This window comes from Ipomoea triloba, chromosome 2, assembly GCF_003576645.1.
Source record: "Ipomoea triloba cultivar NCNSP0323 chromosome 2, ASM357664v1".
In the NCBI taxonomy this organism is placed as follows: domain Eukaryota; kingdom Viridiplantae; phylum Streptophyta; class Magnoliopsida; order Solanales; family Convolvulaceae; genus Ipomoea; species Ipomoea triloba.
This window is the reverse complement of record NC_044917.1, coordinates 5,077,150-5,149,238: the sequence shown is the minus strand read 5'-3', so window position 1 is coordinate 5,149,238 and position 72,089 is coordinate 5,077,150. Positions and strand designations below refer to the sequence as shown.

The 72,089-nt window shown below is 33.0% G+C and overlaps 7 protein-coding genes across 7 annotated transcripts; 6 read left to right on the top strand and 1 right to left on the bottom strand.

Annotated features, from left to right (window-relative positions):
- The first annotated feature begins 2,350 nt into the window (after positions 1 to 2,350).
- Positions 2,351 to 3,928, top strand: LOC116006997 (probable O-methyltransferase 3). Its single transcript, XM_031247553.1, has 2 exons — positions 2,351 to 3,173; positions 3,386 to 3,928. The coding sequence occupies exons 1-2, from the start codon at positions 2,394 to 2,396 to the stop codon at positions 3,686 to 3,688; spliced, it is 1,083 nt and encodes a 360-aa protein (XP_031103413.1). The 5' UTR covers positions 2,351 to 2,393; the 3' UTR covers positions 3,689 to 3,928.
- A 2,134-nt stretch (positions 3,929 to 6,062) lies between these two features.
- Positions 6,063 to 8,406, top strand: LOC116010531 (trans-resveratrol di-O-methyltransferase-like). Its single transcript, XM_031249982.1, has 2 exons — positions 6,063 to 6,957; positions 7,854 to 8,406. The coding sequence occupies exons 1-2, from the start codon at positions 6,178 to 6,180 to the stop codon at positions 8,154 to 8,156; spliced, it is 1,083 nt and encodes a 360-aa protein (XP_031105842.1). The 5' UTR covers positions 6,063 to 6,177; the 3' UTR covers positions 8,157 to 8,406.
- Positions 8,407 to 15,985: 7,579 nt separating this feature from the next.
- LOC116003765 (probable O-methyltransferase 3) lies at positions 15,986 to 18,464 on the top strand. The gene is made up of 2 exons (XM_031243688.1): positions 15,986 to 16,908; positions 17,874 to 18,464. The coding sequence occupies exons 1-2, from the start codon at positions 16,129 to 16,131 to the stop codon at positions 18,174 to 18,176; spliced, it is 1,083 nt and encodes a 360-aa protein (XP_031099548.1). The 5' UTR covers positions 15,986 to 16,128; the 3' UTR covers positions 18,177 to 18,464.
- Positions 18,465 to 19,660: 1,196 nt separating this feature from the next.
- LOC116006213 (fasciclin-like arabinogalactan protein 6) lies at positions 19,661 to 20,530 on the top strand. The gene has a single exon (XM_031246514.1). It carries the CDS (start codon positions 19,678 to 19,680, stop codon positions 20,476 to 20,478), a length of 801 nt encoding a protein of 266 aa, XP_031102374.1. The 5' UTR covers positions 19,661 to 19,677; the 3' UTR covers positions 20,479 to 20,530.
- Positions 20,531 to 30,653: 10,123 nt separating this feature from the next.
- LOC116010648 (glutaredoxin-C9-like) lies at positions 30,654 to 31,418 on the top strand. Its single transcript, XM_031250133.1, has one exon. It carries the CDS (start codon positions 30,859 to 30,861, stop codon positions 31,315 to 31,317), a length of 459 nt encoding a protein of 152 aa, XP_031105993.1. The 5' UTR covers positions 30,654 to 30,858; the 3' UTR covers positions 31,318 to 31,418.
- A 729-nt stretch (positions 31,419 to 32,147) lies between these two features.
- On the bottom strand, positions 32,148 to 36,675 carry LOC116011091. Its single transcript, XM_031250608.1, has 5 exons — positions 36,564 to 36,675; positions 35,523 to 35,975; positions 35,276 to 35,385; positions 34,350 to 34,454; positions 32,148 to 33,251 (listed from the first exon to the last, which is right to left on the bottom strand). Exons 2-5 carry the CDS (start codon positions 35,917 to 35,919, stop codon positions 32,586 to 32,588), a joined length of 1,278 nt encoding a protein of 425 aa, XP_031106468.1. The 5' UTR covers positions 35,920 to 35,975; positions 36,564 to 36,675; the 3' UTR covers positions 32,148 to 32,585.
- Positions 36,676 to 47,950: 11,275 nt separating this feature from the next.
- Positions 47,951 to 50,490, top strand: LOC116009750 (zinc finger protein MAGPIE-like). Its single transcript, XM_031248878.1, has 4 exons — positions 47,951 to 48,057; positions 48,174 to 48,324; positions 48,411 to 48,807; positions 49,076 to 50,490. The coding sequence occupies exons 2-4, from the start codon at positions 48,204 to 48,206 to the stop codon at positions 50,010 to 50,012; spliced, it is 1,455 nt and encodes a 484-aa protein (XP_031104738.1). The 5' UTR covers positions 47,951 to 48,057; positions 48,174 to 48,203; the 3' UTR covers positions 50,013 to 50,490.
- The last annotated feature ends 21,599 nt before the right edge of the window (positions 50,491 to 72,089 follow it).

Sequence of the window (72,089 nt, the reverse complement as noted above, 5' to 3'; positions counted from 1 at the left end):
TTTCCTACTTTCCAAACACACCCTTAGATTCACATTAGCATTAAACCATATGAACTTGATGTCGAATATGTATATAAAAATAATAAGAATAATGTGCACTTGTCACCGAATCTAACATCCTGTCATTGAAATGTAACGATGACTGCTACTCAAGTATTAAACAAAAAAACAAAAATGTGCACTTAATACTAGTTATAATTTTAACGTAATGATAAATTTTTAATCTAATAATGAATATCAAAGTAGGTCGTCTTACATGATTTTTTTTTTTTTAAAAAAAAAACCTTATTATTGCTTGCTATGTAGCGTTTACAGTTTAATACTCTTGTGATTTTTATTTTTTTTTTAAATTTTTTGAGAAGATACTCTTGTGATTTTTACTCACAATAAAATCTAGACAGTACTAGTGCTGTGGAGCCACCGTAAAGATAATGGTTCTGTTCTGCCTAACCAATTTTTTGTTAATAGTGCTTCTGAAATATACTTTTTCGTCTCATATATTTTTGTTGATGAGATAGGAAGGGCCCAGCCCCAAAAACGCAGAAAAAAACTAGTCTCCCCGAAAACTAGGGGCAATTTATATCGTGGACCAGGATGTACAATGCATTGTGCACTCCGTATCAAGACGACGTCGTTTTGATCATGTTAATTAATGATTTTTTTTTGGAAATTATGTTTCCCGTTTCAGTCAGTCTCTCTATTTGTGTTAATATTCTATGTATTCTTTGAAGACATTCTGTGTATTCATATGTTAGGGTACATAAACATAGGTTGTGATGTGTTTTGTGTATTCGAATGTTAGGAGGATGATTTCTTTTTAGTTGTATCAATATTCTGTGTATTTTCTCAAGTCATTCTGTGTATTCTAGACAAGGATTCTGTGTATTCATGTTAGTGGTATTTAAATACAAGTGATGTGTTTGTGTATTTGGTGTTTCCATATTATGTGTATTCTTTGAAAGTATTATGTGTATTGTAGACTACGATTCTGTGTATTCATGTTAGGGGTACTTAAACATAGGTTGTGACGTGTTTTGTGTATTCGAATGTTATGAGGATGATTTCTGTGTAGTTGTGTCAATATTCTGTGTACTCGCTCAAATCATTTTGTGTATTCTAGACAAGAATTATATGTATTCTAGACGATGAATTCTATGAAGTCATTCGCGTCCGCGTCCGTTAACATCAAAATGACGTCATTTTGAACGAGGGTCCACAATATAATGAATGGAAACTAGGCACTCCGGCCCGACTTGATCACCACAGACACACTCCACAAGCTCTCTTGGCGGGTAGGAAGATAACAACGATTAAGTCCCAATCACAGTCGCAATTATTGACAAGCTAGTCTTGATTTTGTTGACGAAAGGACATGGCAGCAACTCAGTGACCAGCTAGCGATTTTGCTCCTTTTATATGGCCCATCAACGTTAACGGCTACCCATCCAGCGTCTGCCATGGCTTTCTCCAGCATAATAGACTTTTCGTCGGCAAGGAAGAATATCTTCGGGACTAGGTTTCCCATCAGTGCAATATGGACCTTTGGACAATACTTCCAAATCCAGTCAACTTCTTGATTTTTATGAGATTTGTCATTTCAAAACCATACGCGCATTCTTCCATTATATTACCAAATACGTATCAGCAAATTTTGAAAACCACTGCATATATATGACAATTTTGTGAATGGGACATAACAACTTAAGTTTTGTGAATGAGACAACTTCCTCCAAGGTGATCGGATAGTTAGATTATTTATGTGGCCACAAAATTTTAATTTTAATTCTTCTTAGAATTGCATATTATTGACCTTCTTGCAACTACGGGCAACCTAACAATTGCAAACTTTCTTGTAAATAAAAAAAAAAAAACATAACTCAAATGATTTATAATTAAAATTTTTATAATATTAATTTAGTGTTAAGGTATAAATAAAATTATATATATTTAAAAATTATATTAAAAGTAGAGTTAATGCCATATGCAGTTATAATGGTTTCGTCACATTTAATCCTAATTAAACTTTCAAATTGATCACCGAGCTTTGTCTACTTTCAAATTATTACCATACATGTTGTTACTATCCATAGTCCAACTTTCAAAATTTAACCTATGATGATTCTCCTGCAAGGATCACAACTAATTAAAATTTGATAGTTGAAGGACCTGATGAATGTCCCCTAGGCCTTTACAAGTCAGTTTCTTGTTCAGGCTTTGATAGCAAAAAGATTACAAGTTGGGCTTACAGTGAGAGTGACCTATTGTGACGGAGTTTCCCTGGTCACCTAAAAAATTAGTACTCAATAAATATAGATGAATGCAAGGTATTTGAACTCAGGAACACCGAACACAACATTTTATTATTAAGCCTCACTAGCGAATTGAAGCTCAAAATGGCACAGCTTCCGTGCATGGGAGACCAAGATATTGAGCTTTTGAATTCTCAAACCCACATATGGAACACCATCTTCAGCTACGTTAAGTCTTCTTCCCTGAAATGTGCAGTTGAGCTAGGCATACCAGATATCATCCACAAACACGGTCGACCAATGACCCTACTTGAATTGGTGGACGCCATCCCAATCAACAAGGCAAAAGCCGGCCATCTTGCTCGTCTCATGCGCACATTAATTCATTATGGCTTCTTCCTCCACACCAAAATCCAGGGGAGTGAAGTAGGGAACGATGGTTATGCTCTCGCCCCGCCCTCTACACTCGTACTTAAAGATAACCCCTTCAGTCTGAGGCCTCATTTGCTATGCGTGCTTGATCCTATTATAACACAACCGTGGAACCATGCCTGCGAGTGGTTTCTAAACGACGACCCCACCCCTTTTGATACGGCTCATGGGATGACGATATGGGACTATGCTGCCCACCAACCGGAGTTTAACCACATGTTTAACGAGGCCATGGCCTGTGATAGCCGGCTAGTTATGAATGTGGTGATTAAATATTGCAAGGGAGTGTTTGAGGGGTTGAATTCACTTGTTGATGTTGCTGGTGGCACTGGAACTGTTGCAAGAACCATTGCTGACGCTTTCCCGGATCTCAAGTGCACTGTGTTTGATCTGCCGCATGTGGTCCAAGGCTTGGAAGGGACTAAGAACTTAGACTACGTTGGAGGAGATATGTTTGTGTCCATTCCTCATGCAAATGCCCTTTTTCTCAAGGTAAATTCATGATATCTGTGACTTAATTATATTGCCCTCGTATTATGGAATTATTAATTTGGGCCGCTCCGAATTAACTAATTCCATAACCAGTTAAATGACGAAAATAATTATAAGAAATAGAGTTTAAGAAAGCTAATGAGAAGCTTTGTGTAATGAGATTATAAGATGTGGTATAGATATGAGTCTTAATATGAGCAAATGATGTGTAGTGGATATTGCATGATTGGAACGACGAAGAATGCGTGAAAATACTGAAGAAATGTAAGGAATCAATTCCCAGCAAAGAAAAGGGAGGGAAGGTTATTATAATAGATATGGTGATTGACAACGTGAGAAAAGATGAAAAATCATTTGAAACTCAGATTTGCTTTGATACCATGATGTTGAGTATATTGATAGGAAGAGAGAGAGCAATGAAAGATTGGGAGAAACTTTTTTCAGATGCTGGTTTTAGTGATTATAAAATAATTCCAATATTAGGATTAAGGTCTATAATTGAAGTTTATCCTTAGAGATGTATGGACCTTATTAGCTTGTGGCGTCTGCAAGAAGTGGAGAAGAATAACATTCCATGCATAATAATACACTGCAATAGTTGACTCCAAGAAAGGCAGATGAAATGTTTGCTTCTTTCTTTGTTTTTTTTTTAATGGATGAAAAGAAATGTTGTATGTGTTAACTAGAAATAATTCCATTTCTTAAATATTGTTGTGGTGATTAAATTATATTTATAATGTATGAATTGTTGGGTACGTGTATATGACTACTCATGAGTCAATAATTGAGTATATTTAAGCATTTTATTTGTTACAAATAATATAATATTAATATTTATTCATTATATTATTTTGAGTGACGAGAGAAATCTCTAACCACTATTTGAAAATTTGTTTGATTTTCTTATTCAATTTTTAAATGACAAGAAAATCATGTAATTATTATCTGAGGGTTAGACTAAATAAACTCGTCTTGTTACTGTAGTGCCGGCTCAAACTAAAAAGTCAATAGAATACTCAAATTTAAAACATTATGATTATCGAGCCAACCGCCTTAAGATATACGATTCTTGACTAACCTACTGCAGAGTTTACCAAAGATTTTGTATACGTACTTCGTGAATTTCTCAAAAAGCAACCTGAAGAAAAAGTTATGATTTGATTATCATTATTGCTAAGAGTAAAAATAGGCTAGGCCCCTATCCAGGCACTTACGAGTAATCATATGAGAACTCATTTTACCATGAGCACATGAGAAGTGTTGGTGGCCCTTGATCTTTTGCCAATGGATGGTGGTGTTATTGCTTTGCTCTAGTTTTATTGCTTTCTTATTTAATTAGTGTCATTCTATTGTATGACATGACCAATGCATTACACTATTTCATATACTTAATTGGGGTCATTCTATTCTATCCAATTAAGGAACACCTAGTCCTAGTCCCCTCCATTCAATTAATTGCTTCTTTATAATTACCTATTGCTTTACTTTACTTGTTACTTTGATAAATGCTCTTGAGACCTAGCTTTCTATGACTCTTATACACTTATGCTTAACCACGCATTATTCAATTCTCATTCGCCATCCTTAGAGAACGACATCCCAGGGAAGTTTCACCTTTCCCAAACTTTCTTTCCATACCTGGTAAATTTTATAAAATCAACGAAAAAGCTAAATTTTAAATCTAAACGTAAATGCTAGACCTTAAGCATTAAAAATTGAACCACTGAACCAAATAAAACAAAAACTCAGTCATAAACTCTAAAATTGAAACTCTAAGTGTAATATATGTGTACATTTTTACAAGTGTAATCTTTTTATACTAAGTATACAAAATGTTAATATCAAATGAACAAAATGTTATAAATGTGCAAACCTGAAACCTGAAAAAGTCTTAGCAACCCCACCATTTAAAATGAAAATATATATATATATATATATATATATATGTCTCACCATTTTCTCTGTTTTGTTTAATCCTACACCACACCCCACTGACCCTAAAGGGCGGTACGTGCTCTCACCTCCAAGTTAGTGCGGCACGATAATGTGTGTTGGGGGACCATTTAAGTGTGTTGCAAATAGCATCACCCATTAGTTAGTGTTTGTTGATTTTTTTTTTTTTTTGTGAGGCTAAATGAAATTAATTTTTTCTTGTAATTCCTTTTCTATAGAATTTTAATTCCATTTCTTCTAAAATATTTTTCACAAAACAGATGAGCCCTAAAATTTAAATAGTATAAATGATACATAAGTAGAGCCACCGTAAGGGTAGTGGGTGACTGGGTGCGTGTATTCCCATTCAAATGTTTTTAGTACTCCCCCACTATACCTTTTTTTTTTTTTAATTTAATTTTGTGTTATATTTATGAGTAAGAGTAAGGGAGTATTGTATTGAAAACTTTTGTTGGTAAAAATAAATTGAATAATGAGTATATATATATATACATTAAAAAAAAAAAAAAAAAAAAAACCCAAAATTTTGGCTAGTGCAACGGTCAAATTTATGGTTGTTGCACTGGCCGGCAGTAGTCTCTGCCGGAGGCTAGGCTAGGCCGGCCAAGCCTCCGGCAGAGGCTACTTGAAAGCTTGCAACGTGCAATTGCCAAATAAATGTGGCAGCTGGCCTAAAATGTCCAAAATGGCATTTAAATTGCCATGGCAGCAAAGCATGTTGTGCTGCCATGGCTAAATTAGGTTGCTTTTGTCTGGGTCCAGGCTTGGACCGTGCCTAGGCCAATTAGGAGTCTAGGTCCTATCTGGACTTAGGCATGGGTCGATTTCGAACGGGACTCCGAACTTATTAATTTGGTCTGAACTTTGATAATTACAAGATTTAAATTGGACTCCCAGCCAGAGCGGCCTAATGTGACAGACTGGTTGGCGATTCCCTGGTCATCCATAAAATTATTGCTTTATAAATATAGATCAACGCAAGGTATTTGAACTCAGGAACACCAAACACAACATTTTATTATTAAGCCTCACTAGCGAATTGAAGCTCAAAATGGCCCAGCTTCCATGCATGGGAGACGAAGATATTGAGCTTTTGAATTCTCAAACCCACATATGGAACAACATCTTCGGCTACGTTAAGTCTTCATCCCTGAAATGTGCAGTTGAGCTAGGCATACCAGATATCATCCACAAACACGGTCGACCTATGACCCTCCTTGAATTGGTGGACGCCATCCCAATCAACAAGGCAAAAGCCGACCATCTTGCTCGTCTCATGCGCACATTAATTCATTCTGGCTTCTTCCTCCACACCAAAATCCAGGAGAGTGAAGAAGAGAAAGATGGCTATGTTCTCGCCCCGCCTTCTAGACTCCTACTTAAAGATAACCCCATCAGTTTGAGGCCTCAGTTGCTATGCGTGCTTGATCCTATTCTAACACAACCGTGGAACCATGCCCGCGAGTGGTTTCAAAACGATGATCCCACCCCGTTTGATACGGCTAATGGGATGACGCTATGGGACTATGCTGCCCAACAACCAAAGTTTAACCACATGTTTAACGAGGCCATGGCCTGTGATACCCGGGTAGTTATGAATGTGGTGATTAAGTATTGCAAGGGAGTGTTTGAGGGATTGAATTCACTCGTTGATGTTGCCGGTGGCACTGGAACTGTTGCAAGAACCATTGCTGACGCTTTCCCAGATCTGAAGTGCACTGTGTTTGATCTGCCACATGTGATCCGAGGTTTGGAAGGGACTAAGAACTTAGATTACGTTGGAGGGGATATGTTCGTGGCCATTCCTCGTGCAAATGCGCTTTTCCTCAAGGTAAATTCATGATATCCATCACTTAATTATATAGCCCCCTCTTGAGTCAATATATATTACCATTAGTAAATGGGCCCTTGACATCTTGTATCTCAAAAGTTTGATTTGATTACCATGGTTGCTAAGGGTGAAATTAGGCTAGGCGGCAAATTATGCTATGGACTCGGGACCCGAGTATATGTTCATTATTTTAGAACTCTATGTAAACATATAACTATAGAATTATGAAATTGTGGACATATAACTATGAAATTATGAACGTAGAGTTATAAAATTGTAAATATAGAGTTATAAAATTGTAAATATGAAATTATAAAATTATGAAATTATGAAATTATGAACATAGATTTATGAAATTGTGAACATGAATCCGAGTTCACTTTGCAAGGTGAACCCGAGTGCATGACATAACAACTGAGGCTAGGCCCCTAGGGCCTACAAGTGATCATATGATTAGTACCCATTTTCCCTTGAGTACATGAGAACTGCTCGTGGCCCTTGATCTAGTGCCAATGGATGGTGGTATTTTCCTACCAGTGCCACTGGGTTTTTTTTTCTTCTCCGTTTACACGGTTGCATTCGTCTTCTTCATGTGATCATATAATCATCTTATTTTTTTACGAGTAATTCTACGTAGACTTCCAAATTCTATTCCTATTTTGTACTCCCTATGACATGACATGTCTTAATTGATCAATTTAGTAGGGGTCATGATGTTTATTCATTCTTCTTTTTCTTCCTCCAAACAAATTTGAACACAAGTGGAGTAAAAGTTGGGAGTAAAAATTTAGGAGTCCATGAAGTATTTTTTTCTTTTTTTTTTTTTTTTACCACGAACAAAAAAAAAATTCAACTCCGCCACTAATAAAGTCTTAATATGAACAAATGATGTGCAGTGGATATTGCATGATTGGAACGACGAAGAATGCTTGAAAATATTGAAGAAATGTAAGGAATCAATTCCCAACAAAGAAAATGAAGGAAAGGTTATTATAATAGACATGGTGATTGACAACGTAAAAAAAGACGAGAAATCATTTGAAACTCAGATTTGCTTTGATACCATGATGTTGAGTATAATGACAGGAAGAGAAAGAGCAACGAAAGATTGGGAGAAACTTTTTTCAGATGCTGGTTTTAGTGATTATAAAATAATTCCAATTTTGGGATTAAGGTCTATAATTGAAGTTTATCCTTAGAGATGCATGGACCTTGTGGCATCTGCAAGAAGTGGAGAAGAATAACATTCCATGCATAATAATACACTGCAATAATAATTGGCTCCAAGAAGGCACATGAAATAATGTTAGCTTTTTAAAAAAAAATGGTTGAAAAAATGATGTTTTATGTGTTAGCTAGAAATAATTCCACTTCTTAAATATTGTTGTTGTTATTAGGACTCTCTGAGTTTGAGTCACGTTAGGACTAGCTATTCTACTCTACCTGAGACTCCCCTTGTATATATATCTCCTATTCCTCATCATTGTAATTGTTCAATTGAATCAATAAAATATTCAGTTCTCATCTGGTATCAGCTAGCCTAGGTTTATTTTCCAATGGCTGACGGCTCTGTTAATTCTTCCAAACGGACCGTTTCTGATGCAGCTATTTCTTCTGCGGTTTCTTCAGCATCCGCTTCTCTGTCTGCTGCGCATCACTATGTTAGCATTAAGCTAACGAACAAGAATTTCTTGTTTTGGAGGACGCAGGTTATTCCGTTTCTTCGTGGGCACGACCTCATGGGTTTCGTTGATGGCACGAACTCTTGCCCTAATCGTTTTCTTCCCGTTTCTGAAGGCTCCTCCGCTGCTGCTGCTCTACCCAACCCGCTGCATGCTCCATGGGTGCGCCAAGATCAGGCGGTCCTTAGCATGTTAATCTCTTCACTTTCGTCGGAAGTCATGTACCTCGCAATTGGTTGCACTACGTCGCGTGATCTCTGGTTGGCGCTTGAGCAGGCTCTCGCCTCTTCCAGTCAAGCTCGGATTTTGCATATTCTTGGACAGCTGCAAACAATACGCCAAGGTGATGCCTCCACCGTCGACTACATTGCTCGTGCGCAAGTTATGGTGGAAGATCTAGCTCTTGCTGGCCGTGCGGTTCCTTTGGAGGATCAAAATATGTAGATTTTCAGGGGTTTACGTCCAGAATATCACTCTGTCGTAGCCTCTTTGAATGTTCGAGGTCAGCCGGTGCGTCTTCCCGAACTCGCCGATCTCCTTGGCTCGCATGAGTTCGCTACCGGTGATAGCTATAGCGGTGTTCCAGCCCCTGTAGCTGCGGCTTTTGTTGGCCAGCGTGGTAGTGGAGGTCGGTCGCGGTCTTGGCGAGGCGGGTCGAATCGTCGCGGTGGGACTCCGTCGCGTGGCGGTGCTGCTTTCGCCGACCAGCAGCAGCAGCAGGGCGGTGGTGTGCAGCGTGGACGTGGCTCGCATGGTGGTGGCAAGTCACGTGGGCGACGTGGTGGTAATTGGCAGCCTCAATGCCAATTATGTGGCAATTATGACCATCTTGCACCAGCCTGCTTTTCTTTAATTGGTCGTGGACTCCAAGCTCATTTAACATATGCTGAGGATGCGCCGAATCTTGTGTCTGACTCGCATCTTTGGATTCCAGACACTGGGGCGACAAATCACGCGACCCCTGATATTGCTGCGCTCTCTACATCTGAAGAGTACACTGGTGGTGATGCTCTTCGAGTTGGTGATGGTACAGGTTTGCTTATTAGTCATACTGGTCATGCTTCTTTTTCTACCCCGTCTAAAGTATTTAGGATGTCTGATATTTTACATGTTCCTGGTTTGTCTTCCTCTCTTTTATCTGTGCAACGCTTTGCAAAAGATAATAAAGTCTTTTTTGAGTTTCATCCATCCTTTTTTGTTGTGAAGGATATAGCAACAAAGGCAATTCTTCTTCGCGGCAATAGTTGCGGTGGTCTCTACACGCTGCCCATTCCGAAAAACAGTCCCCGTGCGTTTATCTCGTCCTGTGCTTCCTCTTCCGTATGGCATGATCGTTTGGGACATCCTCATCAACGAGTCTTAGATCGTATTCTTCCTTTTTGTTCTGTTAGTGGTTCTAGTCGCAATAATCGTTGTACTTCTTCTTTGTGTTCTGCGTGTCAATTGGGCAAGTCTACTCGTTTCCCTTTGCCACATGTAGACTCTGTTAGTTCGAATATTCTTGATTTGATTTATACTGATATTTGGGGACCAGCTCCTGTTTTGTCTTCTTCTGGTTATCGTTATTTTGTTCTTTTTGTTGATGACCATTCTCGTTACACGTGGTATTATCCTATGAAATTGAAGTCTGACTTGTATGCCATTTTTGACAAGTTTCATGCCTTAGTTGAACGATCATTTAATCGCAAAATTAAGGCTATTCAGTCTGACTTAGGAGCTGAATACAAAAAGTTACATACTGTTCTTCTTCAGTTAGGGATTAATCATAGACAATCATGTGCCTACACTCATGAACAGAATGGTCGTGTTGAGAGGAAGCACAGGCATATTGTCGAAACTGGTCTTCCTCCCATCTTATTTTTGTGACTTTACTTTTGAAACTGCTGTTTACTTGATTAATAGAATGCCATCTAGTATTTTGCAGAATTCCAGTCCTCATTTATTGTTGCATAAATCTTCTCCCTCATACTCTTTTCTTTGTGTGTTTGGTTGTCTTTGTTATCCTCACTTGCGTCCTTATAATCGTCACAAAATGTCATATCGGTCATCTCCTTGTGTCTTCTTAGGTTATCCTGAGTCTTTTAGGGGGTACAGATGCATGGACTTAACGACTAATAAGATTTATATCTGCAGACATGTACACTTGGACGAGAATGTGTTTCTCTTTGTTAGTAGGGTTGCTGTGCCATCTCCTCCCTCTGTGCAGAAGCCGTGGGCTGAATCGGTTTTACAGGTATTGCCATCTTCTCTTGCTGATTCTGCTCAGGCTGATTCTCCTGTCACCACCACTGCTGCTCCTACTCGTCAAAGAGGACGACCCCGTGGCAAGTCCACACGTCCGACTGTTCGCTCCCATGCAATGGCTACGAGGAGTCGGTCTGTGGCTCCACTTTTGGCTCTCTCTGCTCAGGCCTGTCCTACCGAGCCCACTTGCTACACTCAGGCAGTTAAATTTTCTGAATGGCGAGAGGCAATGGATCTGGAGTTCAATGCGCTTTTGCACAATCCGACTTGGGTTCTAGTTCCTCCTCGCCCAGGTATGAATGTGATTGGGTGTAAGTGGGTTTTTCGTACTAAACGTAAAGCTGATGGTTCAATAGAGAGGCATAAGGCGAGACTTGTGGCGAAAGGGTTTAATCAAGTTCCTGGTCAGGACTTTTTTGACACCTTTAGTCCAGTTGTGAAACCCACTATAGTCAGATTGCTTTTGAGTTTGGCTATTTCCTCAGGTTGGGTGGTTAGGCAGCTTGACGTACACAATGCATTTTTGAATGGTGATTTGGATGAGACTGTTTATATGCGTCAACCACCCGGGTATGCTGATGCTCAATTGCCTGATCACGTTTGTCTGTTGAAGCGTTCCTTATATGGCTTAAAGCAAGCTCCACGAGCTTGGTTTACTCTCTATTGGGTTTATAGCTTCAAAGACTGATGTGTCATTATTCTATTACTCTCGTGGTTCTGCATGTGTGTATCTTTTAGTATATGTTGATATCTTTTAGTATATGTTGATGACATTTTGGTAATGGGGACTGATGAGCTACTAGTGTCTGATTTACTCTCTAAACTGTCTACTGCTTTCAAAATTAGAGATCTTGGTGAACCTGGTTTCTTTTTTGGAATTGAGCTAGTCAAAACTAGCAATGGTGTTATTCTTTCTCAGCAGCGGTACATGTCAGACATCTTGAAACGGGCTGGAATGACTGATTGTAAACCTCTCGCAACTCCTATTTCTGCATCGAAAACTCCATTGCTTAATTCAGATTCATATGAAGATCCAACGAAATACAGGAGTTTGGCTGGTGCTCTCCAGTATCTCACAATTACACAGCCAGACTTATCCTTTGCGGTCAATCAATTGTGTCAACATATGCATGCTCCAACATTGTCTCACTGGGAGCAGCTAAAACGAGTGCTCAGGTATGTCAAAGGCACCCTCTCATTCGGCTTGCGTATAACTCAGTCAAATTCTAGAGAGCTTCATGCTTTCTCTGATTCTGACTGGGCTGGTTGTCCTGAGGACCGTAAATCTACTAGTGGGTATGCAGTGTTTCTTGGCACCAATCTTATCTCTTGGGTGTGCAAGAAACAGAAGACAGTTGCAAGATCATCCACGGAAGCTGAGTATAAAGCCTTGGCTGATGTTTGTGCTGAGGTAATATGGATCATGTCCTTGTTGCGTGAGATCAAAATTGATGGCATCCCTACTCCCAAATTATGGTGTGACAATCTTGGTGCTACTTATATGTGTGCGAATCCAATTTTTCATGCAAGAACTAAGCACGTGGAGATTGAGTACCACTTTGTTAGAGATAGGGTTGCCAATGGAGATATTCAGGTTAACTTTATTTCCACAAAATATCAATTAGCTGATATCTTTACAAAAGCTTTGCCTAGTCCTAGATTTTCTTTTCTTAGGGACAAGCTTCAGGTTAGTAGTTTACCCTGCGCTTGAGGGGGAGTATTAGGACTCTCTGAGTTTGAGTCACGTTAGGACTAGTTATTCTACTCTACCTGAGACTCTCCTTGTATATATATCTCCTATTCCTCATCATTGTAATTGTTCAATTGAATCAATACAATATTCAGTTCTCATCGTTGTGATTAAATTATATTTGTAATTTATGAATTGTTGGGTAGGTGTATATGACTTATGAGTCAATAATTGAGTATATTTAAGCATTTTATTTGTTACAAATAATATAATATTTATATTTATTCATTATATTATTTTGAGTGACGAGAGAAATCATTAACTACTATTTGAATAATAGTGGATTATTATGTTTTTTTTTTTAGGTTGAAATGGAAATCTGATGTTAATTAGCAACCAAACGTGTTACTTCACTCATAACTAAAGGATAAAAATGGATATAGTCATAACTAATGGATTAATAAATCATCAATAGGGTTAACTCAAGACCAATTATGTCATTTAGCTTCCAATTTTGACAACCTTAATCTTACACGACATATATAGAGTGGGAGAGCAGTCTTTCTTGATCGGCTTGCTTGATCCAATTTGTATACAGCCGTGGACCCATCTTAGCCAGTGGTTTCAAAACGATGACCCCACAACCTTTTTTACGGCTCATGAAATGTCCTTTTGGGACTGTGTAAGCCATAAATACAATATATCCGAAGCTTAGCCGCCTGTTTAACGAAGCCATGGCCAGTGATGCACGTATGGCTAGCTATGAATATGGTGGTTAAGTATTGCAGGGGATCGGAGTGTTTGAGGGGTTGAGTTCACTTGTTGATGTTGGCGGTGGCACTGGAACTGCAGGTGAACGTAGTCTAAGTTCTTAGGGCATCACTAAGAGTTGGATCTTTTGAAGTCATTTTTCAATGACAACTAAGAAAGAAAAGAAGGGAGAAGAGGAAAAAAAAAATAGGAATAAAAGGAATAAAAAATTACCCAAAAAATGAACATTTACACACACAACAAGCAACTGTAGCAACTAAGGCTCTATTTGGCAGAACTTATTTAGAAGCTTATATCTTATTTTAAGCTACTAATAAGCTTATAGCTCTGTTTGATAATGTTCCCAAAATAAGCTAGTAGCATAAAATAAGAGTTTATTTTGAAAAGCTACTTTAGATAGTTTTTCAAAAACAAGCTAGTAGCTTTTTAATTTTTTTCCATCTTTTATCTTTATTATTTTAAATAAATGACATCCTTTACATTTTTTAATTAAAACCCTTTTGGCATTTTCTCTTCAATATGTTTGGTTGTAATTTCAATTTGACATTTGTGTTTGAACATTAATTTTTGTATGAACTAATCTTATGAATTATAAACATTTTGCTTTACTTTATATATTTTCAAATATATGTTCTTACTTTATATTTTCAAATATATGTTCTTACTTTATATTTTATTAAAATATATTGATTTTATTATATTATTTTATATTTTAATATATAAACAAATCTATTTAAATTTAAAACTATTTAAATTGTATGAAGATGTCTTTTTTAGTCTTTTTACATTTATCAACTTATCAAAAAGCTAATTTTACCAAACACTTTTAAGCATAATAGCTAGCTTAACAGCTCTTCAGATTTCAGCTCCGAGCTTATAGCTTTTCAGTTTTCAGCTACTTAATTCTCAACTTCCAGCTACCTTTTCAGCTAGATTTGCTAAAGATAGCTTAAATCTACTTCTTTTCCCATCCCACAAAAATCTATAACTTACAAGAGAAAAATTCAAAAAATAAAAAACCACCTCCAATTAGTCCAAAAACTCACTCTTTTATGTGTTTGATAAAAAAAAATATGATTAGACAAAATAATATGATACTCATACAAAATAATATGATACTCATAAAAAAAATACTCATAGACAAAAATATTATTATTATTATTATTATTATTATTATTATTATTATTATTATTATTTCAACTAACAGAGTCTCAAAAAATAACAATTTCAACTTTCAACAATATAATACTCATATGAAAGTACTCTGTAGTCCGTAGCTTTTATAATTTTTAACTCTTGTCATTTATGAAAGTACTTTCAACAATATATTGCTCAATTTGATCTGATGGAAAAGTTTTTTATAGAAAATATTTTTCTTGAGAAAAATGTTATTTTTTTTTGGTGTTTGATTCATGAAATTTATTTTCCTATGGAAAATGAATCCCCCACATTTGAAAAAAATCAATAGAATCAATATTCTCAGTAATTTTTTTTTACCAATCAAACAATGAAATTTATTTTTCTAGAAATTACTATGTTGAAAAAATCGTTAGGTGCTCATCGGGCACTCGGGGAGCGCCTAGCGCCTAGGACGCCTAGGCGGGGATTAATCGGCACTTCCAGTGTATTTTTTTATTTTATTTTTTATTTTTTAAAGTATTATAAATTATATAATACTTTAATAGTTAATACTAATATTAAATATTAACCTAAAAAATATCTAGTGTTTGTACAGTTTAAGGTTATTTCCCTTAAAACGATATTGTTTTGAATAAAATAACTCATTAAAAAAAAAGAACAATAGTTAATCGGCCGACTAGGCGGCCTAGTCAGTGCCTAGGAAGTCTAGTCAGCGCCTAAGCGGCCTAGGTAGTGCTTAGGTGGCCTAGGCAGAGATTAGAGCCTAAGCGTTCGCTTAGCCGGCCAGCCACCTAGACCACCATTTAAGGTGATACGATAGGCGGTCGACCGGCGCCTAATACCTAGGTAAAGATTAATCGGCGCTTAAACGGGATTTTTGCAACATTAGAATTTACTTATTTATGAAATTTTAAGTCCATTCCCTCTGCCAAATGCCTTGTGGTCAAGCGGCATGAAGAGATTCTCCCAAGTGGGAGATCATGGATCAGTGGGGGCAATGTTGACTTTGTTGGGCTTCAGTAGGTTGAGAAAAGTATATGGACAAATACTACATGTAACAGGTCAATAGTATTCAAAAAAAAAAAAAAAAAGTCCATTCCCTCTAAATATTTTTTCCAATTCAGACCCGCCTTAAATCTGGATAATACAAATGGTGGACAGGTAGGGCCACCGTAAGGGTAGTGGGTGTACTAATCCATCCAAATGTTTTTAGTACTCACCCTATGTACTTTTTTTTTTTTTTTTTTTATAAATTCAACTTTCTGTTAATATTTACATTTTATATATATTTAAATATCATATAGAAAATATTATTAAGTATATAAATGATGAGAATTTAAAAATTATAAAAAAAAAATATTGAAAAGAAAATAGAACTGGCTTCACAAATTCAAAGGGAACATGTTAATAAATTGGATGGAGAGAACCTTAGTTTGGTCAGATTGTTGAATTGATAACTACAAAATTACAAATTGGATTCCAGTCTCCAATGAGAGCAGCCTATTCTGACAGACTGGTTGGAGATTTTCTGGTCATCCAAAAAATTATTACTCTATAAATATAGATGAATGCAAGGTATTTGAACTCAGAAACACCAAACACAACATTTTATCATTAGGCCTCACTAGCCAATTGAAGCTCAAAATGGCACAGCTTCCATGCATGGGAGACAAAGATATTGAGCTTTTGAATTCTCAAACCCACATATGGAACAACATCTTCAGCTTCATTAAGTCATCATCCCTGAAATGTGCAGTTGAGCTAGGCATACCAGATATCATCCACAAACACGGTCGACCTATGACCCTCCTTGAATTGGTGGACGCTATCCCAATCAACAAGGCAAAAGCCGGCCATCTTGCTCGTCTCATGCGCACATTAATTCATTCTGGCTTCTTCCTCCAAACCAATATTCAGGGGAGTGAAGAAAGGAAGGATGGTTATGCTCTCGCCCCACCTTCCACACTCCTACTTAAAGATAACCCCATCAGTCTGAGACCTTTCTTGCTATCCATGCTTGATCCTATTCTAACGCAACCGTGGAACCATGCCCGCGAGTGGTTTCAAAACGATGACCCCACCCCTTTTGATACGGCTCATGGGATGACGCTATGGGACTATGCTGGCCACCAACCGGAGTTTAACCACATGTTTAACGAGGCCATGGCCAGTGATGCCCGGCTAGTTATGAATGTGGTGGTTAAATATTGCAAGGGAGTGTTTGAGGGGTTGAATTCACTTGTTGATGTTGCTGGTGGCACTGGAACTGTTGCAAGAACCATTGCTGATGCTTTCCCGGATATGAAGTGCACTGTGTTTGATCTGCCGCATGTGATCCGAGACTTGGAAGGGACTAAGAACTTAGACTACGTTGGAGGGGATATGTTTGTGTCCGTTCCTCGTGCAAATGCGCTTTTTCTTAAGGTAAATTCATGATATCTGTCACTTAATTATATTGCCCTCAGTCCCTCACGTGATGGAATTAATTAATTAAATTCGGAGGGTGGAATTAACTAATATCATAGCCAGTTAAATGAAAGAAATAATTATAAGAAATAGAGTTTAGGAAAGCTAATGAGAAGTTTTGTGTAATGAGATTACAAGATGTGGTATAGAAAAAAGAATTCTCCTCTAAAACAGCTCCGTGCGAAATGGCTACTATTGAGGTTGGCTTTGAGACCGGCTAGGACCTCGGGGACTACTATTGAGGTTGGTTTAAGGCCTTGGAGCCAACCACAGAAGCCGGCTTTTGGGTTTAGAGGCCGGCTAAGGGGTTGGCCTTGGGCCCCCGGAGTCAGCCCAAGTCGACTTGGCCTGCCTCATCCGATCGGTTCACTCCGAACCCGGTTCCAATATATCCATCACGCATGTAAATCAAATCATTCAACTAAACAATGTTCATGATCATAGATCTTTAATTAAACAAGAATAAAGATAAAGAATTTGATAGATTATTTTGTTGGGCTAATTAATTTGAGTCTGTTTGGATTGTTTAAGGCATTATGGATTTGTTTTAAATTCAATGCTCATTTAATTTGGGCTTAAAAAATTTAAGGGATTATACATGAATTTGGGCTCTTTTGCTTTGTTTAAAGCATTTGGATCAGCTTTAAATTCTGGGCTCATATTAGCTGAAGATTTGATCTACTCTTAATTTATATGTTATAATAGAACAACACATAAATTAAGGTTTGTTTGCATAAATGATTTATTAGCATAAGCAAGTGTGTTAGTTGCCAAAGCGACCCACTCATGGTACTAGCTAAATAATCATTTATATTTATGTTTGGACTTGTTTTCAATATATCTATCAACATATATCTTTTCAATTTATTTTAATTTATTTAAATCTGACGTCATAAGTCTTAATATGAGCAAATGATGTGCAGTGGATATTGCATGATTGGAACGACGAAGAATGCGTGAAAATATTGAAGAACTGTAAGGAATCAGTTCCGAGCAAAGAAAAAGGAGGGAAGGTTATTATAATAGACATGGTGATTGACAACGTGAGAAAAGACGAAAAATCATTTGAAACTCAGGTTTGCTTTGATACCATGATGTTGAGTATATTGAGAGGAAGAGAGAGAGCAACAAACGATTGGGAGAAACTGTTTTCAGATGCTGGTTTCAGTGATTATAAAATAATTCCAATCTTGGGACTAAGGTCTATCATTGAAGTTTATCCTTAGATATGCATGAACCATTGGACAACCCTGCGGCATCTGCAAGAAGTGGAGAAGAATAGCATTCCATGCATAATAATACACTGCAATAATTGGCTGCAAGAAGGCACATGAAATAATGTTTGCTTTTTTTTTTTTTTTTTTAATGGATGAAAAAAATGATGGTGTATGTCTTAGCTGAAAATAATTCCACTTCTTAAATATTGTTGTGGTGATTTATATTTGTAATGTATGAATTGTTGGGTACGTGTATATGACTTATGAGTCAATAATTGAGTATATTTAAGCATTTTATTTTTTACAAATAATATAATAATATTGATATTTATTCATTATATTATTTTGAATGACGAGAAAAATCAGTAACCACTATTTCAATAATAGAGAATTATTATGTTTTTCTTCCTGTTGAAACCGACCGAAAACTTAATGTCAAGGACTAAAAATGCCATTTCAATTCACTCATAACTAAAGGGTAAAATGGATATGGTCGGAGACTAATAAATCATCAATAAAGTATAAATCAATGACCAAATATGACATTTAGCTTCCAATTTTGACAACGTTAAGCTTACATGACATATATAGAGAGGGAGAGCAGTCATCCATAAGGTGGAAGCTTCATATTTAGCCAACTGTCCTATTTTCACACTTGTTGACCTTTAACCCCACTGATACATTGCGACACTTTAAAATAATAACGTCATTCTTTAGTCTATAAATATATATGGATCTACCAAATATGGGAATTCAACATCAGATCAATCACCACATTTTGGTTTTGTTATCAAGCCCCTCGATCAAGCTAAACGAATTGAAAGCTCAAAATATATGGCTGAGCTTCCGCCTATAGGAGAGCAAGATAGGGAGCTTTCGAATGCTCACATATGGAACCACATGTGTTCAGTTTCACAAAGTTTAGTTCCCTCAAATCTGCAGTTGAGCAAAACTTTCCAGATATAATCCACAAACACGCTCGACCCATAACTCTCCCCGAGTTGGCCGACGCCATCCCAATCAACCAGGCAAAAACCCGCACACTGTAGATACATAAATGGTTAATTGTGGTAGATATTTAATTTATTAACTGCATATCTATATTGTCATTGCCCTGAAATAGATAATACATTTTAATAATCTTGAACTATTCAGATTGTTCATATATAGTTAATCATCTCAAAGTAAATAAAAAATTAATTAATTCTTATAAAAAATCAAACTTAAGATCTTATAGTTATTAAATTAATTAACTTAATAGAATTGCCCTCAATCAAGACTATTGACTCCACATAACCTTCCATTACTACAAAGGAAAAAATAAGGGGATTAGCTAGAGGGCGGGAATGCATAACCCCTACGTAAGAAATGTTTTGTGATATTTATAAATGCAATTTATCCTCATCATAGCCAATGCATTCTACTCCTCAACCTATATTAAAATCACATACATTCTCTCGCTCCCAATATCATATTATTCTCCATCTTCTCACTCCTCCCATCCAATATAATGGCTCAAACTAGAGCAATTTTTATGACTACTCTTCTGCATTTGAGTCTCCCAATCCTCATCATCTTCCTCCTTTTCCCTCACCAAATCCATACCCAACCCGCCGCCACTACCACCGCGCCATCCCCCTCCTCGTCGACGGCATGGCCAGTCGACATCATCGACATTCTCAAAACGGGTAAGCAGTTCAACATCTTCGCCAAGTTTCTCAACAGTGCCAACCACCTCGGCAAACAGATCGACACCCAAATCATCACATCCACCGACGGCGTCACCGTGCTGGCCGCCACCGACGGCGCGTTTTCCAGCCTCCCCTCCGGCACTCTCAACAAGCTCTCCGACCAGCAGAAAGTCCGCCTCATCCAGTTCCACATCCTCCCCAAGTTCTACTCCCTGGACGACCTCGAAACCGCCAGCAACCCCGTGGAGACCCTCGCCGGCGGGGAGTTCATGCTCAACTTCACCGGGACTAACGGCCAAATCAACGTCACTTCCGGGGTGGTGCAAACCCAGATCTCCAATATCATGCGGAAAAACTTCCCTTTGGCCGTTTACCAAATCGATAAGGTGTTGTTGCCGTTGGAATTCACACCAAAAGCTCGCCCCTCCCTTGGGAATAAAGGCAGGCCCAACAAAACGGCGGAGGCGGCGGCCGCTCCCAAGAATTCAAAGGGAATCTCTCCCGCCGATGAACCCTCGCCGGCCGAGACTGATGAGCCCAGTAGCGCCGGAAAGATGAGCCAGCTTGGGCTGGGATTGGCTCCGGCAGCCCTTGTGCTGTTCTGCATGGGAGTATTTTAAACATCTTTTCAATTTACATACAGATATTATATATATATAAAGCATGCATGCATGCATGGTATATAACTTAGTTCGATCATGCTATGCATATTACTATTATATATTGTTTGTTTATTTAATTTCCTTTCCTTTCCTCTGTTATGCATATGTAATCTATGTATTATATTACACTGTACTGCTGTACCTTAATTGTTGTTGTTGTTATCTAATAATTGTAATCATCATTCAATGCACTGTACTGTGTTTCATCTTTTGTTTATAGAATCCTCTCCCTACTGGCCTCAGCTCGTGAGTGCATGCACTTCCAGATGGACTTATCTAGTCAAATCATCAAATTAAAAATTTAAAAGATAATAATGATAAAATGGGAAATTAAAAGTTGATGGTATTTAAATAAAAAAATGAATATTATTTTGGAATCAACAATGAACTAAAAACTAAAGTAGGATGGAGCGAGTATTATTTTACAAGTATAGATAAGAAATTATTCAATTTTTTTCTTATATATAATTTTTAAATTTTTTTTTTAATTTCATTATGAAACAATGTTGAATTAAAATTATTTAAAAGATGGGTAGCAAGCAAGGTTGTGAATTTGTAACTTGGGTAACATATCACAATTTTTTTTTTAAATTACACTTTTAGTTTTCAGTTATAAGATAATAGTACATGAACTCAATTCATATGTATTATATATAAGTATTTTCACTTTTAATTTATGAATTATTGACGAAGTAGCACTTTTGATCCCTCTAATAATGGGTCTATTAAAATTTACCATTACTCTTCAAAAACTCTAATTGATCAGGGCTACTAATAGAATTTCACTTTATATATATTATTTTTCATTCAAATTGCATTTGAATTCCATAATTTGATGACTAGAATCGTAGAGTACTAACCTTCATTTTACTAATATTCTTTCATTAGTGTAATGGAGTTAAATGGTCTACGTTTTTGCCTTATTTCTAGTCACTAAGATGTGGAGTTAAAGTGCAATTTGGGGAGAATAGAAATATGAGCATCCTCAAGATGAGGTTTTTTTATATGGTTTATTCATATTCAAAAACTATCATGGGTTCTTCAACCCATTGGGGAGGGATTTTTTCAAAGTTTTTATTCCTACAAATGCAATTTTTTGTGGAGCCCATTAAATGTGAACAGACACGGTAGGTGTGCATTTGGCACATCTATTGCGCTCAACTGGCACGTGAATGAATTTGTTTTTCTTTTTCTCTTTAATTTTTTTGTCAGAATTTTTTTATTTTCTTTTTTCCTCTTCTCCCTTCCCTCTCTTTCTTAGTTGTCACTGAAAATACCATAAAAAATATTGCACTTATGAGGTTGCACTAAAGGGGAGGGGGGGGGGGGATTACATTATTAAGGATGCTCAACAAGAATTTCTAAAGAGCAATGGTAGATCGATTTTAACAAAGGGCCAAAAACACCACAAAGCACAAGGATTGAAACCGGCTATCCTATTACCCTATTATAACTCAGGAATCAGAAGTATAGTTTTCCCTTAAAAAAATTAAAATTCTAACCCTAAACTATCGATTCTTTTCTTCTTCTTTTTTCTTTGGAGAACTTGACCTATTGATTAGGACCTAAACTGTGGCCACCTAATATTGAGTGTTACAATCTTTCATATTCATTAATTGCATATATAAATTAGTTCCAACCTATTACAAGTTAATCATACGAAACCACATGAATATGTTATTGCAAATATCATTATCATTTGCTCTCATACATTGACAAACATTGTGCACTGTTAGATCTAACAAACCATTAATTGGATTCGACAAATTGCAATTCAACCTGTCTATAAATGTGATAGAATGTAAGCATTCAACAACTGAACTACACATGGAAAAGAAATTAAATGTTGTCCAGGCGTGTAAAACTGAAGTGGTAAAAGTCACAGTTTGGTATTACAAATGGCGCATTAATTTGTTAAGTATCCAACACAACTTACACAATAAGCTGAGGTTAAAGTCAGATCTCCAAGTTTAGTTTTACATTTTGGGAAATATGATTTCACATGCATAGATGACGATGATGTGCTTCCTGCCAAGTGTGACTTGTCGTCCAATGCTACTAAAGGTATAAGACTTTATTCGATAGGTATAGGATTATTTCATTTTCAGTAGGTATATGCCGTGCTGTATTTGTATGTTGCATAAACAAAGTTTCTCTTTGGACCAATAGAAATATGAGTTTTGTGTAGTAATTAATTTAATTTTTATCCTCTTTTTAACTTTTTTATCTTTATTAATTTACAAAAATTACACCATCTACCGTTTATTAATCAAAATCATAATATCTTAGTTTATTCTTTTATGTCTTTTTACACTTATCAGCTAATTCAACAATTAATTTTACCCGACACTTTAATTTTAATTAGTTTGCTTATTAGCTACTAGCTTTCAACTTTCAGCTAGGCGTGCCAAACATAACCATGATATTTAATTATAACCATCAATTTCTCTTATTTCAAAAAATACTATACATACCATCTAATTGCATAAGAGTGCAAACAAGTTCTCCGAAGGGCATAAGAGTGCAGACAATTCATTAATCAACTATGTTTGGAGGTATATAGATTTGTTATTACTTCCACTATGATGTGGTACAATATTATGTGTTTCAGTGTAGGTACAATATATGCCACTTAGTTTATATTAATTAATGCAGGTTAACATTTAGTTATTGAAATTGTGTTATACTCTAACAAACTCAAGATGAAGTTAAGGAATAAACGAAATGCTAGACATAGGGAGTGTGCTTAATTAGAAAGTTGGATTTTCAGAGTCATTAGTAGAAAAGATCAAATTTGTTTCTTTGATTCCCTGGGAGTATGAAGACATGAAAGTGCATAGAGTCCTCAAGCCCTTGGGTTTGAGCCGGTCAGCTATGGGTAACCTAGGCTGGTTTACCTCCTTGTGATCCTTTGCCGGCTAGGTCACAAGGCGAGGGCTTTACTCACATACTCACACAGTGAGGAGTGAGGTTTACCTCGTTAATCCAAAAAAAAAAAAAATGAAAGTGCATAGAGTTGGATGTGTTAGCTAGTCAATATGATGTATTCCTTGTCATATCTGATATTCTTAGACACCTTTATCAAGCCCAATCCTAGAGTTATACGTTGTGATGAAATTGATTCAATATATGGGCTGTGAAGTTTGTCAAAACCGGCCCAAACCATGTATCATTATTGTATGAACCATGGTCCACGCAGCTGTGTGAACCATACTATCAAATAATGTACATTCAGTATAAAAATAATGCACTTTTAATATATTTAAAATGTACGTTATATTCAGGGGATGTACATTATTTGTGTACTGAATGTACATTATATTGTATAATGTACATTCAGTACACAAATAATGTACATTTAATATATTAAAAATATACTTTTTGTTGTGGTCCACACAATAATTTGCCATGTCTTGTATATGATTATATCTAAAAACATAATAAGTCTCAATCAAAGTTATATCCCTCATTTATGTCCATATCTTTAGTGCTAATCATTTTGTACATTGTGTTTTTAAAGTTGTACTATACAATTTTTTGGACAAAAATACCTTTACCGTTATAACTTTCGTTATCTTTTCCATTAACTTTACAATGCACATGCATCTACCATAACTTTTCTTATATTATTTAATGATAATAACATTTGTAGACATTATATATTGGATTAATATAATAAATAATTTTTTTATTTAGATTTTAATTAGTAAGAATTTGTAAGTTATTTTTTAAAATATAAATATTGGGCATACGTTTTTGCGCATCGCGCACAGAAAAGACTAGTAATACAATAAAGTTGGTTGGAAGAGACAGCTCAACTAAGTTGGTTACCCTTATGACTTGATAACCATAATGTTACATTTTCAAAAAAAAATAATCATAATGTAACAAATTCGACTCATAATGACAGGGGCTTATTAGTATTCTTGGTTTGATTCGGTCATCTATGGGTAATATAAACTAATTTACTTATTTGTGGTGTTACAATATAGGATTTACTCAATGCACACGGTCGAATAATGGATGCGGTTTTCAATTACTCATTTCAGGGCCGCGTCAGCGATGACCCTAAAAGGCAAAGGATCACTCTTAAAAATAATATTTTTTTTAATAGGATGACCGCCTCGTTAGCGATTACTTGCGGAACATGTCAAATTTTGTCGTATTGCATAATTTTGGGCAGTTCAAGAACCTAAATAAACTTTTTTTTAGCTTGATGATCCAATTGCACTTTTACTTGTAGTTCGATGTCTAATTTGAACATTTTTCTTTCTTTTTATAAATATTGAAAAGTTAGAAGTTTTCAATAATTATAAAATTATAAAATTGATCATGTAATTTTTTTACTAAAACTTTCAACTATTGATGAAATATTATGGGTGGCTGAGATCAATCATCACTTTTTACATTAGGGTTGAGTTTACCCATTTAATCCACGAACTAAAATGGACTGGATTAAAAATTACTACACCCCAACTCGCCTAAAAATTGAGCTAGACTCGTTTTGATAGAACTAAAATTGTACGGAGTATTATTCAATATTCATTAAATTTGTTGACAACTTGACACTTTTTTTATTATTATATATAATATAATTAATTTAAGCAAGTCAAAGAAAACGTCGAAAAGATGGATTAATTAGATAGCGCAGGCAACGTGAAACGAATTGACGGCCGACAACAGGAAGGGAGTACCTATTTTTTTCCAAACCGTTACCAAGACTTTGGTAACCTTAGCTTTATTCGCCTCTTACGTAATGCACTACATAAGATATAGATATTATCTTACAGCTTTTCATTTTCAATATATTCTATCTTACACTGCATTGTATTTTATTTAACAGCGTATGATAGCATATTATAAATAATAGCCTATATACATGCATACATAAATAATAATAATAATAATAATAATAATAATAGAGTTTTTTTTTTTACATTTTTTATTTATAAAATTTAAATTAGAGATGAGAAGGAATTATTATGTGAGGGTTTGCATGGTATTTCCAGTGGGCTTCATCTTTATTGTCTGGCGGATACAATTTCTACGTAGCCAACAGTATAGAATGGATACACATCAGCGTCAAAATTTAATAGGGGAAACATATATATATATATATATATATATATATATATATATATATATCCGTGGTTTATTTATGATCCCATTTGGTCCACCTTAAAATTTGTTCAATCTTTTTGTCGGTTGCGACATGACCTAACGCTTTAAAAGTGATAAGGCATAATACAAACGGATATGGTATCACAGGATATTTAATTATATATGCCGTAAAAAATATAAATTTATAATTTGATTAATTTTTAATTATTATTCACGTTTTATTGCGTGAGATTCATCAAAATCAATGTATCGATAATTTCAAAGTCAATTATTACAAATTGGTTAGTTGAGACTATTTGATTCACAAAAATACGAAATAAGTCATTGTTGCTGAAGAACTAAAGGAATATAATATATGGTTATAATTTATAAATCACACTAAACTAACTAATTTGTACATTTGATATATTTCTATTGAATTAATAAAGCTTATTAACATATGAAGTACTAGGTTATAGGATTCCGATACACTCGAGCCTTTATGCTCCTCAAGTCCCCAAAGCTGCACTCTTACAACATGTTTGGCTCACGTAAAGGGTATTTTTTATATTTGTAATATAAAAGATATTCCATTTACCAAAAAAATATATAAAAGCTATTCCTAAGAGCATAAAGCCCGTAAAATGACTATTCTCTTTGTAAAGGTAATAGCTCATTCATAAGAGCATTATTCCCTTGAGAAAATGACCAAAATAAATTAAACAATGGAATAAGTTTATTTTTCAAAAAATGTTATTCCATTCTTGACCTATTACATGAACCAAACATGTCATTAGTGTCTTCATTCCCGCATTAAACGGACGTTTTTTCTAAGATTTCCAAGATATTCGGACTTCCAATTCAAGTCCTTCAAGGGACTCGAGACCCAGAAGGTGCTCGATGAGGGACAATGAGACAAGCACACCCATCCCAAAATGAGAAAATGATAACGGATTTGGACACACGTTGCCTAAGCAAGTTACAAAGTTCACAGAGATCTTAAAAGAAAAGGGTAGCTAGGCATACAAATCTCGTACTTGATAGTATTGTACCACCCTCTCTCCCCTTATTTGTTAGGACTAGAAGGCAACATTCTCCCAATAAATAAATAATGAATCCTTTCGTAGAGGGAGGCAGGGGATCAACGAACTCCATAAATAATAAGACTATACATCCATTTCATTATTATAACATTCTTCCAAGCCTTAGACATCTAAGTCATACAATTATATTGATTGTTATTTTTATTGTTTCATTATTTCTCAATTATACTTTGTTCTTAGATTCTTGAGCTCAATCTCTTCCCAATTACGAATATAATCCATAATCCAATAGGAAGAGGATCCAAACTTTTTACATTCTTGACGTCAACTCACTTCCGGCGCCTCGTGAGTTTATTTCCACTTTAATAATTAGTATTTATTTAATGTTAATTGCTTGTGTAAAGAAAAACAATCGTCACTTCAAAAAGTTATTGAGGAAAATAATTTATTTTCTTCTGAACTAAACAAACAGTAATAAATTAATAAAGTTAATTACATTTTTAGTCCTAGATTTATGGGTAGCAATTCACTTTTATTTGTTCTTTGTTTAGAGCATCCCCTTTAATCCTATTATTATTGTTGCATGACTATTTTTTGATGGTCATCTGTCAACAAAATCGTTGAAATTCGGTAAAATACAAGGACATTTAGGTCTTCAATTACGAATATTTAAAAAATAAAAATAAAAATATAGATGTCAATCCACTTTGTATAAAAAAAATCGAAATACCCTTGTATTTAATGATATTTCAACATTTTTTTATGGAGAACCAACAATGGTCAACCACAATAATATTAGGACCAAAAGGATACTCTGAAAGAAAAAAAAAAAAGACTAAAAGTGAACTGTTACCTATAAATGTATAACAAAAATTCAATTAACTCTAAATTAATATAAGAGATTGAAAGATACTAAAAAAAGATTTAAATTAAAATATTTTTTAATAAATACATCATCATTACGTAATATTGTACCTATTTCAAAAGAAAAGTAAGTAAAACATGAAAATGAAGTATAGGTGCACCGAATGAGAAATTATTATAGGATGTACGTGAGGATGGTTGTTGTTTAGCGGATGCAAATGTCACTGGGTACGTGGTACATGTAAAGGAGAACAGCCCACGTTTTTAGGCTTGGACCGACGTTGTTAATGCCACGTTGTGGGACCCTTTCTTGAGGTCAGATCGACCGCTGATTACGTCCGCATCTATGCCATCCCACTTGTCCTCTTGCTGACGTTCTCATCCCCATCCCTCTCCGTCACCGTCACCGTCACCTCCACGATTTTCCCGTTTTCTCTCTACCTCTTTATTCTTTACTTCATCTCACTCCGTTATCCAATCCTTCCAAGTTCCAACCATGACCAATATCATTTCTAAATGAGTTAATTCCAACAATGGTCCTCCGACTATGTTGATTTTTCAAAATTAGTTCTCGACTTTTAATTTGGACAATTTAGATCCCTTGACTTTCAAATTCTTTCCAATGTTGGTTCTTTCGTCAAATTTTGGTTAAATTGAGGTCAAATGAAGGGGTAAAATTGTTCGTTCACTTGTATACTCGTATTTCTTCTGTCCTATACGCTATATATATGAATATAATATCAGTCGAAAAGACATCGAATGAGATTATATGGCTTCGGTTGAGACTTCGACTGAGATTATATTCATATATACAGCGTATATGATATGAGAAATACGAGTAATAATACACTAAACATGTGAACGGACAAGTTTACCCCTTCATTTGACCTCAATTTAACCAAAATTTGACGAAAGGACCAATATTGAAAAGAATTTGAAAGTCAAGGGACCTAAATTGTCCAAATTAAAAATCGGGGACTAATTTTGGAAAATCAACATAGTCGGAGGACCATTACTGGAAATAACTCTTTCTAAATTTTAGACTTGACTTTCCAAATAATTCCTTAATTTTATTATTTTAGTTCTCAATTTCTAATTTTGTCTAACGAAATTTTTAGTTATAAATTTCATACTTATTTTAGTCATTTCTATTAAACAATCATCTTTTTTTTTTTAGTACTACTGACCATGTTACAATGCAGTATCTGTTCATAACTACTTTCTCAACCTACTGAAGCACAAAGAGTCAATATCATCTCCACTGAGACTCAAACACATCTCATGAGAGTACAACCGGGTACCACTAGACCACAAGGTCTTGGCATATTAAACATTGAGATTAGTTGAATAATTTTCATGCTTTTTCTCAGCTTCGAAATATTACGTTTTCTTAAAGCAGCAATTAATGACTATTATGACAATCATTACTGAATGATATGATAATTTATTTTTGATTTACGATAAAATTTACAGTTACTACTTGAATGTGTGTTGATGAATTTTGCCTTATGATCATAGCGTACAAGCCCACAAATGACCACAAGAATGTAGATCAACCTAAGAAGATTTAAAATCAACCTACCACTTATAGTGGTATGCGCAAACTAATAAGACAAATTGACAGTTCCAACATTAAGTTAAATTTGAAATTTTGTGATTACCAAGCTAATTTCACGATCAGTTTAGTTGGGGTTAGTAGAAGAAAATTTATCTCTTTAGTATAGATCTTGATGAAAGAGATAGTCAAATCCACCTTCATAGGGTCTCCCCCTTTTTTTTTTTTTTTTTAAGTTAAAGTTGTCATGAAATATTTGATTCAATACTTTGAAAGTTAGGTTGCCAAAGAAAGCTATAAAGCATTAAAATTGCTTCTTCACCCTAAACATTGACAATCAATTTGCGTAATAAGTAAAATAGGTAAGAGGAGAAGAAGTAAAATAGGTGAGAATTTTGTAGTTAAGAACTGTACGTACTGGACAATAAATGAATTGTTTGCATGGACAGTTCAGTTTGTGATGAAGTTTGAGAAGAAAGATCAAGAATCGAGTCTCTCCAATGACAGTGTAGGAGCAACTTTTCAAAGTGAGGGGCTCTTTATGTGCAGTAAACGAAGGTCTAGCATCTGTGTTCAGTCGGGACGTGGGGATCCTTGGGGTAGGGAATTCAACCTTTTGGTAAAAAAAAATGAATTATTTTAAAAAATTAATTCTAAATCCACATACCATATTGGACATGTAAATTAAAGATATTAATTGATGACTTTTAGTATGCACACAGCATGGGCTCCAACAAAATTAAAATAAATTGTTTATTAAAGTAATTAAGTAACATATCTTTTTCCTCAACTAAATGCCGCCAACTCAATAACCAAATTTCAATGGTAAGAAAAAAAATTCAAAAACTAATAAAATAAGCAAATATATTCTTATAAGTTTTGTCGGTTTGTAACTTAAGAGATTGATCTCCTCGAGGATAATTTAAAGTATTTAAATCTCTATTTTAAAAAAAAAAAGTATTTAAATCTCTGTTTGCTATTTATTAATATACTTATAAAATATTATAATTGCATTATTCAAGTATAAATATTTTTGAAACTATGTTAGTTATTAAAAGGTATTACAAATTTTATGGCAAAGTATTTTTCTTTTGTCAGACCACGAGGTGTCCTGAGCAGGCCCTACTTGTTCGCACTGGTCAGATTGGTTATTTAATATGAGAGGAGGTTCGAACTCCCGACCTCTCTTAAGGGACGAGAGTGCACGATTACTCACGCAAACTAAACTAGTATTATGATAAAGTATTTACTTATGTTCAAAAATGAACATTTCAAAGAATAGATGAACTAAATATATAATTACCCTCTAATTCATGGAATAAAAGAGAAATTCTATTTTTTTATAATATAAAATGCTAATTAAAAATTTTAAAGAATCATACATATTTAAAAATATTATATTGTTCAAAGTAGATTGGAATTGAGAAGAAAGTGACAGATATGAAACGTAAGCAATAACATATATTTCTAACGCACGTAGTACCGTTGACGTCCAACTCTACCTCAACATTACCCTCTAACCCCCTTCGATCTCCATCGTATCTGTATATATATCTTGTATATCCAGTATATACACATATATATATTCGGTGCAGTTCAAGATTATATACACACAATAACATCGCATCGATCTGTATATATATATCCTAACAAGCTAGCTAGCGTTGTTAAGAAAACCAAAGTGCTACCATCTTTAATTTCTTTCTGGTTTTTTATTTTTTTTTCTGCACTTAGCTACAAGAAAGAGAAGAGAAGAAATTGGATTCATCTATCGCTATGCAAGAAGCAATTCCGTACAAAACATGGCTAACAATGCCAAGAGACAAGCCTGCAGTGGTGGGCAAACAATCGTCGCCGTTGATGAACAAAGCCGGCGGTTCTTCATCGTCGATCTACGAGGGCGTTAAGGAAGAGAAAGACGGGGCGAAGAACATGGTTACGGAGAACGCGGTGGTGGTGTTTGGGCGGCGGGGGTGTTGCATGGTCCACGTGGTGAGGCGGTTGCTACAAGTGCTGGGGGTCAACCCTGTGGTCACCGAGATTGACGAGGAGGCTGAGAAGGAGGTGATTGAGGAGCTGGAGTCGATTGCCGGTGACCGGACGGAGAAGGGGTTGCAGTTTCCGGCGGTGTTCATCGGTGGCCGGTTGTTTGGGGGGTTGGAACGGATTATGGCGGCACATATTTCCGGCGAGTTGACTCCGGTATTGAAACATGCTGGGGCCTTGTGGCTGTGATTGTGAACCAACTATCAATGATTCCTTAGTACATGTTCTGCTAATTAATTTGTAACATTATGAAATTTTAATTTACCATGTTTTCAAATTCCCCAATCCTATTTTAACCTTGCCATCCTAATAAATTAAGATTTGTGCATTAAAATCGACATATCCAACTTCACCTAAACTAGAGGGAGTTTTTGCAAATTCACATGATGTCACGTTGTACTCCTAATCAAGAAAGCATGCCTAATTTAAGTAGTTATGTGAATGAAAAAAAGAAGGAAAATAACTCTTTTTTATTTTTTGCTTTTTATGACGTATCATGTATTGGACAGGTGTGTGCAGCACGAAATTGTAAAATTGTCTTAAAGACTATAACTAAGATATTGCGTAATGCCCGCATGAACAACTCAGTTGATCACATGCATGAAATTTAAAAAGAAAGACAATGACTCAAGTCTCACCAGCGGTACTGTAGGAGCAACCTTGTGCGCAATAAATAAAGATACTGTAGGAGCAACCTTGTGCGCAATAAATAAAGATTTACCCTCTGTGTTCAGCTGAGTTACCAGACCGGAACATGGGGGTCCTTGGGGTTACTCCGTAGTTGTGATAATATAAATAAATATAGCAAATTCCAAGTAAATTAGAATTTTGGTAACGTAGAAATATAGAATTGACAAACACTAATTGCAAATTCCAACTTTTCATGTGTTATTAATTATCTCCACGACTTTAATAAGAAAAAGCCATGTTTGATGACATAAAATTTAGTATTAAAAATTTTTAATGCACGTAACATGTGGTGATGAAATAAGAAGGTTCTAAAGAAGAGATCTTTGGGATAGAAGAAAAGAAAATAAGTTGGGTGTGATTGTGTAACAAAATCAACCCCAGCTATTCATACGCATGATAACTTAGAATTTGTGTCCTTTTCGTACAGAAAACTTCCATGGCTTTGTCCTAACGTCTAACTAAGCATTTTTGTGTTACATACAAATACCATGGCATCGCAGATTTAGTTGACTCATTCTACCACTTCAAAATGGTTTTGGCAGCCTCACATTCTAGAAGGCATAAAGCTAGAAATTTAGAAATAGTTATGGAATCATTCCTGCCATAATATTGTAGCTTTTCACAAGCAGAAAAGTAGGAATTAAGAAATTAACATCCCATTTCCAAAAATATTTTCACCATCATGGCATTCTTACCACTTAGCAATCCTGCTTTTCGCCTTTTTGGATTCAAACAGCTGGCCTTGTACAAGAGAAGCTGAAGATCGGTTATATTGTGTCAAACCATGAATCAAAGTCATCAGTAAGTTTAGACTTGGTGACAGGGTTTGAGGAAGAGGGGGTATTGCGAAAAGCAGATCTTGTCTCATCAGCCAGTGATCCCTCGTTTTTGTTTGTCAGAATGGATGTTTCTCTGAGTAGATCATCAACAATATCGTCAAGCTTCATATCCCTCGCCACACTTCCACCCAACCCTGGGTCTGGGTCTGTTACATCTGATCTAGAAGGAACCTTTTGACTCAATGAACCCCTTTCTGAAAATGAGGATGAAACATCATTTTGTGTCAAAAAAGAATTATCCCATGATTCCTCTGTTACTCTGTTGGACTCGAGAAACTTTGTTTCAGCAAATGAGCCGAGAAGCATGTCAAGCTCTGCCTCTGCATTGGCTACCTCGAATTGTGCTGGTTTCTTAGCAGCAGTGTTCACATTGATTTCGGGAGTGTACCTCGGCAAATCAGTTTGTCCTATTCCTTTTGCTTGCAATATCTCATCCCTCGTACTAGTACTGCTGCTGGTGCTGGTGCCAGCTGTATTAGATGGACTTCTAACAAACTGATTGCCATGAGCTAATGAATCAAAAACTTCCTCAGCCACTCCAGCCTTATTTTTAGCCTGTTCGTTCTCACTAAGCTTTTGCAATTCCTCTGTGCACTACAATATGTAGGAGGGAAAAAAGAATGAGCTTTTGAGCAAAGCCATTATATTAACACTGATAACCAGTAAGGTTGTAATCCAGTACTTTTACTGAAAAGTAAAAAGCCATTTCCTTGTTAACAACACAATTCCTAGGATTCAAGTCTTAAAGCTGATGTTTTCAGATAACAGCCTGGTTTGGTAATTGGTAAATAGCAGATTAGCCCACGTTTGGTGGATTTGAACCATTCGTTAAACCACTAAAATGGATATCAGTTAATTGGCAAATAGACTTGGATGGCAGCATGTATTTATAGGACTGTGTATTCTCTTTTTTAATAGACAACTTATTTAGAAACTCTCTTTACTTTTGTAACAGTTTTGTTGTTATGGTCATTTTATTATATTTAGTGTGTGTTGTTCATTTAAATTGATATTTTTAATGTTCAGTTATTATTGTCCACTTTTTTTTTTCTAAATAACATCATGACCAACAACAAATTAAATAATATAATATACTCATGTCAAGTCAATTTACATGTTAACAACTAACAATAAACCACTAATTTTACAAAACACCTGTTAATACTAACAGCTAAGCCAAACAGTTAACACAATCAATTATAAGTCTCACACACACACACACACAAAACCTAATTGCCAGAGACCTTTCAACTTAGTATTGGCACAATACTACTAGGGAAAGATAAGGCAATTTTTAATTCACATGTACTATTTTTCTTGATAAACAATAAATTGTGAAAATATAGAAACATTCTTGCAGTCAAATGTTAATAAAGTTACACAACATTATCTGGTACTCCAAGCGGGCATTTTAGTCAAGTAGTCAAAGATACACAGCAATAAACTCAGTAGATGGGGGTTTAATTCAGAGCTCAATATCTGACTAAAAAATAAGGAGCCATGGATATTTATATGGCATAACACATAAGAAGAAATGCAAAAAATTAGGGGGCTATTCTTTTCAATTAGCTTTTTGTTAATTACCACCAGAACTAATAGTCACATAACAAGTAATTTCCTTGGTTAACCCTATTGTTTGTTTCTGCAATGCAACAGCTTACTCTAAATATTATGGAAGGTCATTAAACATACCAGTTCTGGAGGTAGTAAATCAGGTTCAATGAAAAGCCTTTCTGATAGAGTTGCTTTTGCAAGTTGTTCTGCAAGAGTGTGCAAATTGAGAGAGAGAAAAGATGCCTGCAAAGATAGGATTACAGCATTCAGTATGAGACTGTATCAGTACTTGCTTCTTCATTAAATTTATGCTTGAGTGTCTGAAATTCCATTGAATGCAAAATCTAATATATACTCCATATGAAATAGTATTGACCAACCTGATACAGATATAACAAAATATAATTAACTTCTTAAGTGCAATTACTTATTTCCTTTACGTTTCTTAATGTCCACTTTATTATATAATCCACTGTCTTCTTCCTTTGGAAATCCAAGTGGTATTGATGCCACAACAGGCTGTACTTTGTTGGCATACAGGAACTACGAGGGCTCTTTTAAAAGAGCAGAATAACCAAAATATGAAAGAAACCCTAACTCCACATAGTATGAATTAACTAATCCTCAGAGTCGTTTGGCATCATCAATCTGTTTATTCAATATAATAGTACCACTAGAAGATCTTTAAATGACTTCTAGTGGCTGCATAATAATTACATAGTTACAAATCTACACTATTAATCTTAGGTATGACGGTATGAACTTTGAAACCTTCATCAAAATGACATTCCAATTAAGTTTCAAAATTTACAAAAATAACTGTAGCTGATTCTTCACCAAACCAATATAACTAACCAGAAAAACAAGATTTAGGAGGAATTATTTCTTTTTCAAGACATTAAGAGAAACAAGGAAAGGAATTTGACTTCAGATTGCCAAAAGAATTAAATAGGTCAATTTCAATAACATGAAAAGGTCCAAGTTGATAGTTTTTGTTCAATTATTCATTCCAGCTTAGAACAACAGACACAGACCAGCTCTTAGATTGTCAATCAAAAAATTACCTCATCTGGAGGAGGCCCTTTATCTTCTGACCCAAAATTGTCATCACTGATCCATGATGCTATGCTTTGCCCTTTAACAGAAAGCAATGGACCATGCCCCTGATAGAAATCTAAAAAATAATTTAGTCAATCCTCAAGGAATGCAGAAACTTCAGTACCACAATTAAAACAACAATTCATCCAAGCAAACAGAATTCTTAGTAACAAAGTTAAAATATCTAAAATCCACAAAGATTAAGAGAATCACCATGTAGAACATCATTGAACAGGGGAACACTCTGTGAAGAATACAGAGACTGAGCCTTGGCCTCAGAAATCAAGTAAGCATAGTCTGCCCCCTTACTTTTCGGCGCAACAACATCCGTAGCAACCTTAGACACACTATCTTGAGGGACCATATTCTCAGAATCAAACCCATACTCTTCTTCTCCTTCTTCGACATAACGATCCCAATTTGAAGGAAGTCCCCTAGAACCATGTACCTGTACAGGTTTTTCCTTAACTTGTTTTCCACTTTGTTTCTTATCACCAGTAGGCGCACCAGGGACAGAAGGGGCACCCTTGGACGAATGATGTTGCTGATGCTTCTTACTATGATGTAACGAATGAGCTCTTTTCGATTTCGCCAATGATTTTGCATCCATTTCTAGGTTTCTTCTTCTTCCTTTCGTCCAAATCCTGTAAATGAAAAACAAAGGCCCTACACCATGTACAAATGTTAACATAAATGTTTATAATTAAATTTTAATTTCAATGTATGAGTACAATTGTACAAAAATACTAATGTCAACTAACTTAAAATAAAATTTACAAATTTTTAACAATTTTAAAATATAAAACTAATAATGAAAGAAAACATCTATGTGCTTTCCTAGATGCAAAATAAATAACATCTCCAAGATTAATATTATCTAACATATCATTCTCAATACACAATTTCATTATATACAAGGAATCCTAAATAGAATATAGACAACTTATGATTGATAAACATTATGTTGATTCCTAATTCCTATACAATACATTTTTAACTATGCTGCTATGCAATATGCCAATATGAATAATACAGGCACTAAACTAGCATAATACATGCGGATTCCTATGCAGTATACATAATGCATTTTTAACTTAAGAATTCAAGAAAGGACTAAAAGAGATTACTAATTGCAGTCTGTAAACTGCCAATTGTCGTGTACAACCCTAAATTCACTAATTTATTTTTGCTAATTTGCGATTTTGCGTATGAAATATTGAGATTTTTGAAATTTTAATGCCGTTATTGTTTTACCTTTGAGAACGGCCGACCTCTTGAGACGACGTAGGCGCGAGGAGACGGGCTAGGCGGATAGTGCTTCCATCACTCCATCCCTACATCGGAGTCCGGAAGAAGAAACGCAAAGCTTAACGGCTTAACCTCTGTTTTTCTTTTTTAATTTTAATATATATAATGGGCCCCCAGCAGCCCAACTCTGTTTTTAATATACACAACTGTATAACTATATAAGAGGGAGCCCAATGGCCCATTATATATTTATATCTCATATGGGCCCCCTCTTAGAGATGGCCCGGGCACACAGACTGCCCTACCCAGGGCCGGACCTGTTCCTTGCTCGAGCATAAACAACACCAATTGTTATACTATGGATTAGGGTTCATATTGCATTGTGAACCTTAATACAAAAATTCTATACATTTAGTTAACGGTTTATCTATATATAAACAAATAATTTGATAATTACTAACACATAATATGATAGCTAGAGGTGCAGAAACTGTCAACTGTCGATACAAAATGTGTCAACTATAGATATAGATTCTGATCCGTGGTATAATTTGCCGGACGACACAATACCATATCATTACAATCATGCATGCATGAAATATTTTATATTTTTAAGTTCATATATAGGCACAATCAATTGAAGTTGGAATATATGCACTACTAAGGATATATGACAGCAGCAGGACCAATCCTCTTCCCTTTTCTTCATCATCTTCTTTTACAAGTGGGGAGAGGACCCTACTTTTGAATGTTTGAAACTTTGAATGATCCTTTTTAGCTTACAAACTAGCCTTTTTTCTTGTCTTTCTCAATGCATTTCCCCAATCATTCTATCAATCATACTAATTCATTTTAGAAAACTCATGTTTTTGGTAGTGGAATTCCTGTGTTTTTTTTTTTAATTTTCCTCCATCAATTGCAATCTAATTAATTAAATTTATAATAATATTTTCCCACATTTCATTATCAAACACCAAACCCTTGTCTCACCTTATAAAGGTAAATCATAGGACTAGTACTCTACTAGACATGCAAATGAACACCTGGAGATATAGTGCTTCAGTGTTTACAAGGGTGGGTGCTTTTTATTTTTTATTTTTTTTTTAATTTCAGATATAACGTAACTTTGCATTTTCATAGCGTGGTCTCCAAGCTTCAGCCCAACAATATTTCAAAACCTATGACATATTTTGAGGCCAATTATTATGATCAAGCATCCATCATTATGCTAAAAATTATAGTCTACCAAAAGCTATAGCTAGTGGCGAAAGCGTAAGTTTTATTTTCTTATACTTCCTTAGCCTTTAGTGTCACATTTTGATGATAATATGCTGGACTCAACTCTCCAAGTGTTTGCCCAATAATTTGTAAGTATAGGTTTGTTGATATATAGGTAAATTAAATTAAAGGATGAAAACGACCAGTAATAAAATGCATATAAAATCGCATTACACTACATAATATGGAGTTTGAAATGAAAGATTGGATATAATTACAGGTAATATTTTTCCTATAATGAAACTAACTAATACTTTAAACATGCCTTTAATTTTATTGTTCAGAACATATACTTTACTTTTTTGTATACTCAACTAACGACAGCAACATTTATCATTTCACTATTTCAATTGTATTCATCCTATCATCACATAGTCATATCAACTCAACACCAAGAGAATGATAGCAAACCTAACTGCACTTAGACTTCAGATTTATTTCTTTTACGCAAACCACACAAACACACAAACACATAACAATTTTATTAACAGATAAATGGTTTATCTGTAACGTAACGTGTCAATATTATATTGAGTTAATTCCAACAGGAGTCCTTGTCTTTGGTAACAATCCCAATTTAGTTTCAGACTACTATTTTTGTTATTTAACCCCATAGACTATCATATTTTGGGTATTTTTGTTATTTATTTATTTATTTATTTATTTTTTCAATAGTTTGTTTGAGAATAAAAAAGTGAATTATCAACGAAGGTCTATTATCTTTGGTGACAATTCACTTTTTTATTCTCAAACAATCCATTTTGTCATTTAACAACCCAAACTATCATATTTTGGACACTTTTGGTCATTCTGATCAGTAAAATCCTATTTTAGGCCAACCATTTTCGTCTTTTCATTTTTTTTAAAGAAATTATTTTTTGATTTTCTGTGCTGATTTTTTTTTTCTGATTTTCATCTCTTTAGTCGTGGATTGTACCATCTCCTTCACCCGGCTCTGGTCTTCATCTCCTTCAACGCGACCCCAAATCGTTCATCATCAATGACCATATTGAGTACATAAGGACCTTCGGGTGCACGAGAATCATTTTGCAACATAGTTAGAAAGCTTAGGATGTCTCCAATCGATCGGCTTCAGTCTCACCACTATTGTCAACCAAACAATGTGTACAACTTTCATTCTTATTTCTTGTGTTTAACCACATGACCCTTAGTTTTTTTCACGTACAATAGGCATGCTTGAAGGTTTAAATTTTAATTAATTACCTTCAGAAAAGTGATACATATTTGGCTTGATGACATGTAATTCTTTTGCTAATTGGAATATACATGTAGGGTTTGGTTTGACTAGGAAGACATTTTCTTGGACGAGATACCGGCAATCTTCTTTTCAAGTTCATTTTTTTTGTTGGGTGAAGTTTATCTTATATAAAGCAATGCATTTACTCTGTCTGATGCAGCCTCTTTTAGCCCCACGCCCACATGCCTAGAGATATAAGTAATTAATTAGGGCGAGGTTACGTTGTTGCACTCAAAAAGCAAAGAATGCAACTCTTATAATTTTGGAAGATATAATTTTTTTTTTCCTGTTTTTACTTTTCAATAATTTGATATGACTATATAAAATACTATTTCTCTTCATTTTACTGCATCTAAAATTCCAAAGTATATATATAACTTTTTGAGGAGAAAAAGCTCTGGTACTATGGAGTAGATTCTTAGATCCCGGTCCATTATTCTTTTACGAGGGATGCATATGTGTGTATCATGTATGGTCTGAAGATAAAATTAAATAATCAACTATCTGTTGGTCCCAGAATCTGTATATCCAAATTGCATTCTCTTTTTTCAAATTTCTGAAACATTTAATTAAATAAATAATAATAATTGGATGAAGGTGGTGGGGCTGGGGAAAGTGAAAGCAACGAAAGTTAAGGGATGGAAGTGTAATTTAACAGTTACATGAGCATTCCAAAGGAGAAAATATATAGTAACTGGGGAACATGTTCAACTCTTTGAAAATAGGGAAAATTACTTTTGGTGACCTAGCTAGTATAGTATAGGTAGAATTTTAGGACTAGAGTTCTATGTGTCTGTCTTGCATGATCTATTGACGAAAAGGGAATTACTCTTGCTACAGCTTCATTTCCAAAGTAGTAAAAAGACAAGCAATGAAACAAAACACATCCTTGGTGACAACATTTTACTTTTCCCCAAATCCATGTGATTTCAAACCTATAGCTAATCAAATCTTCAACTTCATCCTATTGTACTAATTTAATGTATATACCCCAACTCAAGATTTGCATGGTAAGTGAATTATGATACAATCTCATATCAGTTCAGTAAAAAAAAAAATACATTTTATGTGTAGATTTAAGAAGATTAACGATTCTGAAGTAAGAAAAAACAGTGACAATTTTATAATTATTTCAAAGTTTGAATGCACTCTACAACACTACTAAGAGCATACTATGATATCTACTAGTGCAATTGTCTTGTGTGCACTTTACATATCATATAATACACTTTTAGTTTTGATAAGATGCACTTTTAGAGTTGCAAATTTTAAGTGAATTTGTACGTACATATAAAAAATACACTTAGAAATGTTACAAAGCACAAGTTCACTTCACATAAGGTTTTTACCAAATTAGTTATATATATAGAGTTAGCCATAAGAGCGGGTTGGATGGATATCCACCCAATATCCAATGTTAGATGGGGCCTCCTATATGACATTTTATATATAATTTTTTTAAAATAAAAATTTAAATAACTTCGTTTAAAGTTATTCTTTATTATTCTTTCTAATTAACCACTATATATAATCTTTTAAATATGTATGTATGTATATATGTAATATTTAGTAAAACTAAACAAAATATGTTACATTTGAATTTTTATGATGTTTGATTTATATCTTCTTACTTTGATACTTGAATTAAAAAAAAATATTAATGGTGAGTGGTGACTTATATATAAAAAGAAGTATTACATTGGAGTGAGAATTGATATATATATATGAAGACGAATATAGCAATTGGTGCATATATGAGCAGAGATGGAAGAGCTGGGACCTCGAAAGTGGAAGAGAGAGTGGGGGTACGTTGGGGAAGGGAGAGAATATTCTGTGAGCAAGAAAGTTCAACAGCTAAACTCCAAACATTATATTATAAACAAAGTTAGAAAGGTAAAACATCATTAGATTATGATTAAGGGTTCGCAGGTAAAGTCAGCCCGCAAGGGGACGACCACACTTATTCCTAAAAATTCACTGCCTTTGTCAGTTCCCTGTCCTCTAACCTTCACCACACTCATCTCTACAAATTAAATTTCCCCTAAATTTTTACTCGACTCATTAGCTCGCTTTTAACTAAGATAAAAAACATTTTTCAAATTGATAAATCGGGGCACGGCACGGTCAATAATGTATCAGAATGAAGGACGAGTGTTCCCTTTTATGAGTGTGTGTTCGTCGCTTTCGTTGGAGTTTAGCTAGCATGTTTTGACAGTTGGGCACGTGCATGGATTTTGCAATTTGCAAATGATGTTCAAGAACACGAAGTAACAGTACGATACAGATTCATGAAGACAGCAAAAGCAAGTGCATGCCAATTCAACCTTTTCCTTAAATTGCTAACTTTTTTTTCGATCTCAGGTTTCAAACCCCTTTTATTTACTTAGACCAGAGGGACATTGGCATCTAGCCTTTGGACATTCATAAATAATCAAATATTAGGATTATCAAACTAGATCGGTCTTTGATATAGCATTATTTTTAATTTGGTCAAGAATTAAGAAAATAAGAGTATATATGCAAAATTAATTAATTAATTGGTCAGTTTTACTATGAATTAAACAGATAATTTTGAATTAAATAATGCAAGATTTGATATACTATACGGAGTAATTAATTAATTAATATTCCTCCATTTTTAATTTGCTGAGTGTAATAAGAATCTTAAAAGGGAAATCTTTCCAGGTGTCCTAAAGAAAAGTTGAAAGGGGAAAGAGAAATGCTTTTCATTTACCCAGAATGTCAAAGTTAATTAGTTTTCTCCACAAAAGTAAGACTGGAATTAGTAAAATTTAATAATTACTATATAAATTATAAATCATAACAAAAGCACAATACAATACAAAAAAAAAATTAAAGAAAAAAGTATCAAACAACTCCTTAAATCCAACAAATAGTGCAAATAAGTTCTTTAATAAAAAATAAAAAAAATAAAAACAAAAACAAAAAATAAAAAAGCTCCAATAAAATTTCTAAATTGATAAAATAGTGCAAGCAAATCTGGTCTATATATGATTATCTATTCAAGAGGTTATCACTAACTATACGAACACATGATAGTCATATGTTAGCTCAATCAATGTCACATAAGTGAGAACCAACTGAATAAGTAATAATAATACAACATAGTTACAATATATTTTGCTTGTTTTAAAGGTTTCATTGGATTTTTTTTAGTTAGTGAATGTAAATTGATTTACGAAACCAATTTGGCACTCTTTTTAAAAAACCAAAAGATAGTTATTTAAGTAAAATTAATTTGAATCGTTTAAATATAATATCAAAAGTTTGAACTCACATTAAAATAAAATTAAAAAAAAAAACCATATAATCTTGTTGGATTTCAGCGCTACACTATGCTTAATTAGTTCCCGCTGTAAGTCAAGAACGCTTAATCATAGAGTTTTTTAGCTATTTAGTTGTTATATCATATTTAAAACCAACTTGTGATGAGTATATGAACATTAACCATTTGACAACATTTCTTCATGGTAAGCCACAACGCCATGACTCGAATCGAGCATGGATTGTACCCGGTAACTCGGCCGACTGGCTAACTTAGAACATAAAACATGAAACAAATCTACAAGATGGAGATACCCATGTCCTACATAGTACATACACTCCAATATGCATGCTTTGATGCCAATAATTTACACAAAACAAAAACATATTTTAGTGTGTTCATTGGATGCATATATAGGAGAGATCGAGAGAATAATATTTTAAAAAACAAAAAGCAAAACAATTATGGTATAATCATTCCAATGGAAAGGTAATGGAGTAGTCTAACCTTCTCCAAGCCTCATTATATGTGTCATCATGCACCTTTCTCCACCCCCCCCCCCCCCCCCCCCCCCCCCCCCCCCCCCCCCCCCCCCCCCCCCCCCCCCCCCCCCCCCCCCCCCCCCCCCCCCCCCCCCCCCCCCCCCCCCCCCCCCCCCCCCCCCCCCCCCCCCCCCCCCCCCNAGCCCCACGCCCACATGCCTAGAGATATAAGTAATTAATTAGGGCGAGGTTACGTTGTTGCACTCAAAAAGCAAAGAATGCAACTCTTATAATTTTGGAAGATATAATTTTTTTTTTCCTGTTTTTACTTTTCAATAATTTGATATGACTATATAAAATACTATTTCTCTTCATTTTACTGCATCTAAAATTCCAAAGTATATATATAACTTTTTGAGGAGAAAAAGCTCTGGTACTATGGAGTAGATTCTTAGATCCCGGTCCATTATTCTTTTACGAGGGATGCATATGTGTGTATCATGTATGGTCTGAAGATAAAATTAAATAATCAACTATCTGTTGGTCCCAGAATCTGTATATCCAAATTGCATTCTCTTTTTTCAAATTTCTGAAACATTTAATTAAATAAATAATAATAATTGGATGAAGGTGGTGGGGCTGGGGAAAGTGAAAGCAACGAAAGTTAAGGGATGGAAGTGTAATTTAACAGTTACATGAGCATTCCAAAGGAGAAAATATATAGTAACTGGGGAACATGTTCAACTCTTTGAAAATAGGGAAAATTACTTTTGGTGACCTAGCTAGTATAGTATAGGTAGAATTTTAGGACTAGAGTTCTATGTGTCTGTCTTGCATGATCTATTGACGAAAAGGGAATTACTCTTGCTACAGCTTCATTTCCAAAGTAGTAAAAAGACAAGCAATGAAACAAAACACATCCTTGGTGACAACATTTTACTTTTCCCCAAATCCATGTGATTTCAAACCTATAGCTAATCAAATCTTCAACTTCATCCTATTGTACTAATTTAATGTATATACCCCAACTCAAGATTTGCATGGTAAGTGAATTATGATACAATCTCATATCAGTTCAGTAAAAAAAAAAATACATTTTATGTGTAGATTTAAGAAGATTAACGATTCTGAAGTAAGAAAAAACAGTGACAATTTTATAATTATTTCAAAGTTTGAATGCACTCTACAACACTACTAAGAGCATACTATGATATCTACTAGTGCAATTGTCTTGTGTGCACTTTACATATCATATAATACACTTTTAGTTTTGATAAGATGCACTTTTAGAGTTGCAAATTTTAAGTGAATTTGTACGTACATATAAAAAATACACTTAGAAATGTTACAAAGCACAAGTTCACTTCACATAAGGTTTTTACCAAATTAGTTATATATATAGAGTTAGCCATAAGAGCGGGTTGGATGGATATCCACCCAATATCCAATGTTAGATGGGGCCTCCTATATGACATTTTATATATAATTTTTTTAAAATAAAAATTTAAATAACTTCGTTTAAAGTTATTCTTTATTATTCTTTCTAATTAACCACTATATATAATCTTTTAAATATGTATGTATGTATATATGTAATATTTAGTAAAACTAAACAAAATATGTTACATTTGAATTTTTATGATGTTTGATTTATATCTTCTTACTTTGATACTTGAATTAAAAAAAAATATTAATGGTGAGTGGTGACTTATATATAAAAAGAAGTATTACATTGGAGTGAGAATTGATATATATATATGAAGACGAATATAGCAATTGGTGCATATATGAGCAGAGATGGAAGAGCTGGGACCTCGAAAGTGGAAGAGAGAGTGGGGGTACGTTGGGGAAGGGAGAGAATATTCTGTGAGCAAGAAAGTTCAACAGCTAAACTCCAAACATTATATTATAAACAAAGTTAGAAAGGTAAAACATCATTAGATTATGATTAAGGGTTCGCAGGTAAAGTCAGCCCGCAAGGGGACGACCACACTTATTCCTAAAAATTCACTGCCTTTGTCAGTTCCCTGTCCTCTAACCTTCACCACACTCATCTCTACAAATTAAATTTCCCCTAAATTTTTACTCGACTCATTAGCTCGCTTTTAACTAAGATAAAAAACATTTTTCAAATTGATAAATCGGGGCACGGCACGGTCAATAATGTATCAGAATGAAGGACGAGTGTTCCCTTTTATGAGTGTGTGTTCGTCGCTTTCGTTGGAGTTTAGCTAGCATGTTTTGACAGTTGGGCACGTGCATGGATTTTGCAATTTGCAAATGATGTTCAAGAACACGAAGTAACAGTACGATACAGATTCATGAAGACAGCAAAAGCAAGTGCATGCCAATTCAACCTTTTCCTTAAATTGCTAACTTTTTTTTCGATCTCAGGTTTCAAACCCCTTTTATTTACTTAGACCAGAGGGACATTGGCATCTAGCCTTTGGACATTCATAAATAATCAAATATTAGGATTATCAAACTAGATCGGTCTTTGATATAGCATTATTTTTAATTTGGTCAAGAATTAAGAAAATAAGAGTATATATGCAAAATTAATTAATTAATTGGTCAGTTTTACTATGAATTAAACAGATAATTTTGAATTAAATAATGCAAGATTTGATATACTATACGGAGTAATTAATTAATTAATATTCCTCCATTTTTAATTTGCTGAGTGTAATAAGAATCTTAAAAGGGAAATCTTTCCAGGTGTCCTAAAGAAAAGTTGAAAGGGGAAAGAGAAATGCTTTTCATTTACCCAGAATGTCAAAGTTAATTAGTTTTCTCCACAAAAGTAAGACTGGAATTAGTAAAATTTAATAATTACTATATAAATTATAAATCATAACAAAAGCACAATACAATACAAAAAAAAAATTAAAGAAAAAAGTATCAAACAACTCCTTAAATCCAACAAATAGTGCAAATAAGTTCTTTAATAAAAAATAAAAAAAATAAAAACAAAAACAAAAAATAAAAAAGCTCCAATAAAATTTCTAAATTGATAAAATAGTGCAAGCAAATCTGGTCTATATATGATTATCTATTCAAGAGGTTATCACTAACTATACGAACACATGATAGTCATATGTTAGCTCAATCAATGTCACATAAGTGAGAACCAACTGAATAAGTAATAATAATACAACATAGTTACAATATATTTTGCTTGTTTTAAAGGTTTCATTGGATTTTTTTTAGTTAGTGAATGTAAATTGATTTACGAAACCAATTTGGCACTCTTTTTAAAAAACCAAAAGATAGTTATTTAAGTAAAATTAATTTGAATCGTTTAAATATAATATCAAAAGTTTGAACTCACATTAAAATAAAATTAAAAAAAAAAACCATATAATCTTGTTGGATTTCAGCGCTACACTATGCTTAATTAGTTCCCGCTGTAAGTCAAGAACGCTTAATCATAGAGTTTTTTAGCTATTTAGTTGTTATATCATATTTAAAACCAACTTGTGATGAGTATATGAACATTAACCATTTGACAACATTTCTTCATGGTAAGCCACAACGCCATGACTCGAATCGAGCATGGATTGTACCCGGTAACTCGGCCGACTGGCTAACTTAGAACATAAAACATGAAACAAATCTACAAGATGGAGATACCCATGTCCTACATAGTACATACACTCCAATATGCATGCTTTGATGCCAATAATTTACACAAAACAAAAACATATTTTAGTGTGTTCATTGGATGCATATATAGGAGAGATCGAGAGAATAATATTTTAAAAAACAAAAAGCAAAACAATTATGGTATAATCATTCCAATGGAAAGGTAATGGAGTAGTCTAACCTTCTCCAAGCCTCATTATATGTGTCATCATGCCCCTTTCTCCCCCCCCCCCCCCTCTCCCCACCCTACCCTCATCAACTAGGCTCGCATTTCTTCATTTTCACTTTCACTTTTCACCGCCTCCCATGTATATACAACTAATATTCTATTCCGACAGCAAGCAGTTAAAACGCTGCAGCATATGAGAATATTTGTTACTTCACACAAGAATATATATGTAAATTAATTAATGGATGAAAATTTCGATCCAATCGTATAATTTGTCTGCCTCCTTGTGTTTATATGAAACACTATAGACATCTTGGTATTCCCCCACCAAATATATAATACGAAATATGTTATTTGCAATAAATTTTATATCTCGCATCTACTATATCTCACATTCATATGTAGAGTTTAACTCTTTCTTAAGAGTATGTGCAATGCAAAAATTTATGCTTCAAGTTGTTAAATTAAAATTTGTTAACTTTTAAATAGTTAACAAATAAGAAAAAAAAAAAGACACTTTTAAGTCCCTAATTGTGACCATGGTATATATTTAGCTAGTCTTTTTTTTTTTTAATTTTATTTCATACATTTAGTATTCCAATCATTATAACATTTAGTATTCCAATCATTATAATATAGATCACGGTTCACCTTACAAGATGAATCAATTGCATAATGTTCATTATTTTTAGTACATTGAATCTTCATTTTTAGTGTACTGAATGTTCATTATTTTGATATACTACTACGGTACTACCTAAAAATGAATTTTCAGTATATTAAAAATGAACATTCAATATACTAAAAATAAATATTTATCAATGGTCTACGTTGCAACATGGACCATGCTCCATAGTATAATTTGCCCTAATATTCAACTTAGAGTTTGATTCTTACTCAAGGAAAAATTTGACCAAAAACTCCTTATCATGGTACATCCAGTCCGGATCGCTTACCCTACAATTACATTAGCAATCTGTTTACCAACTGTTTCAAGTTGTTAGGGGCATAAATAATATAATGGCGAGTCTTTAACAAAATCTAAAATCAATGACCAAATTTACTACTTTGTTAAAATTTAAGGACTAAATCTACATCGTGATTGAGAGGCAAAATTATCCCATAGTTATAATTAAAAAGACTAAAAAACTATTAAATTAATTAGGTAGATCTATTAAATTAAAGGAGGATAACAAAGTGGTCATTCTCTTTAATTGAGGTGGTGTTTTTTTCTCTTACTATTATCCCCATACTAAGCTAGATAGTTATAAGAATTCCCCATCCATGTAAGAGAGAGATAAAGAGAGATCCAAATTTGAAATCCTTCAAATTTCAAGATCTTTAATTTGTTGTTGTAGTTGAGGTTGACATCATAGCAAAAGGTATCTTCTAACTTAGTGTTTTTGTTTTCCCTCAAAATTCCCCATCCTTAGGTGCTTATATATGAAGTTATAATCAAGCTAGCTCACCCTTAAATGAACTTCTTTCTTGCTTGCAGCTGAAAAAAAACCAAGAAAATCCCAATAAGATGACAGAGAAAGAAGCTTTACTCTCATCAAATGCTCTCACTACTCAAACCCCAATCCCTGCAGGATCCAATCCCCCTTGCCCTCCTCCTAAGAAAAAGAGAAACCTTCCAGGAAACCCAGGCAAGAACAAATCAAAGATCTATCCTTAATTTCATTTCTCTCTTTAATTTGTTTTATATATAAAGTTTTGTTTACTGTACGTGCAGATCCAGAAGCTGAAGTGATTGCTTTATCGCCAAAGACGCTGATGGCAACTAACCGATTTCTGTGTGAAATTTGTGGGAAAGGGTTCCAGAGGGATCAGAATCTTCAGCTGCACAGAAGAGGGCATAATCTGCCATGGAAGCTGAAGCAAAGGAGCAGCAAAGAAGTGCGGAAGCGCGTGTACGTTTGCCCGGAAAAGAGCTGCGTCCACCACCACCCTTCCAGGGCTCTCGGCGACCTCACCGGAATCAAGAAACACTATTGCCGGAAACACGGCGAGAAGAAGTGGAAATGTGAGAAATGCTCTAAGCGCTACGCCGTTCAATCCGATTGGAAAGCCCACTCCAAGACTTGTGGGACTAGGGAATATAGATGCGACTGTGGGACTGTTTTCTCAAGGTAATAATTAATTAATTATATATATTCTTTCTTTCAATTTTTACTACATATTATTGCATATAAACAAGCTAAGAGGATTAAGGTTTTTGTGCAATTAAGATGTTTGATTGTGATGTGTTTGTCTGCTTCACAACTTGCCAATTAGGTTGTTCATAATCAAGACAAACTTAAATTTTAGACCCTAGCCTTATCTACTAACTTAATATATCTATATTTATATATAATGCTTTCTGGGTTTTCATTTTTTTTTTTGGGGGGGTTTTGGCAGGAAAGATAGCTTCATAACACACAGGGCGTTTTGCGATGCATTAGCGGAAGAGACAGCGAGAGTTACAGCCGCGTCCAATATGCAAAACGCGGCGGCGGTGGCGGCTCTAGGGAGTAACATCAACTACCACTTTATAGGAGCGGCGGCGCCGGCGATAGGGCCCGGAATGGCGGCGCCGCCACATTTTGGTTCCATTTTCAAGCCAACAATAATAGGCAACGATGAAAACATGAATCCAGTGAGACAAGGGCAGCTGCCGCTGTGGATGGCGGCGGCTCCGGGGCAGACGACAACATCGTCCCAAGGTCAAGAGTTCCAATCTTTTGTTGGTTCGGAGAATCCTATGGTCACTACTCCGCTTTCCTCGTCCGGCAGTTTTCAGTTGAACTGGAATAATCTCGTTGGGAACAACAAGATTAGTACCTCAAACTCAAACAGTACTAATAACAATAATGGTGAGGAGATGGATGGGAATCATCAGTCACAGGTTATGAGTGTTCCAATTCCATCCTTGTTTAGCACCCAACACCGGCCTCATCATCATCATCATCAAACGCCTTCTGCAAACATGTCGGCCACGGCCTTGTTGCAGAAGGCTGCTCAGATTGGAGCCACCACGAGTGACCCTGCATTCCTAGGAAGCCTAGGATTGCAGGTCAACAACAACAATAGCAACAGCAACAACAACAACCAGGTTGTCGTTCAAGACAACAACAATGGGAATGACAACAAGTTTTCAGGATTATATGCAGCAACCTCAATCTCAATGGTTTCTAGTCATCTCGGGAGTGAAATGGAGAGCCATGTTCAGATGTACCCTTCCAAGCGTCGACACATACAACAGAATGAAGGAGGAGGAGGAGGGCAAACTAGGGATTTCTTGGGAGTTGGAGTACAGTCAATCTGCCACCCTTCATCAATCAACGGATGGATATGATGAAATGGGAAATCTGTTTAAAAAAAGAAGGGAGAAAAGAAAAGCTAAGCTGACAAAAAAGTGGAGTGGGATGTTGGGGGAGGTATGGAAAAAGAAAGGGGATTTTAGTATTTGCAACTAACCTTTGCAGGGCAGAAAAGGTGGCATTTGAGTGCTTGAAGAAAGCCAAAAAAAAAATAAAGAAAAGTTGGTCTTACAAAAATACTTATTATAATATCCATCCAAGTGCTCACTCACTCAAGGAGCTAGGGAGATCCATGCATATTCTGTTGAATTGAACCCCCCCTCAAAGGTGCATGTTCTCTTTATAAAAATGGTGGCTTTAATTTAGTTTTTGATAAAAGGGAGGTGGAGTAGTGGGGGCAAAGCAAAGAGGAACCTTTTCAACTCCATTATTGCTGTATTTCATATCTGTTCTAGTTGTTATCTTCTCTAACTCCAATTATCATATTATTTATATATACTTATTATGCACAAATCATAATTTCAATTCAGTGCCAAATTAAACCACTTTAATCTCATCAAACCAGGCCTACCCTACACCACCTTCTTTAATTTAGCCATGCAAATTCAGATGTTCATTGCAGCATCCATCTCATATACTCCATGCAAGATTGCAAGTATATATATGAAAGCCTTGCACATAAACAAGTAAATTGTGTTCTTTTACTTAGGGTCAGAGATCACAAGCAGGTTAAACGCTTACCACTACACCAAAAGTTATAATTAGTAGCAAAAACTGCAATTTTATTTCAATTATTTATACTTGCATAACAGTTAACTCCAGAAGTCACAGTATTCTGTAAATTTCCGCTAGGTACCATTTCTCGCTAGTCAATGAATAGATATTATTTATAATAAGTAAACTACAAAGTCATGGATGAAGATTCTTTAAATGTTGACAAATTAAGCATAAAGAGTTTCCTTTTGAAAACCTCAATTAACCACAGTGATAAGTTTGCTTTCCCAACTGTTTGTTGACGCGTTTATGGGGCTCAAAGTACAGACAGGATAAAAGGTAAAGTTGGAAAGAAAAAAATGTGGAAAGCTAAGAAAGAAAAATTCTTGCAGAGCTGATCTGTTCATGAAATGTATGTATGTGCGACTTTTTACTGACATGATTGGGGAGAATAATTCAAACTCCCCTGCACATATTCTGCAACTACAAAATTAGCAACTGTTTGGTGCATCAAAAATGTTAGTCTTGCAGGCTGGCTTCAAGTACCTTAGCCACTGCCACTGGCTGCTGGGAATTGAAGATCAGATGGTTAATAGACAGACAGATTTTGATGCCATTAAGGAATGAAAAGGAAACACATTATACTGTTAACGTTAGGCTTTTGTTTTAGTAGTGCTACTGAGAATAACAGAAAAGTTTGGGTGTCAATCGTGCACAGATCGAAATCCGAGATAGAATGTTTTGCCTGAAAAAAATTTCTTTTTCTGTATGTACGTGCGAATAAAGAGATCAAGTATGGGCTTGAATTGCCTGACCCAAACAGTAAGCCATATATAATATCTGACTTTAATTTTTGTCATCGAATTTGTGCATTTAAGTTTTTTATTGAGTTTTTAGTCCATAATTATCACTTATCAGCTTCTTCTTTTTTTTTTTTTGAACAATAATTATCAGCTTCTTAAATATTTCTTTCTAATTTAAGTATTCATTATAGACTTTTCAGTACTTAATAGTTAATAGGCACCTTGATTTGCCAAAGACCTTGTGGTCAAGCAGTATCCGGTGTACGCTCCCATGTGGAAGGGAGTGGGTTTGAGTCTCAGTGGAGGCATCTGTTGACTCTTTGTGCTTCAGTAGGTTAAGAAGGTAACTATTTAACTCAAAAAAAAAAAAAATAGGCACCTTGATTCCAAATGATTTAAAAAGGAATAATTATTAAATTTTATATAAAAAGAATTCTATCAACATTTATTTTTGTATTTAATTATCCCACTAAAATTTGATATTTTTATTTAGAGAAAATCAAACATTAGTATTTAAAAAAAAAAATGAACCACATTAATATTCTAACATAAAAAAATTAGTTGCTCCACCGGATTCCGACCCCATTGACAGCAATGCCAATGTTTTTTTCTATTGAATTTTATTATATTCAAACTTAAAATTATATGTTTGCAATGTAACTATTTTTCACCGCTCCAAAGTCCAAACCACGGAGTAATCAAATATTTTTTTTGGCATTTTAACGTTGGTCAAAAAGTCAAAATGATAAATTTGTCAAAATTTTAACGAATTTATCATTTACCAAACAAGGTCTATAGCTATAAATACGGAGACACGGCCGTCTTTCGTTGACTTTGCGGCGGGGCATTCGTCGGCCACTCCTACGGCTTCTCTTCATGAGCCACATGGTACAGTGAAAGAGAAATGAATTGAATGGTTTTTACTTCATGGTACGGTGAAAGAGATCAAAATGAATTATTGAATGGTTTTTACTAAGTCAGTGAGGGTTTTTATAGAATTTCTTGTTTGGGTGTGGAATTCTATTGCCACATATTTATGACAGGCGATATCTCCACATTTGGTATTTTAATAATTTTGAATTTGATTTATTAAATTTAATTAAAGATATTTCCATATTGGGTCTTCAACTATGATGCTAGACAATTAAAATGATTTAACTTTATAAATTTTAAATGACTTTTATAGATTTTTTTATTAAAAAAATTAATATTTTGGCATGTGTCTTGCACGGAATAAATTTGTTAAAATCTAAGTGTATTGTAAAGTGAACAAAATGTGTAATAATTATAATCCTAGCAAATTTGATCGTATGAATCTCGTGAGGCACAATGCACAGCCACACCATCAACCCCTCGTCGGCCGTGTTTCTTTGACTTCTCCGGCGGGACGTCCAGCTGCCGCTCATTCTGCTTCTCCTCCTCAGCCTCATCATGGTGAAACTGCAGAAATGAATGGTTTTCACTAAGCCAGGGAGGGTTTTTATAGGGTTTCTAGTTTGGGTGTGGAATTCCATTGTAATATATTTATGGCAGGTGATATCTCCACATTTGGTATTTTAATAATTTTGAATATGATTTATTAAATTTAATTGAGGATATTTCTATATTGGGTCTTCAACTATGATGTTAGACATTAATTGTGTTCAGTTAGGGGTTTATTTCAAGAAGACTTTTAAACGTGTGTTGATAGGTAGCTAGGTAACATTAAAAAAAAATAGTATTGTGCATTGCATGGAATGGATTTGTTATAATATTTTAAGAATATTTGGATCGATATACAATTATATAAATTATAAAAATAAATATTATAAAGTGTAATTAATTAAATAAGTTGAATCGATTACATTAAAAAAAATAGTATTGTTGCACGTGCATTGCACGGAATGAATTTGTTATAATATTTTAAGAATATTTGGATTGATATACAATTATTTAAATTATAACAATAAATATTATAAAGTGTAATTAATTAAATAGGTTGAATCAATTATGTTTTTCATATTATCTTACTTCAAATATGATGCTAGACATTAATTCTGTTCAACTAGGGGTGTATTTCATGAAGAATTTTTAAATGATTACCTTTTATAAATCTTAAATGAATTTTAAAGATTTTTTTTAAAAAAATATGTAGAAGTCTATAGACTTTTAAAAGTTTAATATCACAAATATTTATAAACTTTTTGTACATTTTTTTAGGATTTTAGGGTTTAGGCTTTTATATATTGTAATTGAAAAAAATGATTAATACGAAAAATGTATACTATAATCTTTTTTTTTTTTTAATCTCAATTTTGAAAACCTGAAAAATGACTTTCAGAAATCACTTTCAAGATTTTTCAGTATTTGACTATCAGTGGAAAATATTCATTCTAATAAAAGAAAAATGATTGGTTGTATATAACTACTTTATATTTTATGAATGCAAAATAGGTCAATTTGTATATATTTTTTAATAAATATAATAATGTTTGCCTCAATGACCTTGTATGTGGCCGGGGTTGTAGTGTTGTACCACACTACCCTCCATGTAAAAATGGTGAATTTGTCAAAATTTTAGTGAATTTGTTATTTATCAAATAAGGCATATATCTATAAATACGATGCAAGATAAAGGAATTAAAAGGTTCAAACAGTAGTAACACACTATTGCACTAACACCGCATCCGCATCCCAAGATAATGAATTAAATATATATGAACTCCACATCATTATTTTTTTTGAAAGGGAACTCCACATCATTATTACTCTGTATTATTAATTAATCGAGTACTAACAAATCTGGTACTATGAATATCGTGGTTCAAGTCTATAGGGTTTATTTGTTTGCATACGAATCCCTATTGTCATAAGTGATATCTCCTTATTTAGAATGTTAATAATTTCCAATTTTATTTCAATAATTTCACCCAAATATTTTCCTTTTTGGGTGCTAGAATTTAATGGCCTCGATTCTAGAGAATTTTGCCTTTTTGGAAAAATAAAAATTGAGACTTTATTCAAAATTAATTATTTTCTAAATTAGAAATCAAAACAATTTTCTAACTAATAAAGAAATTTGAAAATTATTCTACTCTTTTCAAAATTTTCAAAGACTGAGTCATGCAATCATTGCGATGGATTACATGGATAGTGCATCGATAGTCCGTATAATTCTTCTTGTTTTTTTTTTAAACAAAAATCTAAGAGTATTTGTAAAAATTACCCAAAATTTATAAATTTTAAATTACTTTTATAGATTTTTTTTTTAAAATTAGTATTTTGGCACGTCCGTTGGGTCTTCAACTATGATGCTAGACATTAAAATGATTTAACTTTATAAATTTTAAATGACTTATATATATATATATATATATATATATATATATATATATATATATATATATATATATATATATATATATATATTTTTTAAATTTAATATTTTGGCACGTACGTTGCACGGAATGAATTTGATAAAATTTAATTATGTTCATCCAGAAACATGATCGGACGGGGAGTCAAGGTGTGAAGATCTATCTGGTTCATATAATGGCGGAGCAAATGCACAATGCACAACCACACCATCAACCCCTCGTCGGCCGTGTTTCTTTCACTTCTCCGGCGGGACGTTCGGCGGCCACTCATTCTGCTTCTCCTCCTCAGCCTCAATGCCTCATCATGGTGAAACTGCAGAAATTCATGGTTTTCAATTCACTAAGCCAGTGAGGGTTTTTATAGGGTTTCTGGATTGGGTGTGGAATTCCATTGTAATATATTTATGGCAGGTGATATCTCCACATTTGGTATTTTAATAATTTTGAATTTGATTTAATAAATTTAATTGAGGATATTTCTATATTGGGTCTTCAACTATGATGCTAGACATTAAAATGATTTAACTTTTATAAATTTTAATTGACTTTTATAGATTTTCTTTTAAAAGTAATATTTTGGCACGTGCGTTGCACAGAATGGATTTGTTAAAATCTAATTGTATTGTAAAGTGAACAAAATGTGTAATAATTATAATCGTAGCAAATTTGATCATGTGAATCTGGTGAGGTTCAATTTTTAACTAAATTTAAATGTTATTTGAATATTATATTATGATTATTTTTATTATCAGCAACATAATAATAATAATAATAATAATAATAATAATAATAATAATAATAATAATAATAGCTTGTAGGCTAAAAATGTTGATCTAATTCATGTTAAGTTTGAATTGAATTTATGTATATATTTTATTTTTAAAAAAAAAGAAAGAAAAAGACCGGCTATTTTACTTAACCATAATGTAAACAAGAGCTAAGATACATTTTTGTGTTTTAATCCATAAATTAATTTAATTAATGGAATTTACGCATAAAATTATTGTTAGCTTTTGTACTGCAGGGACTTCATCATCCACTGCACCTTCTTATTATTGTTTGCGGCCCTCTAATTCGTATATGTATATACATCTTTTAAAACATGCTAAAAGTAGGTTGTAATGATAAGAAATTAAGAATGTCTTTCCAACACCATTAATTCAACATTTATTCATTAATCAATCATATAGATAAACACATGGAATTAAGCAGACAAATAACATCAAAGGCCGCTGGTCCAGCCTGGTAATAAGGCCTGCTAATTTTCCATAAACCCCGCCGGCCGGCCGGCTTAGGCGGCGGTAGCGGCGAAGGAACCGGCCTCCTCCACGCAATACACCAAGTACCTGTAGAACTCACCATACAGAGCGTTCAACAGGGCATCTAAAATCGAGAACCGAAGGGGCGTTAGCGAGTTCACATCCACTTCGCTCAAATAACTGCCCACGGCGTGTAGAATGAACAATCGCTGGCTCAACCACTTGTCAATTGCCTTTCTTTGACCGTGGCTGCAGAGCCCACGGCGGCCACCCCTACTGATCCTCTTGAACATCATGGTCATGATCGAATTCAAACAGATTGATCAGAAATATTCTATTGCGTTATTGGATGACTTTTGCTGAGCCAAGGAGGGAGGGTTTTTATAGGGTTTATTTGTTTGCATACGAATCCCTATTGTCATAGGTGATATCTCCTTATTTAGAATGTTAATAATTTTCAATTTTATTTCAATAATTTCACCCAAATATTTTCCTTTTAGGGTGCTAGAATTTAATGGCGCTCGATTCTAGAGAATTCTACCTTTTTGGAAAAAATAAAAATAGCAATGTAACTACTTTTCACGGCCGGTTGAGTAATCAAAATTTTTGATGAATTCACCATTTACCAAACAAGGCCTATAGCTATAAATACGGAGACACTGCTGTCATTCGTTGACTTTTGTGGCGGGGAATTCGCCGGCCACTCCTACCGCTTCTCTTCATGAGCCTCATGGTACGGTGAAAGAGAAATGAATTGAATGATTTTTACTAAGCCAATGAGGGTTTTTATAGGATTTCTTGTTTGGGTGTGGAATTCTATTGTCACATATTTATGACAGGTGATATCTCCACATTTGGTATTTTAATAATTTTGAATTTTGATTTATTAAATTTAATTAAAGATATTTCCATATTGGGTCTTCAACTAACTATGATGCTAGACATTAAAATGATTTAACTTTATAAATTTTAAATAACTTTGGGAAAATGACATCTTTAGTCCCTGAGTTATGGGGTAGTGCCGACTCAGTCCCTGAGTTATGGCCGTATCCGAGTTTAGTCCCTCAGTTATTAGCAAAGTGGCGAGTTTAGTCCCTGGTCATTAAATTTGACGAAAAATTAAAAAATATATAAAATTTGAGGAGTAAAATAGGAAAATCACATTTTATTCTTATTCTTATATCAAAACTACTTTTACAACATTATTTTTTACTTCAAAGCATCATATTTTCAAGATTCTTCAATTTTAAAAGCAATTTAATAACTTTCATATCACTTGTTAGGAACCTGACTCTCGTAAAAAGAAACACATGATCATTGTATTTAGGTGTTTGAAACACTCTATCCTAACAAGTTTTGATTTTTTTTTTACTAAGTAACAAATGTAATCAAATTAAACTTTTGAGATATAAAATGATGTCAAATTTCTCAGGTTGCTTTTATGAGAAATTCACTAAAAGAATATTTGACTAAACTACTGCATACAAAAGAACTTTTACATACTAAAAATCTCAAGTTATTTCGTTGGTGATCAAGTGTTTCTTTGTTTGTGCTAAGTCTTAAGTTTGTTATACGAGAGCTAGTCAGCCAGGTTCCTAACAAGTCATTTGAAAGTTATTGAAATGCTTTTAAAATTGAAGACTCTTGAAAATAATTAGGCTAAGAAGTGAAAAATAATGTTGTAAAAGTGGTTTTGATATAAGAAGAAGAATAAAATGTGAATTTCCTATTTTACCCCTCAAATTTTAAATATTTTTTAATTTTTTCATCAAATTTAACGGCCAGGGACTAAACTCGCCACTTCGCGAATAACTGAGGGACTAAACTCGGATACGGCTATGACTCAGGGACTGAGTCGGCACTACCCCTATAACTCAGGGACTAAAGATGTCATTTTTATAGATTTTATTTTTAAAAAATTAATAGTTTGGCACGTGCCTTGCACGGAATGAATTTGTTAAAATCTAAGTGCATTGTAAAGTGAGCAAAATGTGTAATAATTATAATCCTAGCAAATTTGATCCTATGAATCTTGTGAGGCACGCACAATGCACAACCACACCATCAACCCATCGTCGGCCGTGTTTCTTTGACTTCTACGGAGGGATGTTCGGCGGCCACTCATTCTGCTTCTCCTCCTCAGCCTCATCATGGTGAAACGGCAGAAATGAATGAGGGTTTTTATAGGGTTTTTGGTTTGGGTGTGGAATTCCAATGTAATATATTTATCGCAGGTGATATCTCTACATTTGGTATTTTAATAATTTTGAATCTGATTTATTAAATTTAATTGAGGATATTTCTATATTGGATAGATCTTCAACTATGATGCTAGACATTAAAATGATTTAAATTTTATAAATTTTAAATGACTTTTATAAATTTTTTTTAGAGTTTAATATTTTGGCACGTGCGTTGCACAGAAGAATTTGTTAAAATCTTGTATTGTAAAGTGAACAAAATGTGTAATAATTATATTCCTACCAAATTTGATCTTATGAATCTCGTGAGGTTCAATTTTTAACTAAATTTAAATGCTATTTGAATATTATATTATTATTAATTTTATTATCAACAACATTATAATTATAATAATAATAATAATAATATTATTATTATTATTATTATTACTATTATTATTATTATTATTATTATTACTATTATTATTTTATACTAGTAGAAAAATGACATATAACATCAGTTTTTTAACCTATTAACCCCGATTTTCTCACAAAGTAGAATTGGGCATAGTAGTTTCTAAACCATACGACATTGGATTTTAAAAATTGACGTCATAATTAATTATTTTTTAAAAATAAAGACTTTCAAATTGGTTTTTTCTAAAGAAAAACAACCTTGAAACCTTTATTTATTCATAAATTTATAATTAATTTTTCTTTAAACAAAGAGACTTTTAACATTGGTGATATAATATTTTTAAAATCATATTATCGCAATTTTTTGGACCTACAATAATTTGTATATATACAAATTATTATCTCGATCACAATTCACACCATACACCTCACAATTCAAAAGAAACACATTAATCCAAATTCACAACATACATTCCAAATTCACTTCACATTTCACAACATATATCTCACAACCATTTACTAAAATAATTTTACAAATTAGTCCTAAATTAATTATTCACAAACTAAAACCATAAACACAATTACAAAATGAATTTGTTAATAATGATGTCAAGTTCAAGTATACCAACGTTAATCCAAATCAAACTTCATTTTAAATCATATATCATCAAGATATCTACACCACTTGTCTCTTATTATTTAATCAATTTCTTCTTAAATATAGCTCGATCTTCCATATAATTTAGGCTTGGTTCAAGTCTATACTAGTTTTTTTCTTTATTTAACAAAAACAAAAAAAAAAAAACAAAACAAAACAAAACAAAAAACAAAACAAAACACAAAACACAAAACAAAAAGAGCTTGTAGGCTAAAAATGTTGATCTAATTCATGTTAAGCTTGAATTGAATTTATGTATATGTTATATTAAAAAAAAAAAAAAAGGCCGGATATTTTAGAACCGAAGCGGTGTCATTGTGCTCACATCCACATTGCTTAGATAATTGCCCACCGCATGTAGAAGGAACAACCATCGCCTCAACCACTTCTCACCAGCCTTTCTTTGGCAGTGGCGGCAGAGCCCACGACGACCACCCCTACTGCTCCTCTTGAACATCATGGTGAAACAAATTGATTAGAAATATTCTATTGCGTTGGGTGACTTTTACTGAGCCAACGAGGGACGGTTTTTATATATAGGGTTTATTTGTTTGCATACGAATCCCTATTGTCACATGTGATATCTCCTTAATTGAAATTTTAATAATTTTCAATTTTATTTCAATAATTTCACCAAAATATTTTCCTTTTTGGGTGCTAGAATCTAATGGTGCTCAATTCTAGAGAATTCTACCTTTTTTGAAAAATAAAAATAGAGATTTTATTCAAAATTAATTGTTTTCTAAATTAGAAATTAAAATAATTTTCTAAATTAATAAAGAAATTTGAAAATTATTCTAGTCTTTTCAAAATTTTCAAAGACAGAGTCATGCATAATGTCATTTTCTATCGCATCACAATTAACTATGGATTTTTATCTCACATATCTATGGATACATTTATTTAGTCATTTACCTTCTTACCTTCTTCCAAAGAAAAGCTAGAAAATCATGTTGAGGGGCTAAAGTTAAAAAGATAAAATTTACAATGTTAGTCGATATCAACATGGATCGTACCATATTATTGTACTAAAAATTATTTATAATAATTTTCAATGATACTATGTGCAACCATGAGTAAATTACATAATTATACAAGTACAATTGACACTGTTGTTCAGTGACGTATCTAGGATTTCGGTTGGGGGGGCGAAGAATATATATATATATATATATATATATATATATATATATAGNCGAAGAAGCAAAGATTAAATTCAAAAATGTTTTTTGAGTACTACTTACTGTATTACAGTGTAATATATGTTCATAACTACTTTCTCAACCTATTGAAGCACAAAGAGTCATCAACAGTCGCTTCCACTGAGGCTCGAACTCACTCTTTTCCATGTGGGAGTGTAAACCGAGTGCCACAAGGTTCAAATACAAATATCAAATACGAATAAATTTTTAAATTACAAAATACATTATAAATATTGTTTGATATAAGCGGAAAATAAAACACATCAAAACTTTATAAAAATATTCATAACGCTATATAAAATATAATTAATTTGATAAATTAATTCAAATAGAAAACACATTATAAATTATACATCTTATCATTAATTTATATATATTAAGAAAACATTATAAATTATACATCTTATCATTAATATATATACATATTAAAAAAGCAATGAAGAAAGGATTAATTTATATATATTAAGAAAACATTATAAATTATACATCTTATCATTAATATATATACATATTAAAAAAGCAATGAAGAAATTATCATTAATATATATACATATTAAAAAAGCAATGAAGAAAGCTATATGTACGTAAACAATTATTAAAAAAGCAATGAAGAAAGCTATATGTACGTAAACAATAAGAAAACATTATAAATTATACATCTTATCATTAATATATATACATATTAAAAAATCAATGAAGAAAGGATTAATTTATATATATTAAGAAAACATTATAAATTATACATCTTATCATTAATATATATACATATTAAAAAAGCAATGAAGAAAGCTATATGTACGTAAACAATTAAAAAGCTGAGGCTAGGATTCGAACCCTTGCCATTTTCTAAACAAAACCACACTCTTACCAACTCTGCAAGCATATCAATTGTTAACTTTCATCTGTTTTCATATATTTATATATAAAACATGTACTATATATGGGGTGAGGGTGGGGTGAGTGGGGGCAGCTGCCCCCAGGGTGGTTCCGTCAGTGCTGTTGTTGATTAGTACTTTAAAATTTTACATATAACAAAAAATATATACAATAATTTAAAATTTTACATTTATTTTAATATTTCTTTTTACTCTTTTATCAAATAAAAGTTGTCAAATATTTTATCAACAATAATTTTTAGACAATTAATTAATATTCATTTTAATAATTAACTTAATATTCCAAAATTTCATATCACAAATTATAGAATTAATATTAATTTTTTAATTTACAAAACTAATCTTTTAAATTAGTAAGTGTATTTATATCCTAAAAGTGGTAAATATAATAATAAAAATAATAATAATAACAACAACAACAACAACAACAACAACAAACAACAACAACATATGGGAGGTCATGAGATCAACCCACAGTGATTGCGATTTCTTTGTACTTCAACAGGTTGAGAAAGTATGAAAAACAAATGCTACAATGTAATAGAGTTAGTTGTATTAAAAAAAAACAACAACAACAACAACGACACAATAAATCAATAATTAATTAATCAACTAATAAAATTAAAGCATAAACCTAAAATTTGGAGATTTTTGAAGTACATTAAATTGAATATTTGGTGCAACTATTAAAATCATGACAAAGTAAATAAACCAATAAAGAACAGTTAATTTGATTATTTGATTTTTTTATTTGGTGAATTTGGACTACTTTAATATATATGTGTGTGTGTGTGTGTGTTTTGGACTCATTTAATATATACATACTCAACCTTCTTTTTAAAATATATATATATATATATATATATATATATATATATATATATATATATATATATATATATATATATATATANATATATATATATATAATTGGGATCTAACTAGTATTTTTATCCATATTATATCAATATATACACACATACATATAGGGGTGGATTCTAATGTGAACAATCCTTGTAAAAAATAAGGACTAATATCAGTCGTCGATCAGAGTTTATCAATGATTGAGAATTTTAATTAATAAATGTAAATTTTAATTATTATAACTTTTAAGTTTGCAATATTTATAAAACTAACCCGGTCAATTTTTCCTTGTTCTTTAGCAACCTTTAACATTGATCTACTCGACTAAATAAATGGATCAAATGAGTCATCACTTTTAACCTTTTAAGGATGAGAGGGGTTATGCCCCAATGTGTCTCTATACATGTTTTCTCCATTACTTACTCACCTACCACTTACATATTCTCACCGTTACTTACATTCCTACATTCACCTACTACATTTATCATTTCTTTTGGAAACTATCATTTATTTATTTTAATTTATTCGCCAATATTTGTTTTTCCCACCTTGATCCATATATATCCCCCCCCCCCCCCCCNCAGACTGAATAGTATTATTGTTGTTTTATATTATATTTTACATGATCAAAAGAATTTAATTTTGAATAACTTTGTATTTTATAAACTGAAAATAGCTTAAGTTAGATATACTTCCTAATAAAGATGACAATGTGGGAACTCATATAGATTAACCCAAGCATAACCAGGGGCGGATTTAAGAATATCGTTAAGTGGGGTGCAAATATAAAAAATTTTAAAACGTGATAAAAATATATATGATAAAATATGAAATGGTTGGATTAAATTACATATAATTTCTATTGATATGATATTAGATTAAAATAATGTGGGCTAAATTCACATAGATCCAAGTTACTTTAATTTTCTCTTCTGATATATTTTTTTTGTTTCCCTCCCCGCCTAGCACTTGCCAACGTAACTTCAATTGCACACAACAATATGATTTCAATGGATTATTCGAAGTCGTTATCTACTTTTGATATCAATTGTCATGAACAAACGTTTACTACTATGCTAAATGTTATAGCTAATATTAAAGCCACAACTTTATTCAATTATACTTGCATAATAGTCAGCACCACATTTCAATTGCAAGATGTTTGACTCAACTCTTTGAGCCGTGACTCAATAACAATAAATATAGGACAAGATAAAAGCATGAAAAATTCAATAGTAACAATGATTACTGTAATATCACATCCCAAGATAATTCAGTAGTAAGACGGTAAGAGATGATAAATTATCTTCATTCTGCGTCCCAAGGTAAATGTCAACATCAAAATTTTGAGTGGGAGTATTTAAAATAAAAAATAAAATAAAATAAAATAAAAACTTTGAAGTTCAAGTAGTGTTTACTTAGTTAAAATATAGGCATAATTAGAGTACGTCAAACAATAAAAATCTTTCCCCACCTACTAATCTTCATCATTACTTTAACTACTATCACTGTTTTTTTTCTTTATTAATAACAATTATATGTTTAGCTTACCTTGATCTACCTGCACTCCCCCTCCCCGTTCTCTAACACCACAGCCACTCAATACAATTGTTACTTTGTAGTTTATATGATGAAAATAATTTAATTTCAAATAAGTTTGCATTTTATAAATTGAAAACAGTTTAATTTGTATATATTTTTGAATAAATGTAATAATGTGGACTAAATTCACATAGGTCCAAGTTACTTTTCTCTTCTAATTTTTTTTTTTTTTTGGTTTCCCGGCCCTCCCCACCTAGCACTTGCCAACTTCAATTGCACAACACAACATGATTTCAATGGATTCGAAGTAGTTATCTACTTTGATGTAACGTAACACCGCATCCCAAGATAATAAATTAAATATATGTACATCTACATCATTATTATTACTTGAATTGAGTAATGACTCGATAGTCAGTATAACTTTTTTTTTCTTTTAAAATCTAATTTTATTGTAATAATTGTAATCTTAGCAAATTTAACCTTACTAATCTCGTGAAGCACAATTTTTAAATAAAGTTAAATGTTATTTAAATATTATATTATTATTTTTATTATAACAACATTATTATTATTATTATTATTATTATTATTATATTTTGACAATAAATTGAAATTAAGCATACATAAAAAATAAAAATAAAAAAATTGGCAATTTGCAAATATAATTATATAACCGCCAGTAAAACATGATTATAAGGCTGAGATAATATTTCATAAACGCAATTTATTGAATTTGTGATATTCAAACTCAAATTCATACGTTCGCAATGCAATCCTGGTCCCTGGAGATGGATTATGTAATCCGATATATATTTTAGAGGATAGTCAATTCAAATAAGTGTTAACACATAATCAAAGTTGTAAGATTTTGTAGAGTTAGCAAATAACAGAGATATTTTATGAAGCAGAAATGCTCATAAGCACTGTTTTATTATCACTTTGTAATTTTGGAAGATAACATACAAGGCATTGATAGGTAACTAGCCTTAGATATGATGATATATATATAGCCAAATTATTGATAAAACCGGCCGGCTTAGCTAGGCGGCGGAGACGCTGTCCATCACCACCTCCGGCTCGTGGTTGATCATGTAAGTGCGGAATTGATCGCGCAGAGTTGTGATGGCCTCATCCAGAAACATGATCTGAGGGGGAGTGAGGGTGTGAAGATCTATCTGGTTCATATAACGGCGGAGCAAATTCACAATCCACAGCCACACCATCAACCCCTCGTCGCCGGTGTTTCTTTCACTTCTCCGGCGGGACGTTCGACGGCCACTCACTCTTCTTCTCCTCCTCAACCTCATCATTGAAACGGTAGAAATGAATGGTTCACTAAGCAAGGGAGGGGTTTTATATATAGGATTTCTGGTTTGGCTGAGGAATTAGATTTATTGAATTTAATTGAGGATATTTCTATATTGGGTGCTCAACTATGATCCTAGACATTAATGGTATTGAATTAGGGTTTATTATTTCAAGAAGACTTTAAAGTAATAATTTTTTATAAAATTTAAATGGCTTGTATTCTGTAAAGGTTTGTAAACGTTTATAAAAGTCTTATATTATATTCCATACATTTATAATTTTTTTTAATTATTTGTAACGGTTTAAAAAGTTATTAAAACTTTAATTAAATACACTCTCGATCATCACAAACTTTAATTTTGTTGACTTCTATTAATATATACTTATTATTTATACTGTAATCATCTTTCTAAAACTTTTAAATATATATGCATAATGCATGTATTGCAAATTTGCAATTGAAAAATAATAAATTTGATTGTCACAAAAATTATCATAAATTTGAAGAAAATCTCACATTTTGTAATATTACAAGCAAAATAGCAATACAAACACCCAAAAAAATTAAAAGGAAATCCAAAAAAAAAAAAACTCAGATATTATTTAGTGGCTATTTTGATGAAGAATTAAAATTATAATAAAGAAAAAATAATCACTATTTTTTTTGAAACATTCATAATTATTTAATTTACAAGGTAGTATATGTTCTAAACCTTCCCAATTTTTCACGGTCAAAGAATCAATGCCCACACCGCGATTCAATCTATCTTATGACCACCCATTTATAATAGTAACAGAGATGTATCACACTACATATTAGTTGGCATAATCGCTATTATTTAGTTATGAAGAAAAGGTATAATAGTTGTGAATAACTGTAATAAAAGACATATTAGTTTTTTTAACCTATTAACATCGATTTCCTCGCAAGGTAGAATTGGGCGGCATAGTAGTTTCTAAACCATAGGACATTGATTTTTAAAAATTGAGTCATAATTAATTATTTTTTTACAATAAAGACTTTCAAAATTGTTTTTTTTTTAAATAAATAAATAAAACCTTGAAAACTTTATTTATTCATAAATTTATAATTACTTTTTTTTTAAACAAAGGCTTTTAACGTTGGTGATATAATATTTTTATAATCATACATATTATCGCAATTTTTGAACAAATATAATTTATCTCGATCGCAATTCACACCATTCACCTCGCAATTCAAAAGATACACATTAATCCAAATTCACAACATACATTCCAAATTCACCTCACATTTCACAACATACATCTCAGATCACAACCATTTACTAAAATAATATTACAAGTTAATACTAAATTAATTATTCACAAACTAAAACCATAAACACAATTACAAAATGAATTTGTTAATAATGATGTCAAGTTAAAGTATACCAACATCAATCCAAATCAAACTTCATTGTAAATCATATATCATCAAGATATATGCACCACTTGTCTTTCATTCAATCACTTTCTTCTTAAATACGGCTCGATCTTCCAACTATTTATAACGACTACAAAATTAAAATGAAGATCTTCCAACTATCTATAACGACCACAAAATTAAAATGAAGTAATATAATTAATATGTAGAAATTTTATAAAGCTATGATATATATAAATTTAATCTAACACTTGAATCTCTTCGCATAATAACCACGCACTTAGTATTTCCTGGTTGTATAAAGCACTACAAAAATTACAATCCAATTAATAAAATATAAGGCAAACAAAATGTAACTAGCAAGCTCAACAAGTATGAAATACTTACTGAGCATGTAATTCATCTTGGTTATTTGAATCGATTTTATTTTCTTCCATCTAACAAATCCTTTGATCTCATAAACCTATTCACATAATTAAGAAAACTAAAGTTAAAATAATATATATATATATATATATATATATATATATATATATGTAAATACCTAATCTAACCATTATATTTATAATAGTTTATAATATATTTTGTATCAACTTACATACGTGTCAATGATATTTGTAATATCATCATGTGATGTGTTTCTAATAGAATCAAAGTTAGTAAATTTCATTCAAAACATGATCACAAATCGCCAACAACATCTAATACACTCTACTACATATTTATAAGTGAAGTATTAATATGAGCAAAATATAATATGAAACAGTACTATATATAAATTACATATATCATTTATAACTTTAATATTTACATTAAAACGTATAGCGCTAAGTAACAATTTTTTTTAATCGTCAGTATTTTGTCAGTGATATAACTCGTCATCTAACCAATACTCATCATCTTAGTCTTGAAAATTTTAGCAGTTTAAAAACCAGCAGTAAGAATGTTGGCATGTTGGCTTTTAAAGGTGTTGGAACACTACCCAATGTGAATACTTATTGTTTCCAAAAAGGAGTTGATGTGAAAATCGCAAAAGACGGATTATTAAGACAAGTTGTAGTCAGCTATTGGACGAAATCTGCAATTGTCAAATCAGGGAAATTATTTTAATTGCCATGTTTAGGAATGGCAACGGTGCGGGGCGGGGCGGGGAGGAGTATCCCCGCCACCCTGTCCCCGGCGGGGAAGGGGAAAAATTCCCCATCCCCGATCAAATCCTAGTCAAAGTATTATTTTAGTCTAATTTTTTTTTAAATACAAAAAATAACAATTTTAAAAATACAAACTACCGAAATTCAAATTCTAAATTTACAATTAAACAGTTTCATTTAGTTCATTGCTTAATCAACAGTATACTAATTAACATTATACTAATTTAATAGTATACTAATTCCTTATACTAACAGTATACTAATTAACATTATACTAATTTAACAGTATACTAATTTCATTTAGTTCATTACTTAATTAACACTATACTAATTAACATTATACTAATTTAATAGTATACTAATTTCATTTAGTTCATTGTAATGGTCTTAATTTAACTAAAATAAATAATGTATATATGTATGTATTTTTTTTTTAATTCGGGGACGGGGCGGGGAGGGGTATCCCCGTCCCCGTCCCCGATCCCCGTAAAATATCCCTATCCCCGTCCCATCCCCGACGGGGAAGGGGCACATTGCCATCCCTAGCCATGTTAATAGTTTGAATTTGTTTCCATTTAACTGAAATATTCAAAATCTAGCTATAAATATATTTTAAAAAAATGCTCAAGAAAAAAGTGTGCGAGATACATAAGAAATTTGATAAATTATTCTGAAAAAGTTTTCTACGCCATCATCAAGCAATCTTAGAGACTCATGAGCTTATTAGAAAATTGAGATTCTTTCTAAGTCCCATTAATTGGAGGAAATTTCAAAACCTATGTTGAATTTAGTTGATCTCTAATAATGCGTGTAAATAGAGGCTAAGTAACAAATAGTTGTATCCTATGAAATCCTGAGCAAATAAATGTGAGCTTTGTGATAAAAGCACGCATTTGACTTTTCACTTGTAAATTGTTGGAGTAAGCGAGTTTGCTAGTAAATTCTTTTTTGGATGATAAGAGAACACCATTGAACCACGTACTATAAATCAATTGCATCATTTACTTTATGCACTTTACATTTCTTCTTGTTCTTCTTCGATCTTCTTCTTCTTCTTGTTTTGCCATTATCTCTTACATTTACAACCTTTGAAAATTAATTTCGGTTGTGCAACTTTTAATTTGAAACAGTTTTTGTGACTATTTAGTTAAATCTTCAACATAACTAGTAAAGAAAGTATTGAAAAGTTAAGTTAGTCAAAATTTCAAAACTCTCTAAACTTAGATTTTATCCAAAATATTAAAACGTCTATTCACCCCCTCCCCCGTTCCTTTCCTAGACTTTTTTACAACTCAAACCGGGACCATCAATTTTTTTATTCACCACTATATGTTTATCTATCTCACCTAGCCTTGATCTACCTACGCCTCCTCCATGTACCCTATATCTCCCCCGATTCAACGCCCGTATCACTAATACTATTGTCACTTTGTATTTTAAATGATAAAATAATTTAATTTTTAACTTTTTCATTTTATAAATTGAAAATAGTTGAATTTGGATATGTTTTCGAGTAGAGATAACAATATAAGCCAACGTACCCAAACATGTATATGGGGCTATACTAGTCACCTCCATGTAATTTAGGCTTTGTTCAAGTCTATGCTAGTTTTTTCTTTATTTAACAAAAACAAAACAAAACAAAACAAAACAAAAAGCAAAAAAAAAAAAAAACAAAACAAAAAACAAAACAAAACAAAAAGAGCTTGTAGGCTTGGTTCAAGTCTATGCTAGTTTTTTCTTTATTTAACAAAAAAAAAAAAAAAAACAAAATTAAAGAGCTTGTAGGCTAAAAATGTTGATCTAATTCATGTTAAGCTTGAATTAAATTTATGTATATATTTTATTTAAAAAATAAAAAATAAAAGGCCGGCTATTTTAACCATAATGTAAACAAGAATTAAGATACATTTTTGTGTTTTAATCCATAAATTAATTTAATTAATGTTATTTACGCATAAAATTATTGTTAACTTTTGTACTGCAGGGACTTCATCATCCACTGCACCTTCTTATTATTGGTTGCGGCCCTCTAATTCGTATTTATATATATATACATCTTTTAAAACATGCTAAAAGTAGGTTGTAATGATAAGAAATTAAGAATGTCTTTCCAACACCATTAATTCAACATTTATTCATTAATCAATCATATAGATAATACATATGGAATTAATAAGCAGACAAATAAAATCAAAGGCCGCTGGTCCAGCCTAGTAATAAAGCCTGCTAATTTTCCATAAACCCCTCCGGCCGGCTTAGGCGGCGGTAGCAGCGAAGGAACCGGCCTCCTCCACGCAATACACCAAGTACCTGTAGAACTCATCGTATAGACCGTTCAACAGGGCATCTAAAATCGAGAACCGAAGGGGTGTTAGCGAGTTCACATCCACTTCGCTTAAATAACTACCCACGACGTGTAGAATGAACAACCGCTGATTCAACCACTTCTCAATTGCCTTTCTTTGACAGTGGCGGCAGAGCCCACGGCGGCCACCCTTACTGCTCCTCTTGAACACCATGGTCATGATCGAATTCGAATAGATTGATCAGAAATATTCTGCTGCGTTATTGGATGACTTTTGTTGAGCTAGTGAGGGAGGGTTTTTATAGTTTGCATAGAATCCCTATTGTCATACCTGATATCTCCTTATTTAGAATGTTTTTAATTTTCAATTTTATTTCAATAATTTCACCCAAATATTTTCCTTTTTGGGTGCTTGAATTTAATGGCGCTCGATTCTAGAGAATTTTATCTTTTTGGAAAAATAAAAATTGAGATTTTATTCAAAATTATTAATTGTTTTCTAAATTAGAAATCTTGGAAATATAAAATTTGAGATTTTATTCAAAATTATTAATTGTTTTCTAAATTAGAAATCAAAACAATTTTCTAATTTAATAAAGAAATTTGAAAATTATTTCTCTTTAATTTTCAAAATTTTCAAAGACAGAGTCATGTCATTTTCTATCACATCATAATTAACTATGAGTTTTTATGTGGCATGTCTATGCATATTTTTATTTAGTCATTCACCTTCTTACTTTCCTTAGTTCCTCCCATGGGAAAAGCTAGAAAATTATGTTAAGGGTCGAAAGTTGTAGATAAAAGTTACAATGTTAGTCGATATCAACATGGATTGTACCACATTATTGTACTAATTAAAAATTATTGATAATAATTTTCAATGATACTATGTGCAACCATGAGTAAATTACATAATTGTACAAGTACATAAAATTCACACCGTTTTTTGTTGATTAATACTTTAGAATTTTACATATAACACAAAATATATAAAATAATATAAAAATTACATTTATTTAAATATTTCTTTTTACTCTTTTATCAAATAAAAGTTGTCAAATATTTTATCAACAATAATTTTTAGATAATTAATTAATATTCATTTTAATAATTAACTTAATATTCCAAAATTTCATTCACGAATTATAGAATTAATGTTAATTTTTTAATTTTCAAAACTAATCTTTTAAATTAGTAAATGTATATCCTAAAAGTGTAAATAAAATAATAGTAATAGTAATAGTAATAATAATACTAATAATAATAGTAATAATAATATTAACAAACATAATAGTAATAGTAATAGTAATAATAATAATGATAACAATAATAACAACAACAACAACACAATAAATCACTAATTAATTAATCAACTAATAAAATTAAAGCATAAACCTAAAATTTGGAGATTTTTGAAGTACATTAAATTGAATATTTGGTGCAACTATTAAAATCATGACAAAGAAAATAAACTAATAAAGAACAGTTAATTTGATTATTTGATATGTTTTTTATTTGGTGAATTTGAACTACTTTAATATATGCTTTGGACTCATTTAATATATACATACTAAACCTTTTTTAATAAAATTGGGATCTAACTAGTATTTTTATCCATATTATATATTTATATCAATATATACACAATTACACACATACATATACGGGTGGGTTCTAATGAGAACAATCCTTGTAACATCCGTCGTCCGAAAGAGTTTATCAATGATTGAGAGTTTTAATTAAAAAAATGCTAATTTTATAATTATTATAGCTTTTAAGTTTGCAATATTTATCCGTTGTCCATAAGAGTTTATCAATGATTTAAAGAATAGTCAATTGAAATAAGTGTTAACGCATAATCAAAGTTGTAAGATTTTGTAGAACTAGCAAATAACATAGATGTTTTATGAAGCAGAAATACTCATAAGCATTGTTTTATTATCACTTTATAATTTCGGAAGATAACATACAAGGCATTATTGATAGGTAGCTAGCCTTGGATATGATGATATATATAGCCCAATTATTCATTAAACCGGCCGGTTT

Bases quoted from the DNA above. Each gene is read 5' to 3' on its own strand.
- LOC116006997 (XM_031247553.1), top strand. From the start codon at position 2,394: ATGGCACAGCTTCCGTGCATGGGAGACCAAGATATTGAGCTTTTGAAT. The intron at 3,174-3,385 runs GTAAATTCATGA...AATGATGTGTAG, and splicing joins CAAATGCCCTTTTTCTCAAG to TGGATATTGCATGATTGGAA.
- LOC116010531 (XM_031249982.1), top strand. From the start codon at position 6,178: ATGGCCCAGCTTCCATGCATGGGAGACGAAGATATTGAGCTTTTGAAT. The intron at 6,958-7,853 runs GTAAATTCATGA...AATGATGTGCAG, and splicing joins CAAATGCGCTTTTCCTCAAG to TGGATATTGCATGATTGGAA.
- LOC116003765 (XM_031243688.1), top strand. From the start codon at position 16,129: ATGGCACAGCTTCCATGCATGGGAGACAAAGATATTGAGCTTTTGAAT. The intron at 16,909-17,873 runs GTAAATTCATGA...AATGATGTGCAG, and splicing joins CAAATGCGCTTTTTCTTAAG to TGGATATTGCATGATTGGAA.
- LOC116006213 (XM_031246514.1), top strand. From the start codon at position 19,678: ATGGCTCAAACTAGAGCAATTTTTATGACTACTCTTCTGCATTTGAGT.
- LOC116010648 (XM_031250133.1), top strand. From the start codon at position 30,859: ATGCAAGAAGCAATTCCGTACAAAACATGGCTAACAATGCCAAGAGAC.
- LOC116011091 (XM_031250608.1), bottom strand. From the start codon at position 35,919: ATGGATGCAAAATCATTGGCGAAATCGAAAAGAGCTCATTCGTTACAT. The intron at 35,386-35,522 runs GTGATTCTCTTA...ATTATTTTTTAG, and splicing joins GTTCAATGATGTTCTACATG to ATTTCTATCAGGGGCATGGT. The intron at 33,252-34,349 runs GTATGTTTAATG...TACATATTGTAG, and splicing joins ATTTACTACCTCCAGAACTG to TGCACAGAGGAATTGCAAAA.
- LOC116009750 (XM_031248878.1), top strand. From the start codon at position 48,204: ATGACAGAGAAAGAAGCTTTACTCTCATCAAATGCTCTCACTACTCAA. The intron at 48,325-48,410 runs GCAAGAACAAAT...CTGTACGTGCAG, and splicing joins AAACCTTCCAGGAAACCCAG to ATCCAGAAGCTGAAGTGATT. The intron at 48,808-49,075 runs GTAATAATTAAT...GGGTTTTGGCAG, and splicing joins TGTGGGACTGTTTTCTCAAG to GAAAGATAGCTTCATAACAC.